The sequence below is a fragment of the Lissotriton helveticus genome, chromosome 6 (assembly GCF_964261635.1).
Source record: "Lissotriton helveticus chromosome 6, aLisHel1.1, whole genome shotgun sequence".
NCBI classification, from domain to species: Eukaryota; Metazoa; Chordata; class Amphibia; order Caudata; family Salamandridae; genus Lissotriton; species Lissotriton helveticus.
Genome location: NC_136067.1, coordinates 364425266 through 364497354, shown reverse-complemented (window position 1 = coordinate 364497354; position 72089 = coordinate 364425266). Strand labels below are relative to the sequence as shown.

Sequence of the window (72089 nt, the reverse complement as noted above, 5' to 3'; positions counted from 1 at the left end):
TGGCCATCACGGACACACGCACTGCTCTTCAGCAGGACATTGCATAAGTTGCGACTGGATTAGGCCTACTGCGTGCAGACCATTCAAGAATTGCAGACTCACTAAAACAGTTGGAAGCTACACTTCAGGAGGTTGGCACAGCGCAGACGGCACCATCTGCATCAATGGAAGGGCTCTTGGACCGTCTCTCAGTAGTGGAGCGGCGAGCTGAGGACGCAGAAGGCTGAAACATGCGCAAATAAATCCGCATGCTGGGCCTGCCTGATTAAATTGAGGGCCCGGACATAGAGGTGTATATTGAGACTTGGCTCTGGTCTGTTGTGGCCCCTGAGGGACTTTCAATTTTTACACTCTGGAACGGGCGCATCATGTCCCGGCCAGACCGCCGGCACAGGGCCCTGCTCCAAGACCGTAGGTGTCGCGGTTGCAGCACTTTCAAGATCGCAACCTGCTTCTCCGGAAAGGCCGCTGCCATGGCCCCTTCCAAGTGGACAACAGCAACGTCACTCTCTCTCCAGACTACTCGTTTGCCACGCAGCGGCATCGTATGTCCTCCCAAGCTGGGAAGAAAGAACAGCATGCGGAAGGGATTCAATATTCTCAATTTTTGCTAGCCAATTAACACATAGTGTTGGACGGTAAAACCCACTTTCATGATACACCCGAGGAGGCCTGGGAATGGTTGGAGTCCCATTAAGCAGGGAAGGATGGTCAGGAGGGGGAGGCGCATGAGCTGGTCTGCGACTCGCAGCCTTGCGGATCGCAACGACTACATTGAGGCAGGTGCGACCTGTGGAAACCATTGGCTTCGCACACTGCCATGGAACGCAAGGCAGCCCTGGCTGCGGTGGTGGCGATCTCTGAGAAATAGCAAAACACTGTGTCAGCAGAGTTTTGGCATGGGAGTGGAAAGGAACACTTGGAGGGTAGGTCCTCTGTATCGGACAACCAGGCACTGCCATTGTTCACCCCTGGGAAGGCTGACGGATTGTTGGATAAGTAGCTATTGGAGGGTATGTGGAGATGGCATTTTGGTTTTGAGTAATAATGTTGATGTGTTGGTATTAGTGGTTTGAAGATGGCAGAGATGAATCACATCGGGGGTGGTGAGTGCCTGTTTTGCAAGCAAATGGGGGTGTAGTGCAGGCGTGGAACGGTGATGGGCTCAGGGAGGTCCTGGGAGGCAGGATGATTCGGGGAAATGGGGGGGGGCAGCATTGGATGTTGTGTTTATTTGATTAGTAGCAGATTGTGACCTAGGCCCTATCCAACCTCCATTGGATAGTAATGGCAGGTTTGCCTTGATTTAGAATGAGGAGTGCATTTGTGCCAGTTTGGATGGAATTCACAGTGTTGGTGCCTGTTCTTGTGGGGCTGGGAGGGTCAGTGGGGGTGTGGGTTGTTTTGGGTTTGTGATTTGTTTGGTTGGGGGACATTGCCTGCTGGTGCGCCTATTGGTCAAATTGGCATTATTATGTATTGTGGTTTTTTTTTTATTTTTTTATTAAAAGAAGAAAAAACAACGTACAAGGCAAAAAAGGAAACAGTGTACATGGACATATGTTCACATAGGAGGACACCTAGGCACAATATTATACAATAGATCAATAGTACATATTGTGGGGAGGGGGCCAGCGGGGAAACAAGTTTAAGGATAACAAAGAGCACACAATACATGGAATGCCAGATCAGGGGGACAGAGGGACTTCGGGGTCGTCCACGAACGGAGGCGCACATAGATTTCCACGGTATGCGTTCCATTGGCTCCAGATACTATTCCATTTTCTAGGTTTGCCCCGCGCCACATACACAGTCTTCTCTCTGAACATACACCAGTCCATATTCTCCTTCCACACCAATACCGTGGTCGGGCACTGGGAACCCCACAACTGCGCTACATCTCTTTTGGCTATCATATTCCCAAGGGTCGCCCACTGCGTCTGGGCCACACTATAATCATTCGGCTCCCACACATTGAACAGGCAGCGCCTGGCCTCGGGCTGCAGCACCACCCCCGTGACTCTACCCATCACTGCATGCACATTATTCCAGAACTGCACCACCTCCGGACACTCCCAAAGTATATGGAGGAAAGTTCCAAGCATCCCACAACCACGCTTACATAGCCCATCCGAGGAATAACCTATGCGAATCAAGTGCGGACCAGTGATATATACACAATGTAAGATTTTGAGCTGAACGAAACGGAGACGGGCAGTAATCGCGACTTCTTTAGGCGAGGATAATGCAGCTTGCCAATCCTCATCGTCCAGCTCCAAACCATCGCCGGTCCAGACCTCCCTAAGACGCACTAACAGATCCACTCGGTTGTTAATCAACTTCTTATGTATCGGGAAATGGTACCGTCGGGGACGTGGCCGTCAAGGATCCTATCTTCAAGGGGGGAGGACTCGGGGACGACAGTACCCGCAGTGAGAACCGAACTCAAGGCATGGTGAATCTGTGTGTATCGGAAGAATTCCCTGTCACTCAATTCATATTCTGTCTTTAGTGCCGCAAAGGTCTTGATTTTGCCTTTGACCCAAAGATCGCCCACGCAGCTAATACCAATCATATCCCATTTTTCAAACCCTTTCGTTTTACAGAGACATCCCAACCTTTCAGAAGCATACAAGGGGGTCGCACGAGTCAATCGATCTTCCCATCCCACAGACGCATTCGCAGCATGCCACACGCGTACAGCAATCTTGGTAGGTCCAGATAAATCCTTGCCCGCCGCCTTGGAGTAGAGCGCCCTCCTGTAGTCCCCGCCCGGTAGCAAATACTTATCCATCTCGAATGCCGGGTTAGGAGCAGGTGCATATGTCGCATGGTTGATCGCACTCAGTTGTGAGGCCCAATAGTAACGCCTAATATCCGGCAACGCTATACCCCCATCATACCAGGGAAGAATGAGTTTAGCGAGGGAAATACGCGAACGTCCATCCCAGATTAACCGTCTCTGCAGGCACTCAACCTCTCTAAAGTAGCTCGCCGGAATAATATTGAACGTATTCTGAAGCGCATACAAAAACCTCGCAGGGCCATCATTTTAAAAAGGGCTGCGCACCCGAGCGGCGATAGCGGCAACCCGCGCCAGCGCACAACGTCAAGTCTCAATCTTTGAAGGGGGGGAGCAGATTATGTTCGTAGCGAGCCGCAGGCTCTAAAGATATAAAAATCCCCAGGTACCCCAGCCAGTCGGAGAGACCGGAATGGGGCATCTGCGAGGCAAGGGAGGGGGACCGCCCGAGAGCACGTATACACAGGATTTAGCCCAGTTGATAACGAGGCCCGAATGTTTCCCAAACGAAGTGAGCACATCGAACAAAACATTCAGAGATTTTCGAGGGGACGTAAGGTACAATAAAATATCATCCGCGTAAAGAGAGACGCGATCCTCAAAGTCCGGGGACAACTGGATCCCCTTAAGCGAGGGCTCCCAGCGGCTCAAGGGCGAGCGCGAAAAGCAGTGGTGACAATGGGCAGCCCTGTCGCGTGCCCCTCCCGAGAACAAAAGACGCTGAGACCCGACCATTCACAACTACCTGCGCCAGTGGCTCCGCATACAAAAGTTTCACCCAGCCGATGAACCCGGGGCCGAATCCGAATTTCACAAGAGCGGCCCAGAGATAAGGCCACTCAAGAGTATCGAAGGCCATCGTAGCGTCCAATGAAGCCAAGATGGCCGGTTCACGAAGAGACGCCGCCCTCGGGAGAACACCGTGCAAGCGCCGCAGGTTAAGCGCCGTGTTACGGTGCGGGATAAAACCGGACAGATCCAGATGGACCAGGTCGCTGATAACGTTCGTCAGGCGGTTAGCTAATAACATAGCCAGAATTTTCGGTTCAGCGTTTAGAAGCGAGATCGGTCTATAAGATGAACAGCGATCCCGTGGCTTCCCTTCCTTGTGAATCACTACGATAGTAGCAAGACGCTGGTCAGGTGGGAGGGAGCCAGAGTCGCTGGACTCTAGAAACATATCACGAAGATATGGAGCCAGTTTGTCTGGGCACAATTTATACAGTTCAATGGGCAGACCATTCGGACCCATGGCCTTGCCAGAGCGGATTGAACGAATGGCGGTAGCCACCTCATCAGCCGACAACACCGCGTCCATCAGGTCTCTGTCAGCCGCAGACAGGCAGGGCAAAGTAATATCTCGAAGCAACAAATGAGAGTCAACCTCCGGTCTGTCAGAGACTGGAGCATATACAGTTCGGAAGTGTTCCGCAAAGCATTGAACAATCGCAGACGGGTCAGTCACGCACACTCCGTCCAGGTTCTCAATCACAGGAACTGCACGACTCGCCCTTTCTTTCTTGTCCAGCCACGCAATCAATTTACCCGCCTTATCCCCATCATCATACAATCTGCCCTGCTGTTCCCTGCTCATGACCTTCGCAGCATCAGTAACCAGGGCCTTATAATCTAATTGTTTGAGGCTGAGGGAATGAAGCTTGGCACGGGACACTCCGCGCTCCAAGTCACTCTCTAGTGCGGTTATCTCTGCCTCCAGACGGACCACCTCTTCATGCTTACTTTTCTTGGCGGTGGCGATCAAAGATAAAGCCTGCCCACGTATCACAGTCTCAAACGCCTCTCACAACGATACCGCAGATGACACAGACCCCACGTTTTCTACAAAATAATGATCAAGGGATTTCACCAATTCGGTACGGGTCTTGGGATTGCGAAGAAACCAGCGGTTAATAGGGGCGACCCGTCCCTCATTACTCATAGTAGTATCCATGCTAAGCCATACTGGGGAGTGGTCGAATATGCCCCGGGCGAGGTGCCTCACCTCCCCAACGGAGGAGGATAGCGCCGCCGGCAGCAGAATATAGTCGAGTCTGGACAGACTGCCATGGGCTCCAGAGTGAAAGGTGTATTGCGCCTGATCCGGGTGCAGCAACCTCCAACAGTCCACCAGACCAAGTGTCTCCAGGAACCCACTCAACCATGATTGCGACTTGGGGAGATCCCTGGGGGGGTAGCGATCCATGTCACCGGAGACAACCGAATTGAAGTCTCCGCATATCACCAAAATGCCCTCAGGGAGCCCCAGTACTACACGCCCAAGATCAGCAAAATTCGAGGTCTGTAGACCCGGCGGGACATAGACAGTGACAAATTAGACCGTCCTCCCCTCCCATCTACCAGTGAGAGCGGCATAGCGCCCCCTATCGTCGAGAAGCACATCATCAATTGCCAAGGGGAGGGAGGACCTAACGAGGATACCCACACCCCTAGAACCAGAGGTGAAGCCGGAGTGTGCCACCAGACGATACCCTCGCCGATTCATGGCATGGCACGTGTTCCCAACCAGATGCGTTTCCTGCAACAACACAATATCGGGGGAGAGGCGCCGCAGTAGCTGCAACACCACACCCCATTTTATCCTGTCCCCCAGCCCATTGACATTCCAACACATTAGTTTCAACCCACTAACCCCCATCCCAGAAAGATGTGCAGAGTCCACCCCACAGAGAACACAATGACCTAATCAAGAAGAAATACGATACGTTGCCTTGAAAGAAACCCACAAACACCCAAGAACCCCCCACCCCCCAATAAGAACTCGTTACAACACCCCCACCCTGCACCCCTGCGTTAGACTCAAAAGCCACCCCAACTTGCAGTGTGCCTGTCGCCCCATCATTAAACTAGTCTATGAAAAGAAACCCCTGAGGAGGAAAGAGTCCCACTCCCCCCGCCACCCTTGGGTACATAGCAATAAGACACAGTAATAGAAGAAATATCGAACCCAGACAAATAATACGTGAATGTTTAGAAATCAGGAAACATAATGTCACTCTTGTTCCGATACGCCGCCCTCGGCTCCACCCGGATGCCCGGTTGAGTCAGTCTGTTTGGGGAGGGTATCCAGCCAGTCACTAACTCCGTCAGGACGATCAAAGAAGAAAGTCCGGTCTTCATATTCGACACGCAGCCTGGTTGGAAAGAGCATTGCATATTTCAGGCCCAAGTCTCTCAGCCTTCTTTTCACTCCCTGAAACCCCATTCTTTGTCTCTGAACAAGCTGCGTGAAGTCCGGGTAGGAACTCACCGTCGTGTTCTCGAATTTTACGGGGTCACTTACTCTCGAGGCCTGTAGGATGGTGTCTCTGTCCCTAAAATTGAAGATCCTGGCGATGATAGGTCTCGGCGTGGCGCCCGACTTCGGCTTTCCGCCCGGCACTCGATGGGCACGCTCCACAGCAAAGAATTTGCTCAGGCCTGTGGGGGCCAGGTGATTCAAGACGATGTCCTCAACGAGAAGATCAGTTGCTGAGGCTCCAGAGGTTTCAGGGACTCCAATAAGGCGTATGTTGTTGCGCCGGGCCCTATTTTCAAAATCCTCCAGGCGATGGACCATGAGATCGTTGGAGGAGCGCAAGCGTCCAACTTCCGTCTGCAGATCAGAGACATCGGTCGTGAGGCTAGAAGTCTTCAGGTCCAGAGACTTGACCCTTTCATTGGTCTTCGACAAGTCAGCTCTGATCAAAGTAACATCAACTGCTACAGTGTCTATTTTGAGAGTGAGAGCCTCGTATTGCTGACCAATGGAAGTCTGCATATTGGCAATGGCGCCCATGACGTCCTGCAAAGTTAATTCGGTCAACGCAGTCGGATCGTCAGTGGGGCCCTCAAAAGCTCGACTGGCACCACCGGGGGACCCCTTGGGTTGGGTATAGCGATCCATGACGTTGGTTTGAATCGGTCCCCCGCGTAGAGGCGTTTTAGTCTTCCGCTTCTCGTTGTCAGGCCTGGTGGTCATGTTGAATGGTGAGCCCCGAGGGGGCCCTCGAGACCTGGTGAAAATGGCCGCTCACCCCCAGACCACTGCAAATAACGAAGGTGGGCTGAAAGGGCAGGAGCAGCAGCTCAGCCCAACACCCAAACCCTCAGGACAGTTGGCGTATAGTCAGGCAGCAGAGTTAGGCTGGACCTCGCTATCAGAGAAGGCAGCGGCCCAAAAACGAAACCGAAAGTCGACTCAGGGCAACAGGGGAAACCCCTCAGGCCGCTGTTGTTCAATTACTCCCCGGCGTCTTGGTGTGCCAGCTCCCGGTGTCGCCGTGGGGCGGGCCTCCAAAACTCCAATCGGCGTATCTGCGGTTCCCGAAGTCCAAATGAAATTTTGAAAACAGCCAAGGTGTCAGCTGAGGTTCATCTGCAAGAACCCGTGGTCAAAGTCAGGATATCTTTCAGGATATATGCGGAGGGCAGCGAGGGACTCGGGAGCCCTGTGCTCACGCGGCCATCGTGGATGCACGCGTAGCTCATCCCCGTGTTTTGTTTTATTGATGACAATGCTTGCCAGCGGGGGGAGGCATTATTTGTGGTGCGGGTGGGCGTCGAGTAGCATTGGAGACGCAGATGAGGCTGCTGGCGGAGGGAGGCCTGGCTACTCCAGACTTCAAGTTATACTATCTAGCTGCGCAGTACCAGACCCTCACTCCAGCGATAGCGCTGGAGGTCAGAGGGCCGGAGAGGGAGACAGTGCCTAATGTACTGCGACATGTGTTGTCATTTGTGATACTGCTGCAGAGACTCAGGATCGCTGATTTATCCATGGCGGATAATTGCCTTCGCTACTATTGGGAACAATTCCATTAGCAGGATTGGAGTGCTGAGGCCTCATGCACCCAAGATACCACTGGGCATGTGCACAGCACTGCAACATGGGTGTGATTGGTCGGAGTCTGGCGGAGTGAGAGGAACTGTGCCTGCAGATGGTGGGTAACTTGCACGCAGACGGAGCACTGCTTCCCTACAGTGTGCAGCAAGAAGCCTTTGGCCCCCCGCAAGGCCACTTTCTGATGCACGCAGCCTTGAGTGCCGCTCATAAAATACATTTGGGTGCTGGTCTTTAGGAACTCCCGCTGAGCAGAGTATGTCAAAAATGTGGTGATGGCAGCAGGCATATACACGGCAATTACCAGCCTCTCTAAACGGACGTCAGGGGATGGGCTTACCCCGCAACAAAGATTGAGGGAGCGATGGGCGGAGGACCTTGGGAGGGACATCCCGTAGACGGCCTGCTCACCGATCGTTTGAAGGGTGTGGAAGGGTACTAGGAATGCTAGCTTCCAGATGATCGATTTCTCTGTGTCACATAGGGCATACCTCACACCAGCTAAAAATCATCAATCTTTCCAATCCTAAACGGCGATATGGCCCCGATGGCGAGCTGAGGGAGCTGACCTCAACCACAGGCTCTGGGATTGCCCATGGCTGGGCACGTACTGGGAGGAGGTGACCGGGGTGCTCTGCGAGGTGACTGGACGGAAGATTGATACGGACAACGGGACGTGCCTGCTGCACTGCTTCCCACAAACTATAAACAAATGACATGACTAGTAAGTTGGTGGATTTAGGCATCATTCCCGCCAAGAGGGAAATACGTCACATTGGAAGGCAGCGGCTGGCCCCAACTTTGTTAGGTGGAAGGCAGCAATACTCAAATGGCCGGGGAGTGAGAGCTCCATCAGAATGCAGCTGGCGCATAGGTCCCATCATGAAAAAGTGCTTGAAGCTTCACGTGCATGGGAGGCCCTGGTGGCGCGACTCTGGATAATAGGTGGGACATGCATGAGTAGCTCCATTCGGATAGAGAGGGACTAGCACAGTGAGAGGCACCCGCAACATAGGAGGTTATAGAGAACAAGACTATAGAGCGTACGATGACTCATTGGTACATGACTCACATCAGTTGTGATTTTGCAACACATAGATTGTACACTACTGCACCATCGGCCGGGGTGGGGGGATGGGAGTTGATGGTCAATGTGCATGCCCAACGATGGGGCGTTGTATAATAATCATGAACCAGTATTCATGCACAATTGTGGTTCATTGATGGGCTGGGCATGATGGCATCAAAACAGAGGGGGGTTAATATGCTTTATTACTTATTGCATACTTGTCCAGTCTTAACTTGGAAAGCTGATGGCCTTAATTCATAAAGGCCCTTAGTTTTCTTTAGTATGTATTTAAGAATAATAAAAAGTCTTATTACAAAAAGATCTGAAACATAAGAGATGTGATATAGCAACATTAATTATGTCTGCTGAGCACTCATGTCATTTGGTTTTGAGTCCAGGACAGGAAGGAGCACACAGTACAGTTAGTGGATGGTGTTGCACATGCTGGAGTTGATGTCGTTGTTCAACCTAACAAGGCCCCAATGGTCCATGCATGTAACGGGTAGCTGACTGGTGATTTGTTTCAGACCATGACCGTGAGAATCATGCGTTGTGTTCTGCAGCAGGATTGCTGAATGCTGGCGCACAGTAGGTCAAGTGTGTGTTGTGTGTAATCATGCCACCTATATAGCTAAGGTAAATTACAGTGCAGTAGGTGGATCACTGTCTGTTGCAGATGGGAAAAGAGCCACACATGCAACGCATCTGCACACTAAAATGATGTTGGATGGAGTCACAGCAGTGAGCCCCAATCACATGCTAACATGCACTACAACATTCAGCTTAAACACATATGCAACTTGATATACAACTTGACATCCATCCCAACACACAAATCCATGCTCATCAACAACACATCCAGCACAACCAATGACTAATTCCGCTTTCCCTTGTATGTCACAGGGGACCAAGGATATGCACTGGGAGCATGGATGATGACACCAGTACGTAACCCCACCACCCCTGGCCAGAGGCAGTACAATGCGGCACAGATACGCACAAGGTCCATTGTAGAGCGGACATTTGGTGTCTTGAAGTCCAGGTTCCGGTGCTTGGATATCTCAGGTGGCAGCCTGCTGTACAGTCCCGAAATGGTGAACAAAATTATCCTGGCATGTTGTGTGTTGCACAACATATGTGTCCGTACCAAAGCCCCATGGATCCAAGTGCCAGAACCACCTGATGAAGATGAGGAAGAAGAAGAGGCTGGTGCTGTTCACCCCACACCAAATGCTGCTGGACTTGCACGGAGGAACCGCATCATCAACAATTTTTTTGCCTGAGTCAGTCACGTGGTGTCTGTCAAATAAAATTGTCAAATAAATAACATGTTTATGTGTTACTGTCTGGCATGGGCACTGTACCCATTAAACAGTTACGTGTCCCAATGAGTGGTCAGATGAGACAATTCTCAATGGAGGTTGGGAATGTGTACGCAGTACAGTTATGCCCTGCACTGTGTCAAATGTATGACACTCTACTTGTCAAGGTACTATGTAGGCTACACTATGTCAAATGGTTGTGTCACATTCTTCAAATACTAGCAAACTAGGGTGCTGTTTGTGATGAGGATGACATTCCTATTCTGAGTCCATTTCCCCAATCCATGTATAATGGATTGGGTATGATGTGTGAATCACACAAATTTGGAATGTGTGAAATGGTGTACATGATGCCAATAGTCATTGCAATATCCCAATACACAATGGTGCCAATCATCAAGACACTTGTCCAAACCATGTCCGTCATAGCAGCGGTAAACTGACCCTTAAGATGTGAACAATGTTCCGGATTACCAGCCAATTTCTTTTCCCATGGAAGCACGCACAAGATGTGCCGTATAAATTACCAGGCCCGTATAAGTTACATATCCTGAATATTACCAAGCTCATTGTTGATGTATAATGTCAAGTACATATCTGCACAGATGACCATACTGTCAATATGGTTCCTGAACATATGCCTCAAAGATGCATGTGTGGAATGTGATAAGAGCTGCAAATAGGTCATGTAATGGCCAGAAATATTGCTATGGCCGGTGAAAAGTGGCGCCATATGAACAGGGAAAAGGGCCTATAAATTAGACCACTTTAAAAGTCATGGGACGAATTTGAGTAACAAGTTGATGTTGCGTCTAATGTGGGTACAACATTAGTTTGACTGTCACAAGACCTCAGCCCGGAAACAACTACCAGCTACAGATCCACAAGGCCAAACATCACTATGCTGACCAGATACTTTGCAGAATCAATGGACCATAACCATCACCATGACATGCATAACTGCAACATCCAAAATATTTTACATGGCTGGGTGAAGACACCTCCTACAGCCGGACATGTATATGTGGATACACACTGACCCCTGGGTCATTCATAGATACCAGTTTGACACTTCTGTCATTGCATTTCTACCACTACGTGACATCGTAACATCAACATCTGACATTACACATGCAGGTGCACACACCGCGAAGTTTACTGGAAGTGATGGCCCTATGTCACGTGTCCACCATGGGGGAGTAGCACATGTAAGACGAGGCTATCATCACTCATGGACCACTTGTGAGCAATGGCAACATGACGTGGCATGTGTGGTGGCTAAGTGTACAAATAGTACAGACGTGCTTGGGGCTGCCTGGAGCTACCTTCCTACTTGTACCTACACATGTAGGATGCAGAGCTGCTGCCCATGTTGGTAAGTTGTGGCCCAACTACACACCTGCTGCAGCCCTTCCACAAATTTGATGTTGATGAAAGGCATGCTCATTGCACCTCAGGGCCACAGACTCATGAATCACAGACTACACACATAACAGTGTGACGGCAGGCAATACTCGGTGTATGCAGGAGTGGAACTAATATTCATTCAGACAGTGTGTACCCTTTCTAATGTATGATGCCAATATGGAGGTCAACCAGTGGTATGTAGCAGTGCATGGCATACTAGACGTGAGGACATTAGTACTAGCCTTGCTGCATCCAAACATGGGCCAGGGGGCGTTCTCCTATCACATTTAGCAAATTAATGCTCACTGGCATGTCTCAATAGATGACCTTACCTGATGGCCCATTTACATTGTGACAATGTCATGGCATAGCATTGGTGCAATGGTGGCTCCACATGTTTACACATCTCTACATTAGTTTCCACCATCTCAGGATCTGTATCAACATGTACACTGCTCGTATTGACATCGTTGTACATTCCTAAGGTATCAGTCTCCGGACCCTAAAAAGCAAGTTAGTACCTTAGCAACATATGACCAAAACACATATTAAACTGAAAAGAATAATTTATTTACAGTATATACACGTGGTGAGCATATAGGGCTAGTGCAGAGGGTGCCCGTTGGATGGCCAGACAGGGACTATTGATGTTATCAGGTCCAAGGGAAGAGGCATAGTTCACTCCACAGGCTGGCTGAAGTGGCAAGGAATGGGTTCATATGGCAGTCCATGGGGGTGTCCAAGGATGTTCCGGGGGACCGTGAAGTGAGTGCAAGAAGTTCATGGGTGGCACGATTCAGAGTGCTGCAAAACCAAATAAACTGGGGCTTTGGCACAGAGGGATAATACCGCTTCCTCCTCAGCAGATTTTCGCTGTCATCCTCATCTCCATCATCATCGGTGTCATGTGCCTCACAGGTGTCAGTGGGTGTTGTGGCAGCAGCCATGTGAGGCACTGACACACCTGGTGTTGGAGCTGAGGATGTGGAGGCTGCAGCAGCATCCATCTGCGCCAAACCCTGTGGCAGTAAGGAGGCAACAAGAAGGTGCAGGGCAGTGTAAATCCCAGTAACCTGGCACATGTGTTCAGCCCTGGCAGCCAGATGTTGGGCCTGCATCCGCTCCATGCTCTCCAGGATCTTCCTGATGTTGTCAAGATCCTTGCTGACATTGCTGGAACCACCCTGAGCAGACAAAGCATGTTGCCTCTGGATCATGACTCCAGCAATGTCAGCCATGGACTGCTGGAGACCATGGAAGGGGCTGTGGGTGTCAGTAAGACACCCACGTAGGCCTGCAATTTCGGATGCCATTAGCTCGACCCTATCCACCAACCGTTCCTGGAGCTCTATGATCCGCTGTTGGAATGCACGTGTCGTTGGATCTGGCCCCAGGGAAGTGGCTGGGGTGGTGGATGCCTGCTGCTCGTTGGTGTGAGCAGGGTGTGGGCTCTGCCGAGGGCTACTGGGTTGCCCTGCACCGGAGGCTGGGGAGGCAATCTCATTGAGCAGGAGTTGCAGGTCGTCGATGTCGATGGTAGCATAGACGTCCGTGTCATCAGTGGGTGCCAGGCCAGGTTGCTCTTCAGGAGGTGCTGTCTCGCCCTCTGCAATGTGACATGGGAGATGAATTGTATCACTGTTTGTCACAAACAATCATGCATTTGTTCATTACACCTTGATACAGCATGACATTGTCTGATCATACTTGTTTAGAGGAAAGGATTTGTGTTTGACAAATGGCGAATGATCTGAGGAGATTTCACATGAGAAGTAGTAGTGGTACATGGTGGTCTCACAGTGCCCTATTTTCAATGGGACATACCAAAATGGCTCTGCCTTAGCACTAGGAAATAGCCTATTGAGTGTGGAGTGTATGTTAACACAATGCTTGATTATTTGGACTGTGATGCATATTTACACTGGCTATCTAGCAGCCCTTGTGGGACTTCATCTCATATGCTCATCATTCCACACAATACTGTCACTGACATCACCTCCCCCTGAGTGGGTGGCTCATCTTAGTTCTGCTTTTGGTTCGTGCTCTATGGCATTTGGATAAAAGATACCTATCTCGACGCACCAGCCACATCCTTAGTGTGGACTGAGTAATGGAAGGCTGATACATGTCCTGGTGTAATAATGACTTACTGCAAACCTACCACCAATTCTAAAATCTGTATTCCTATAGGGGAGTTGCTATGTGTCCAGCTAGCCACAATGGCCATGCCATGGTTGCCTGCATTACGTTATGGCGTACTACATGTCTCCTATGGCCCACAGTGTCCGACAATAAGGTGCAGAATTCCAATACCTGTTGGCTCCCTGCATCTCTGCAGGATGCCACAGTAATTGTGCAGAACGCCACAGCCAGCATGGATGTGATGCGTATTAAATGTTGTGCAGCCTGGTCCGTAAAATAACAGTATGTGTGAGCCATCTATGCCGTAAATGTGTGGCATTGCTGGAGTGTGTTTGCAAGTGCAAGTCAGCCAGGTGCAGGTGCAAGTGGTAGTTCGTGCAGGGTGTTGACATATGCAGTTTGGGTAGTAGTATTGTCGGGTGACTCTATGCAAATGAACATCACTCGGAGTCATAGCCCTCCACGTACCAGTCCTTACAATTGTGCAGATAGCTAAACAAGATTTAGATTCACACAGTAGCAAAACAGACTGAAGCAGCACAAGCAGCAAGTTACCCAAGCATTAAACAACACTGCGTACCCAAAGCCAGGAAACACAGTCCCACACATCACCCTATGTCCACATGACATTAGAGTGTGCTGAGAACACCCAACGGCATCCATGCACAACATGGCCAGGGATTTCCTCCAGAAGCAAGCACAATGATCTGCCACACCCAACTCAAGCAACCTCCAAACGGCCGATGTGCCAACACACCACAAGCCCAAACACAGGCCCCACAGCCAACACAGCCACTGATGGAGAGTAGTCACAGAAGACCACAGATAATGACCATCCAGGCCAAAGGAAACCAAAAGGGATAACCACCCTACAACAAAGACACAGCATGAAGGAGGCACACTTCCAGAGGGTGCACAAACGCCAAACTGAGCACCTGCACATATACATCAGTAAGAGGTACACGACAGACCAATATTAGAACCATATACTCTGACAATGTGCAAAGGAAGAAAAACCTGCCCCAGGAGGATTTAACTCAAGGTCCATCTGGACAACAAGGGGCTCACATGCTCAACCCACAAACCGCCAAAGGGCCATCCGGCCACACACAGAGCTTGCAGGGAAGACAGAGCCCGACCCTAGTGAAGCCAAACACCACGTAATCCTAAACACACCCCGGATTCAAATGCGGACAAACCCCGTGTCGGACAGCACTCCAGGTAAAATGACCACATGACTGGCATGGGACCCGAGGGGCTAAGGGCTACCAAACCCAGGTCCAAACTCACCCAGAGTAGGAGGACAGGCCAACGCAAGGAGGTCCAGACACACCACAAGCAGAGCAAACACCCCGAGACAGATGTGAAACAACAAGAGACCTCCGGCAAGCCGCAGCAAGCAGGGCCGGACTGGGAACCAAAACTGGCCCCGGCAAAGTGCTCGGCTGCCCCCCCTGGGGAGGTTGGGGGTGCGACAGAGCTCCTTGCCGGGGCCGCTTTTCGTCCGATTTCGTTACAGGGACGAGTTTGCAGCTATGCTGCATAAACGGCCCTGTAGCTAAAACGGACCCCAGGGTCCCAAAACCGGCCCCTACCCTTGCGGCGCACCGGGGGATTGCCCGGTGCCCGCAACGGTCAGTCCGGGCCTGGCAGCAAGGCCCCACTGCCAAACACAATGTAGGGAGTCAGACCCACCCCGAACAAACTCGATGCCTCCCCACATAGGAGGCTCGAGCCAGTCCAACCTGCAGCAGGATCCACAAATCCTGTGCAATTGGTGGGAAAGCACACATATGGCATTACACACCACCATCACACAGTGTGACCGGAACATCAACATCCTCAGGAGGTACAAAGGCAGTAAGAGCCCAGAGCAAACAAAGCAAACATGGGATATACATAAGGCATAGGCTGCAATCACACACTAGACCAGTGCGAGCCTGCGCCACCAGAGGCCCAAGACATGTACATAAGCACACGGCTATCAATGAAAGCACAATGTGACCCCACAACCGCCCTGCATGAAGCATCACGTATGCTGAAAGCAAGTGCAGGGATAGGACGCAGCATTGGTCTAAGAGTGAGTGGCTGGTATCATTCTAAATTACATCAGCCAATGGAATGACGCATAGCAACGCCGGTACACTACCTCCTGTGCATTTGTGCCACCCCCGGTGGCAGCCCTTAGTGACGGTACATCTCTTTATGAGGCAAGACCTTGAGGATATGCCACAGCATTGGGCATCCTTTGCACCACATATGCTGCACATGGTTTGCGCCACAGCAGCCGCACAAAATGTAACGCTGATGCTGACTTTCAGGGGTGCCATAAACTTGTAAATCTGCACCATGATGTATGGTTTGTGGTGTTCTGATCTCCCCTATTGTGTGTTGCCTTTCTACGTCAGCATGATGGTATTTCACTTATCACGCAATGCATGACATGTAGAGGCAAAACAAAGATTTTGATCAGTAACGTCTATTTAAATGCATTTGGAAGTGAATCATTGAACGTCCTGCCATACTTTTCAACAGAACCATGATGAAACAGCATTGTAGCATTAATTGTTAATATTTTTCCTGTAGGAAATCTGTGCATGATCACGTTCCCTGACCCCTATCTCTTGTGCAGTTTTTTTTCTAATAAAATTATTATTGTCATTTGTGGTTACACCTATTAATCATATTTTTTTTTTTGGTGGGATTAAAAATATTGTCAATATTTTTCCTATGTTTTCTGTTTTTTTTTCTAATTTTAGCTGGAAATCCATGATTTTATGCATTTACAAATCCGATTTAATTATTTTGTCGCTTAGCGACGTTTAGCGAGTATTTTTTCGTCGCTAATCAAAAAACCGGGTCGCATTTCGATCGATTTTGTATATAACTACCATAGCGACGTTTTATGTCACGATTTTCGTCGCTAACGCTAATAATATTGTCGCTAAGTTGGAATTTTTTCCAGCAAACACAGGAAGTGGTGTATTACTGCTTCCTGTCACATGGGTGTGGTTTTTACTTTCACTTTCTCTTTTCAGCACATTGCTGGTGCATGTGCTGAGTGGAGGAGGTGTATGGTGGTTCCTGTGTTGGAAGTTGGTTTTGGAGAGTGGTGCTGCATGCTGTGTCCTGTCTGAAGTGTCTGTTAGTTGTATTTGTTGTATTTTACACAGTTTGTGTGTCTAGTGTCCTCTGTTTTGTAGAGTTTATTTAGGGGTTAGTTTGTATTTTTATATAGATAGTTAGTTAAGTGGGTTATTATCTATTAGTTTTAAGTGGGTTACGGGGGTAAGGGAGATGCCTGCTGTTGGGAGGTCAGGGAGGATGAGTGAGGAGGCATTGGGGGGGGGGGTTTATGGCTGATTAAAGTTTATCTGCCAAATATGTTGGAGGCGGGGGTGCGGATCCTGCAGGCGTATGCTGTGGGGGCACGGAATGTGCGCTGGGAGCGTGTGAGACTCCAAATGGAGCACTACTTTAAGATTGCACGCTCCGTGCACCAGTGAAAGCACCGCTGGCAGGACATGACTGCGCGGGAGGCCGACCTCCTGAATTACACCGGAGTGATGCCAGGCATACAGGGTGGTAAGTCAAAAAGCCATTATTTCACTTAAATGTTCAAATGTTATGTAAGTGAGTTACGTGTGTGACATGTGTGTATGGCATGTACATGCTGACTCGTTACTGTGATACTGTGACAAAGTGTTGATGACAATGTCATTTCCCTATGGGCCATATGTATCAGGGTAAAAATAGTTTGCTAACGCAGACATTCGCTGATTTCCGGCGTCAGCGAACCCATATTCGCTAAATGGTATTTATGAGACATTTTTTGAGCAAAGTAAGGAATCGCTAAATTTGCCATTCCTTATTTAGCGATTGCATTTGAGGAATAGCTACTTTAGCAATTCCTTAAATGCAATGTATCAAGGCAAATAACATTCCAAAATGCCATTAAGGATTCACAAATTACCACCTACTTCTAGTTGGTGGTAAGTAGCGAAATATTTTAAATCAGCTTTTTTTTAAGCATCAAAAGGTGCCATGTGACGCTCATACATGCCCTGTGCGCCATATGCGCACACATGTCATTTTCACGGGTGCAGCAGGGTGTTCTTGTGACACCCCTGCACCCTAGAAAATATTCTCAATTTGCGATTAGCAAATTGCTAATCGCAAATTTCCCATTAATTCCGATGGGCTTCCTGGCACATAGAAATGAATGGGAAGTTTGAGATTAGCAATTTGCTAATCGCAATTTAGGAATGTTAATGGATCACTAACAATAAGCGATTTCCTACATACTTACCATTTTGCGATTTCAAAATAGCGAATCCATCAAAATCGCTATTTAGTAATCGCTAAAACGGAATGTTGATACATATGTCCCTATGTGATTTGCACATGATTCGCATCAGTTAAGATTACTTAGGACTCCCACTTCCAGGCACATTTTAGCAGATTTACAAGCCACTTGGGGTTCTTTAGCGGCGCAGTTGCATTACTTATGTGACAAAGCGGTAGCGCGAAAGTAGCGCCATGGTGCAGGGTATGTACAATATCACAATTCTGGGTGAATCGTCACATTCTAAAGCTATGCACCTTTAGGGTGTGTTCTGGCGCAGGGGAGGGCATTCATACACAGGAACACCTCTGTAAAGTGACAGAGTGAAATCTATCAAGTTTCAGTCATTCACTTTCATGGCAATGCTGCGTCTTAACTCTGGGCCTGCCTGAAGCAGGCATGAGGATTGACGCAGCATTGACAAGATAGGGTCAACAAGAGCATTGCTAGAGCTGCGCCGCACATGCTTCACAACTCCTGCAATGCACTGCATTTACAGCACAGATGCCTGATGCATATGTGCCATTTTAGCAGCATGGTGCGCAGCATGGGAAATGCAGCTCACCATGTGAGTTGGGTCATGGTGCACATTTACTCTTGCCTCCATGCTGATTTGGTGGGATGCACCATTACCTGTAATACTGTCCCTTGGTGTGCTACAGTAGAGTAGGTGTGTGAGTAGTCAATGCTAATGTCCCTATTTGTATAGCTCCATGATTTGACAGTTGGAGTGAGTAGTCAGGTTATCATTGAGGTGTGAACACATATTTGCAGTGTGCAGACCAGATGTGGGACTGAGGTTTTATGTGTGTCACTTGCATTGACATTACTATGTGATGGTGAATGGCCACATGCCAGTAAGGGTGGCAAGGCACAGAGGATGTTAGCATTTATGAGCCCATCACGGCTGTAGTCAGTCAAAGAGATGTGAGCAGCGACTGTGTGCAGGATGATGTGTGTGTGTCCAGTATGTGTAACTGTACATATCTGAGCAGTGCCAGTGTGTGCGTGACCTATGTGCAGGACAGTACACAGCATGACAGATGCTCAAATCCATGAGCAGCAGGACTGTATCTACACGGCCCCTGTACATGGGTCATGTGTAGATATATCCTTGCCAGGTGATTATGCAATGTGTGAGTTTGACAGCTCCAGAGTGTTTTACATCCCAAAGGACTGTGTATCAGCCTCTTACTAAATGCATAGTTACCATCATACGCAGTACAACTTACACATGATGCCTGTGTGGACATGGTGCTTAGAAATGGCATAACCCAACTGTTATGTGCATGTATGACTGTGGTAATGTTATATTTGGCCACCACTGCATTAGCAAGCCCATGTGTGCATGCCAATCAAAGTGCACAGAGTCATTAGTACAATGTGTGAATCCCCTACAAAGTGATGTAGCATTTCTTGTGACTGAAAAATTGTTCCTCATGTTTATGTAACGTTTCTGGATGCCATGCAATGACACATATTTTATTTGGTTCACTCACAGATGGTCGGCGACCCATCACACAGGGTGACGTGGATCGTTTCTGGTACCCAAAAGTCACTGGTGAATAATTGTAATGTAAATTGCCATGTGTGATGTAATGGATGTCATTAACTAATGCAACACACAGTAGTTTTGCAATGCTGGTGTGTTCCGCATGTCACTCGGCCACAAGGTGCAGAGTATTTTTATGTTATTATTCAGACAATATGTATAAGAGTGTGGTTAGACGCATATCTATCTAAGTTGTGACTTTGTCCATGAAGGGACAATGCAACAGCTCTGATTTCCTGTTCATGACATCCAGCACATATTATAGCTAAATAGTCAATGATCCAGGGATCATGCAGGCATTACACTACAGGATTTTCACATATGGCTACATATTATCAAGACCAGCCAGAAGATGTATCCATGCTTCATCTGCAGTACACTGCCACTGAAGCGGACATTGAGGTTTAGCTAATATGCCCTGGGACATTCCCATATCATGCCAGGTTAAGGTCATGTCATGTCTAAAGTATGAATAGATTACATATCATCCACACAAGGTTTCAAGGTCCTTTTGCAGTGTAAACCAGACGAAACTGTGCCATAGAGGTTCCAGGCAATGTTGCACCACACATTGGGAACAGGCAAGTTTACCAACTTTCACAGGAGAGTTTGTGTTGATAGATGGATAATGGGTGAGGGGGCAGTTCCTTACACCGCCAAGGGGCAAGAGAAGTTACCTAGCATAGCCATGTTGAGAGGGACTAACACAAGACTGGGTCATGAATGTTTTATACCAGGATCTAAGTGGTCTATTTTGCCCATCCCAGTTCTTCTCCTTTATGAGGTCTTTAGGTCCAGGGTTAGACAGGATGTCATGCATGCAACTCTGATTGTTAAACTGCTTTTTCTGCCGCATGATGAGCCTGTGGTGTATTTTCTATGTAGGTGTGGAAGGGGTTATAGGCGACAGGTCGTGAGTCAGTGTGGCTGCCAGATTCTGCAGGGTCTGCTGTTTGACAAAAAATTTTCAATGTAGTAATTAAATGTGAGGATTGCTGTACTCGGCGTGGCTGATGGGCAGGCCCTGCAGCAAAGGGTTCCTTGCTTCAATAGGCTGGCATTTGAAGTTATTCCATATTTTACACATGAACCCATAGCAGGTGACAATTACCTGGCTGACGAGCTTTGTCCAGGACAGGGCATGTTGTTTTGTTAGTCGTATGTCTAAGATCACATGTTTGCAAGGGGGACAGGAGCACAGTTCCAGCTGCCACCTTTCATGTGACCAAGATACCTCAGGGCTGCCAAACTGAATGATGTCTGTTTTACTGCTGTTTAGTTTGAGTTTGTTGATGCTCTTCTAGTTACTCATGTAAAACATGCTGTTTGTACAACAGAGACGTGTGTCAGAGTACTCTGTCCCACACGTACTCAGTTACTGGTTATTGTCAGCATACAATACGCTTAGATGAGCCGTACAATTTCCAGCCGTTGCCCAGCAGGCTCAAGTATAGATTGAACAGCATTGGACTTAGGATAGATCCTTAACCCCATGACCAGGACAGCTATGTGATTTCTCAGGTGCATATTGTCAAGGCCTTTATAGCGGGTTTTGCAGCTGTTTCCTGCCGATGTACGCAGCAATATTGTGGAGAACTTTCTTGATATTCTTGACACCTGTTGTTGGTAGGGGTGTCCCGGTCTTCTTCCCATGCATGTAGGCAGAGCTTACATTGAGTTTCCATTGACATATACATACAGCCACACTGGCAACCATGTAAAAGAGTGCCTGTCTTGTCAGTGACTACATGATCTGTACACATTTCCAGATAGACACACATGTCTGCACATGTGCATCGTACAGCAGTAGCAGCAGTGTGTCACAGGGTCAGATGAGGGTGGTGCTGCACATGGAGGGGTAGTGCCACACTACTAATGTTAATTGGACTACTTGCACACTCTCAGGATGCACAATGGTGACATGTTATCACTGTCTCATTTGGCGTCTAATTTGTCAGTACATCACACCTGCCATGTACTGTCATGTCACGTTCCAGGGCCTATATTGTGGAAAGTAGGGCTTGTCAATTATGTGGTCAGGTCACTTTGAGACGTTACAGGATGTCACATGTGTGTTGCCTCCCATGTGGTATGTGATTTGTGCCAACTAATATGATGATAGGCAAATTACCCAGTGTCCTTGTTTTGGGATTGACATTCTCATTTTTTTTCAGACAACATGAATGCAGAGGAGACACATGCATTCAATGTGGCTAAGGAACGGTGGGTTCACATCCACAGGGTTAAGAAGGGGTACAGGAACATGGAAAGAAAATACGCGGCTGCTCGGAAGGATGGGACCTGGCACTCGATGCGAGAGGCTGTTGGACACACAGACAAAGCTAAGGGCACCAGGGCTGCTGGCAAGGCTGGCCGAGTCAAGAAATCAAAGACACTGGTCTCACCTGTTGTTCCCATCCCAACCACTGCAGCCGTTCCAAGTACCAGCAGCCAGGGGCCGGCTCCAGCTGCACCCAGCCAGGGAGCAGCCCAGACCACAACACCCCAGGATCTGGGGGCACCCACCACAACGCCGCCATTAGCTGAGACCCAAAACAAGATACTAATTGAGCTGGCCAGGAACAATAACTTGCTCCTCGATGTAAAAAAGAATAAATCACCCTGAACCGGCGGGTGAATGACATTGCTGTGAAACTTGGTATTCCCTAAACCTGGACTTCTTCTGCCCCACACCCCTCTTCTGCCTTCCCTCCTTGTTATTAGTTATTTTGTTGTAGATAGTTGTATTATAGGATTTAGATGTAGATTAGTTTTAGATTAGGTATAGTTAGTTTAGTGTAGTGAGATATTGTTAGGTTAAGATAGTGTTGGGCCTAAGTTTCTTTTCTCTTTGGGTGGGGGGTTGATGTCCTTTTTTAGTTTGTGTAGTAGTGTTTAGTTAGTATTACATGTGTAGTTTAGTTTAATATGTGTGTAGGGACTTTAGATATAGTGTTAATTTTAGTGTTTAGTGTAGTTTTAGATAGGTTATATTTCATACAATAAATAGTTTTGAATTTGTTACTACTTGCATTGGTGTCAGGTAGGTTGCAGAGTGTGGGTCTTGACACATTGTATGCTTCTCAGGTCATCAGTGGAGTGATCCCTGTATGTGTGACTTTGGATGCAACCTGTTACTGGGATGCATGGATAGTGTTAAGTAAACCTTAGCTGTGGTATCTGTTGACTTGCATGGTTGACATATTACATTGGATTTATTGTGTATGGGCAAAATCTGCAACTTTGCGTTCTGCTATTTTGCACTAAATGGCAAGACAGTCCACAAGTTAGCAAATTTGCTGGCGTACTTGTGGATTTTGTAGCAATTTGAACAAATATGTGCCCACATGTGCCTGTCACTTTGCCAGCACACCATAAAGCAACGAGGTCCCTTGAGTGAACTGGCCATTATAGTGGGGACGGGCAAGAAGATGTTTCATACTGCTAGTGTGTGGTGGAGGTTGCCAAACAGGGAGAGCTTCTATGGGAGTTCACATGCATCTTGTTTAGAAGGGGTCAGAGACCAAGCAGAGCAGCAGGTGAGGAGAATGCAGGCACCTTGTCACAGGAGCTTCACAGGGATGGCGCTTGGGAAAGTAATGGATGCTAATATACGTTTGGCTCTGGACCCCAGAATCCTTCAGATGTCCAAGATTGCTCTGCTGCGCGTGTTGGTACATAGCCATTCAGATCCTGCTCAGTGTGTTCATGCGCATGCAGCTGCTGCTGATGGACAATGTCCCATCTCATACTTAAATGCCCCCTACAGGACTATGCTGGCGCTGGGCAGTAGGGTGCAGTGGCATACATGTGCTGCACGCATGGTACATGCACATACCTGTGCCAAGGGGGACAGATGTTTATTGGTGCTGTGTAGATAGTTATGACTTTACATTTTGACTGCACTGACGGTGGTACCACCTACACAGATATGGAGCATCCAGGCACAAGACTTCATGGTGCAAGAGCATGATCGTGCTGTGCGTTACAGGTATATATGTACTGGGGGCAGGGGGTAACTTGGCACAATATGTGCTCACACCCTGAGGGCTCACAGGCAATTGTGCTAAATAATATATTCACACTGGGAGGGCTCAGGGGCAGTTCTGCAGCATGGGGCTCAGACACACAGGTCTCCCAGGCAGTTTAGCTGCGCCACCCTCTGGTTCCTCACAGCACCCTCTGGTTCACACCTGCCACCATTTTGTTCTTCACACCACCCTCTGGTTCACCAGTGCCACACTCTGGTTCACCACTGCCACCCTCTGGTTCACCACTGCCACCCTCAAGCTCACCACCCACGCAGATTAATTCCTCAACACTGCCAGACACCTCCACTTCCAGATCCACACCGACCCCAACACCACCCTCAGAGGTACACTCATCTCCAGCCCCCCCAAGACCACATTGTCAATTCAGCAAATCCCTCGCCTACCTCGCCTGCAACCATGCACTCACCTCCACAGACTACATCCTCCTCGTGGAGCTGACATTCCAGCTCAGGAACAAGAACAACACAAACTCCAGAACCCTGTCGGCCACATTAGCCAAGCTCAGCCTCAGCCAACTCGTCACCCAACCCACCCACCCACCCTTCCACCCACGCCGCTGGTCACACGTTGCATACCACCTTCTACACAGGCACCCACGTTACTTTAGTACACAGCACCTGTTGCCACAGGACTGTACCGTGCTGCATCCATTCCCCCTTCAATGTACAGTACACAGACCTCCGCACACAACGGGTAACTCATCACTGCTGGAGGAGAGTGACTGTAGACCAGCTAATCACCACCCTTACCCACAGGCCACACAACAACTCCACCAACTCCAACGCTGCAGGCCGCCACCTCAGGCAGTGTATGTACAACTGTGACAACACACTTGTGCCACTCAAGGAACCCTGTAAAACCCACACCAGCAGGCCAGCCGCCACGTTCACCAATGTGCTGGTGTGTATCCTGAGTTGGATGCCGGAAACAGGAGTGGATATTGGTCACCATATGCACTCCAGACAACCACGCAGACCACAAGGATGCCATACACATACATCTCCAACTCTTGTGATTGGCCAAGGGTTGCTCCTTCAAAGCCTAACTGGATGACAACACACACGGGAGCAAGGGGCTCTTCTGCATCGTAAGGGAACTCTCGAACTCCAGCGCCAACACCAACAACATGACTCCCTGAGTAGGACTGTGCAACTCACTAGCCATCTTCTTCCACTGCTAGCTCGCTGATATCCATGACAGCTTCAACACGACACAACCCCAAACTATGCCAGGGCCCACCTCCCCTGTGTACACCAGCAGCGCATGCCACCTAACCTCCTGGTCCAATGTCAACAGCAACAAGATACACAAGGTTATGTACTCCATCCACTCACGCTCCCTGTCACACTCTGGTTCACCACTGCCACCCACACCACGTATATAACATGGCAGATGCTGCTATCTGAGCTGACTACAGTACAGCAACATTTCCATGGAGCTTGGAACACAACTAAATCTACACCCTCCTCAACTAGCCGAAGCCAGGCCACAAGGACCTCAAGTGCTTCCAGCATATCTCCCTGCTCCTGTTTCTAGGGCGGATCACTGGGAATTGCTCAACATGCAACTGGCCCACCACCTGATAGACAACAACATCCTGTACCCATCCCAGGCCAGAATCATACAAGTCCACAGCACCCTGCCAGAACTAATGTCCGCCACTGACGACATCATGAGCCAACTGTGCAGCAGCAAAACTTCTGCCCTCATCCTTCTGGTTATGTGTCCCTATGCCAGCATGCCCAGGGCTCTCCAGGACTTGTTGTACAGTACATGAGGTTATGCAATGTAATGATTTGCATGGTACATGAGTGCCACTGTGCCCATCCACCCACTTCCACCTGTTCCTGTTTGACACTCACCCTGGTGTTGTTGTGTGACTTCGAGTACAGCAGTATCCTGGCCTGTGACTCCTACAACAGTCTCCTCACTGATGACGTTCGCCACCTGCTCCTCCAGCTCATCCAGCTCCTCCTGTGGAGCTGGTCCACCGCCTCCCGTCGCACTTGCTGCCCTTAGGTTCGCTCCCAGTTTCTTTTTAGTTTTGCTCTTCGTATGGTGCCACCGCTTCTTACACTCATCCACTGTCCTCTTGCGCTCCCCCACGGCATTGACCTTGGTCATGATGTCCTGTCATATATCCCTTTTCCTTGCCATGGTGACGTTGGAACTCACAAAGAGTTCCTGCTGGTGTCGCGTCACCTCTTCAACCAGTACCTGGTTCTCATCATGTGGAGGAGTGTGGCTCAATGGTTAGAGCGGCAGACCCTGATGCAGAGTTCTGGACAGGGACCAGGGTTCGATTCCCACCTCGGCGGGGTCTCGGGCTCAATTTCCTCGGACCTGTTAATTCTCGCCTCGGTGCCTATTCTAATCACGGGCCCCACGCTGCAAATCTGGGCAATAGCTTGCTTAGCCTCCACACCGGCCCCAACAGCACTAAGGATGCCTGGCTTCACCCTGGGGGTGCCCAGGAGTGGACACTTCACAGGGAAAGCCAGGAGGGGTTCCACAGCGGTATGAGTATCAGCGCCAGGAAACCGCATAGGCGACACCGCAAGGTGACCGTCTGGTGACAGTGCGCTCAATAAGTACCATGACATTTACATTTACATTTCATCCGGAGTGAACTTTGGGTTCCTCTTCCTCTTGGCCTTTCCCTGGGTCTCAGCCTGGCCTTCCTGGGTGCTGTTTCTGCCCTCTGCACTTTTCCCTGGCTGCTCACCATAATTTTCAGTATTTTCCATAGTTAGCAACGATTTTCGGTTTAGCGAGCATTTTTTCGTCCCGCTAACGCGTTATATGGTAGCCTTGGGCCTATTGGTTTAGCGATAATCATCGCTGATAGGCCCAACGTGCTTTTTTTCACGTTAGCGTGCGACGGGTTAGCGTCGTCACGCTACTTCTATCGCATGCTTTTATCGCATTTCCGGGAAATTATCGCCGCCGAGCGGAGTATTGGTAATACCTCGCTGCGGCTGCGATATTCCCATGCGATGTTAGGCGATAACATTTTTCCCGCTAAATATCGATTGCGATATTTTTCGCATGTCATTGGTAATATGCCCCAGAGTCCTTTTCCTTCTCTGCCCGCCCCGCCCGTCCCTGAACGGCCACGAACGGCCAAGCCTTATCTATAGGCCTTAGGCTGCAGGGCAACAGTGTCCCCGACAAGCGAGGGCGAGGGGCCGGCCATTTCCGGTCAGGGAGCTGTCCAAGGCATCCTGGGCTGATTCTCAGCATCCCCTGGCTGCCAGGCTTTCTGGCCAGCCGGCTGGAAGCAGTGCGCAGGAAGGGGCGGGGCATACAAATACTAGAAAGAGGACATAATGGGTATGCTAAGTGACGCCTAATGAGGCGACAGCCGAGGAGGACTCTGGGAGCCGGGAGAAGGCCTGAGGCCGGGGCCTCCTTTCCACCAACACATGCCTTACTTGTTATTGAGTGTTCTTATTCTGTTAAGCTATGTGTATCATTCAAGAAGTAGACTTCATCAAGGTTGTACTGCTCGTGGGTCCTAACAAGAATAAATCTTGAATTCAACTTGGATGTCTCATATTTGGATTTCTTGGTATAACCTGCATACTACATATTTTGGCGATGGGATTATTGGACTTGGACCCACGGACAATTTAAAAGAAAACGTGAGTCATTGGTTTTCATTATATTTGGAGGCAAAACGAACGGGATTTCAACAATTGGATCGCATTTTGTATCAGCATTAAGTAATTGACTTGCACATCTTGTGGTATTCGCCTAGCTCATTTTTGAGTGACGGTGATCTATCGTCTTTGCATTTTGTGCTTAGAGATGTCCGTTATGCTGTTTGCCTTCAATTAACGACTTTACACTTTGTGTGCTGTGGCGTGTTTGTTCGACTGTCGGCATCGGGCAGTAAGTGATTTTATAGGTTGTCATTGTCGGGCAGTACTGGGGATCTCAGACTGTTAAATCAACATGGAGCTACACCTGCATCTTTCAAAGGTTAAAGTTGCACTTACTGGTTGTCTCGCGTGCACCGGATTAACAAAGAACTTTCACATCGAGCATAGCTGGCTGTCTCAGTCGCGCATCTGTAATTACGCACATTGAAGATTCTGACTTGTGACATCATCGCGTGTTCCGTTGCAGGATGCACGTTTACGGCCGGCCATTTTAACTTGTTATTGTGGTTGCTTGGCAACAAGAACAAACGGAGGAAATCAGAGACATTACTGCATGAGCTGTTTCTTCACGAAGGAAATACGAATTAAAGCGCTAGCAATTTAATAGAATAAATATTGTGAATGTGTTAACATCGTTATAACAAGGAAGTTTAGGATTATCCAACTGGATATATTTCTATAAGGGATTTAAGTATTTCTTTATTTCTAAAAAGTTGCTCATTACTTTACTTGTTTTTTAACCAAAATACTTAAACAATTTAGCTTTGTGACACATGTTAATCAACAGTTTTACTAAGATTTTAATAATTTGGTATTAATCTTTATTCATTATTGTTCAAACTTTATTGCAAAATGTCTACCAGTAGTAGCAATAATGTAATGCAGCCTCCTCCATTCCTCGAGTTGCCAGGAAAGCCTATTAAACCTTGGCACAAATGGTTTAGGGTATTTGAAAATTATCTAGAGGCTATTGATGCCGGCAAATACTCAGCTGCTAGGAAAAAGGCTTTAATATTTAATCATCTTGGTAATGCAGGGCAAGATGTTTTTGATAATCTTCCTATTGTTCCAGCTCCCAGGGGAGATCAAACATGGGATGTTTTTAAAGAGGCTATTACACGTATAAGTAGACAATATGTTGATGAGCCTTCGGTGATGGTTGAACGGCATGAATTTTTCAAAAGGAAGCAGTCATCTGATGAATCCATTGAGGATTATTTAGCTAGTCTACATGTTTTAGCGCCTAAATGTGTTTTTGCAGATTATCTGGATACAGCTTTAAGGGATCAATTAGTTTTTAATTGTTTTAATAAAAAAATACAAGAAAGAATTGTTACTTTTAAAAATCCCTCTCTCGAAGAGGTTATGGAAATTGCTAGAAGTATAGAACATTCAGTAGTTTCTTCTAAGATTTTAGCTGGTAATACTAACAATACTTCTTCAGATATATCTAGAGTTGCCACAGTTAATGTTGATTCACTTAACAATGAAACCAGTGTATGTATGGTTTCTCATAAAAATGTGTATAAAAAGAACACAGAACGAAAAGGTAGTGGGAGTTGCTACAGATGTGGCTCAAAATTTCATATGGGTAACAACCCTAATTGTCCTGCGCAGGGAAAACGATGTAACAATTGCAAAAAGGTTGGACATTTTTTCAATGTTTGCCATGCACCGAAGTCTGAAGTTAGGGTCAGTCAATTAGATGTGGAGAATGATATTTTATCTGAAGCTATCAACAATATTTCTATTTCCGTTGTAGAAATTAATGCAGTTGGGGATGGTGTGAAACGTTGTAAAGGTCCTATTTGTGAGACGAAAATTGGTAATATAGATATGAATGTTACTGCAGACTCTGGGTCACCAATCACGATTTTGGCTGAAAAAACTGTTAATACATCTTGGTCCCAGAAGCTATTGAAACCTACCACTATCAACCCTAAAGCTTTTGGGGAATTTGATATTATCATGAAAGGGTACTTTGATGATAGTATTTTATTCAAAGGTAGGAATATTTACACCAAGATTTATGTTGCTGTCAATGGAAGAGACATATTAGATTGGCAGGACCAAGCTAAATTGGGGATTATTTGAAGACCTGGGCATGATGAACCTGTAATCCTAGGTGACATGCCAGTTTTATCTATTCAAGAGACTCCCGAGTTGGATGAATTTTCTAAGAAATTGCATGATACATTTCCCACTGTCTTTTCTAATAAGATTGGTATGATTAAGGATTTTGAGCACACCATCAAACTTGAGAGTAATGCCATCCCTATTAAACAAAAAGTAAGACCTGTATCCTTGTCTGCACAGGAAGATCTAAAAAAATTACTCAAGAATATGTGTGCACAAGGTATTATTGAACAGGTGGAATCCTCTGAGTGGGTTTCTGCGGCTGTCGTCGCACGGAATAGTTCAGGCGATATACGCTTATGTGCTGATTTGAGGGTCCTGAATAGTAATATCCTTGTTGATTACCATCCTCTTCCTAGGATATATGAAATGTTAGCTAGAGTGGGGGGTAGTAAATATATTTCAACAATTGATTTACGTTCTGCGTATCATCAGATACCTCTTCATAGAGACTCTCAACACTTAACCACGTTTGTCACACCGTTTGGTGTGTACAAGTATAAGCGCATGCCATTTGGTCTGGCGTTAGCCGCAAGCGTTTTTCAACGTATTATGGACAAAGTCTTTGGTGATCGTGTTGGAATACAAGCATTTCAGGACGATATCTTGATCCATACTGTAAAATTGGATCAACATATTGCTTTGTTGGATGAAGTGTTGGAAAAGCTTGGATCTAATGGCATGAATGTTAATATTGGTAAATGTAAATTTTTAACGCAGGAGGCTAACTATTTAGGGCACAACATTTCTTCAGAGGGTATAAAACCTAAGGTTTCATTACTTAAAGGGATTAATGATGCTAGTGTTCCCACCGATAAAGACTCTCTGCGCGCCTTTTTTGGTTTAAGCAAATCTTATGCTCGCTTTGTTCAAGGCTATGCAGTTATTGTGCAACCGTTGAGGAATCTTCTAAAAAAAAAAAGTGAAATACATCTGGACAGAAAAGTGTCAAAAAGTGTTTGAATCTGTAAAAAAGACGTATTGTGACGGCTCCAGCAATTAAGCCATTTACACACGGTGTAAATTGTATTATTACAGTCGATGCCAGTGCTAGAGGGTTAGGAGCTGTTCTTAGTCAGTTTGTTAATGGCAAGGAATGTACTATTGCATTTGCCTCTCGCACGTTGAATTCTAGTGAGAAGAACTATAGCACAATAGAACGAGAAGCGTTGGCATGTGCTTGGCTTCTGAGAAATTCAGAATGTATATATGGGGGACTAGGTATGAATTACATACAGATCATAAACCTTTAATATTCATGTTAGGGGACTCAGATTGATTCGTATTTTGTCAAAATTACAGGAATTTAATTTTGAAATTAAGTATATTCCTGGAGGGAGGAACGTAAGAGGGGATTGTCTGTCCAGGTTGCCATCTGATTCTGATGATTTGAGTGAGTGCTCTGGTAAAATTTTTAATGATGTGGAGTATGTTTTTACTGTTAATGACATTAATGAACAGTTCAAGATTTCTGAGTCCGAATGGTTGAATAGTTCCATAAAAGATGATTGTTTAACTCAGGTGAAGACATTTCTGGTTAAGGGTTGGCCACAAGATAGAAATATGTCCATGGAATTGAGAAATGTTGCTCAAGTTGCATCTGAATTATCAGTAGTGAAGATATTGTAATGAGACAGGATTTATTTGTTTCTCCTGTGAGTTTAAGATCTAATATTGTTGCCTTAGCCCATGAGGGCCCTTTAGGGATTTATGCCACTGTTAAGAAGATAAGACAGATGTACTGGTGGCCAGGTATTGATGGTCAGGTAAAGAGACATGTGGACACTTGTTCAGGGTGTTTATGCTCAGACAAGCATTGGAAAACTTCGAATAGTCCACTAATACCAGTCAATTGGCCTGGTAATGCTTGGGAAAAGATTGGGTTCGATTTCACTGGTCCCTTAAATATATTTGGGAGTGATAAGAGATTTTTGATTGTAGCCATAGATTACTATTCGAAATGGCTTTACTTTTCATTTGTTAGTAATGCTGATTCAGCTTCAGCTGTCGCTTTCTTAAAGTTTTTGTTTCTAATGGAAGGCAGGGTCAAAGAAGTGGTCACGGATAACAGATCTCATTTTGTTTCTGAAATGTTTGAGGATTTTCTTATTAAACAAGATGTTAAACATATAAGAGTACCTTTGTATAGTCCAGCCTCCAATGGTTTAGTGGAGAGAGCGAATAGTTTGATAAAAGAGGGAATTCAGACGGCAGTGGCAAATAATTTGAATGTATTTGAATTTTTGCAATTCAAGATCTGGTATTACAATATAACGCCCTAGAGTACTACTGATGTTGCTCCTTTTATTCTTTTAAGGGGTAGGAAACCTATTTCATCTATCACTCCATCTTGGTTGTTGGGAAAAGTTGGACAATGTCATAATATTGATTTGAGGAAGGTTAGGGAACATGTTGAGGAAAAACAAAACAGTTATAAGACAAAATATGACAAGAAAATGCATGTTAAAGAGGGTGTTCTCAAGGTTGGGGATTGGGTGTTGGTTAAAAAACCCAATAAAGTGAGTAAAGGACAGTCTAAATTTTCTGAACCAGTAAAGGTTTTGAAGATTAACAAAACTGCTGTTTTGTTACAAAATACAGGGTGGTGGAACAGTAATGCATTAGTCAAGGTTTCTTCTGAACAAGCTAATATTATTTTAGAGAAAGTTAACTCAGCTACACCTTGTCATAGACAGGATTGGTTTGATCTTGATAAATTGACTGAATCAAATCAAACTGGGCATCTGGAAAGTCCGTCTTTGAGAGATGTTGGACGTGTTTTTGATAGAGGGGATTCACATTCTAGGAGTGGGTCAGTAGGTTCCGAATTTTTACCTGCTCGCTCCAGTGATATTGCTGGTGAAAGTGTTACAAGATGTAGTATACGTTTAAGATCTGCTCCTATTTATTCCAGAGAGTATGTGTATTATTAATTTTTGTTTTATTTTAGTTTTTATTTATTCATTTTTGTTTATATATATTTTTTTGTTGTTTTCTCTCTCTTTGTGAATCAATCTAAAAAAAGAAAAAAAACAGAGGGAGGTGTGTAATATGTAGGTAAGATGTTCTTCTGCTTTAAGGAATGTTATGAATGTAGAATTCCTTACATGTTATTGAGTGTTCTTATTCTGTTAAGCTATGTGTATCATTCAAGAAGTAGACTTAATCAAGGTTGTACTGGTCGTGGGTCCTAACAAAAATAAATCTTGAATTCAACTTGGATGTCTCATATTTGGATTTCTTTGGTATAACCTGCATACTACACACTCGTGATATTTTAACCCCTTAGGAACTTTCTGCTTTTTCAGTGACTTTGGTGATACATTGCATTGCGAGCAGTGGCAGCTGCCAGCTCGTCTATAAGTTTCTTTGTGGTTGCATTTGTTTTTTTTTGCTTGCCATTAAGTTTCTACACTTGCTCCTTTCCCTCAACACGGAGCTTGGCACTTTTTTTTTTTCTCCTTGTTGGGGGCTCCTCCCCCGGGCTGTGCAGGCATCAGCATGGCTTATTCCCGCATGGGTAATGCACGGGGTTTTGGTTTCATATCTAACACTGTACGTGTAGAGGTTAGTGAGGCTTACAAAAAGGAAAAAAAAATGCTTTTTTTGGTTGACGCTATTTTCAAGAAAGAATGTAAAGTTGTTTAACGTGATACAGAATGTATACAGGATTTCTCAAACTGGGGCATTTTTGATGTGACCTTTTCAAGTGAAACTATCTGTAAAGATTTTTTGCAATGTGTGGCGCATCGTCAGGAAACCAAAGCCCTTTCGGGGTCTCACTGTCACCTCTATGTCTGCCCCTAAGGAGGTGACCCTGGTGGTACATATGTACAATCCTTATGCAGACCACCGGGTCATTGAGGTGTATTCAAATCGTTACTGTGATACTATTAGGGGTGGCCAAAAAGTTCACAATATTTGTGGGATATGGAATGGGAAACGTAAATATGTTGTCACCTTCAAAGAGGATCCTGCGGGTATTGGGGGTCTGGCGCATCCGCCGCAGACCTTCACATTAGGGGCAAATAAGGGGTTTCTGGTCTATTCCGGACAGCCCCAGTTATGCAGGCTCTGTCAGCAATTTGGCCACGCAAAAGAGCAATGTTCTGGTATGGCGTGTAGGAATTGTGGAGGCTTTGATCACAGGGCCCAGAACTGTGTGGTACCCAAAAAATGTAACCTCTGTGGTGGTGTAGATCATTTGTTCAAAACCTGTCCTAAAAGTAAATTTTCTTATGCTTCTGCTGCTAGCGCGCAGGGTCCTCCACCTTCTGCCCCAGCCCCGCCTGATGCAGCGTCCGTTTCTGTTCCAGTTCCAGAGATTACTGACTCCGCCATCTTAGGGGTAATAGATGGTATAGAAATTAAGAGATGTGGTTCCCATCAGGAGGTTGAGGAGGAGGAGGAGACTGATGCCGCCTATGGTATTGATCCTTCCGCAACAGACCTGGACATCCAGTCTCTGCAGGACGAGGATGCGGAGAAAGAACGTGCTGAAACCTTGTGCCTTAAGCAAAAAGCCTTGGATAGGAAGGCACTGCGTGCAGGTTTGTCCCAGTCAGAGCATGTGGTGGTTGTTGTTCAAAGTGATGTTGCTCAGGCGCCTTCCACGTCTACAGCTTCACTTACGGAGGTGCCTGAAACTATTCCTTCTCTTGTTCCTCCCACAGTACCCCCGCCTCCTAAACCGCAGCGTATGGTGAAATTGGTGAAAAAGACCGTTGCATCCCTTGGGTTGAATGTGACCCCACCGGTTGTGGCCAAGGAACAGACGTCACCCATGAAACATAGTTGATGGAGGACAAATAGGCGGAAATCCCGTGCTTCACAGCAAGTGAAAGACTCCATTCCTTCCACACGCTCCAAGCAAAAGCGTGTTTCCTCTCTGGATCATTTTTCAGAGGGGGGGGCGGTATGACCACTTACTTTGCCTCTCTGACTCAGAGGAGGCTTTTCAGGAGGTTGCCCAGGTGCTGGACATCACTGATAGTCCGGCACTGGACCTAGAAGGTACACCAGATTTGGAGGCTTTGTTCTCGGCATCCACTCTCCAGGGTACTGAGGACCAGCCTTTGTGTGAAGGGGATGTTTCAGGGGTCTCCTCTTGAACTGTATGTCATTATGGCACTTGTATTACTTTTATGTATCATGGCTCTTTCCCTTGCCTCCTGCAATGTGCGGGGTATGGGGACCGACTTAAGTAGACTTATGGTTTTGGATTATTTTGGTCAAACCACTTATGATGTCATTTATTTGCAAGAATGTTATATCCCTCATCAGCTAAAATATTTTTCTTTTCAGCGCTACTGGCCTTACGGACCCTCGGCTTGGTCCGGAGGGCAAACAAAAACAATGGCATTGTAGTCCTTTTTAGGAATAAGCATTGGCAAATCACGGAGGAAAAGGCCCTCTGGCCTGGGCGTGCTATGCTGTTATCAGTTCTAATGGATGGCCTTCCTTTCAGGTTATGTGTTGTTTACGCTCCAGCTACTAAGCCTGAGAGGGAGCAATTGTTCCATGTGTTAAAACCCTTTCTTGCAGGTGCTACACAGACGCTCCTTGTGGGCGATTTCAACTGCATTTTACATATGAAGTGTAGGCAGGGTGCACAGGTCGCCTATACTTTAGATGTCACCTCAAAACTTTTGTTGTCCCTTCTTCATGATTTAGATTTTTATGACACCTACCGGAAGTATCATCCGCCCGGAGTAGATTTCACTTGGGAGGCGGCTTTTGGGAACGCCTGCTCCCGCCTGGATTTTGTGTTTGCCACCAAGTCCTTGCACGCAACTAGCTGTGGTCTTACTGGGGTGCCTTTCTCAGATCATAAAGTGTTGGCTATAGGTATCACCATTCCGGGTACACCTCAACGAGGTTCTGGTTGTTGGAAACTGAACAATGACCTCTTATTGGATGATAAAATTTGTAAATCATATGCTCAATGTTACGGTGCATGGGCCGTTCAAAAAAATAGGTTTCCAGATATTTACAAATGGTGGTGTTGGGTTAAACATAAAAGTAGGCTTTTCTTTCAGGAACAAGGATGGCTCAAGCGTAGGGCTGCCTGGGCTGCTTTCCAAAAATTTCATCGCCGCCTTATTCTTCTACATCAGTTGGGGGAAGCAGGCAAGGATGTCAAAAATGAGGTCCGGTTGCTCACACTTGCGATGAATAATTGGTTGATACGTAGAAACAGAGACACGATCTTTCATTCTCGGGTCAAATATTACCAAGAAAATGAGAAATGTACATCTTTTTTCTTTAAAAAGGCTAAATCTGCTCAAAAACTCTTGACGCATTTGCGTGAGGAAAATGGGACTGTTGTACAAGGTGTACACCGATGCCAGCGAATCGCATTTGATTTTTATTCCAATTTGTATGCTTTGCCACAACACTTGTCTACCGATGCAGACCTTGAAGAATATTGTTCAGGCCTGGAGGGTGGTCTCGATGAGGCCCAAGTTGCTCACTTGGACCAACCATTTGATGGTGAGGATTTTCTAGTTGCACTTCAGTCCGCCCCTAGGAGGTCTGGCCCAGGGCTCGATGGGCTCACTTGGGAGTTCTATAGAAAGTTTTGGGCTCTGATATGTATTGATTATATGGCTATGATAAATGCTGGGTTTGCCAATTACCTTTTTTCCACAGATTTCTCTGTTGGGGTTATTTCTCTGATATTCAAGAAAGGGGATGAAACATCGCTGGGCAATTGGAGACCCATTACCCTCCTAAATGTAGATGATAAATTGATGGCAAAAGGGTTGGCACGTCGCTTGCGAACTGTCATGCATACATGTATACGCCCGGATCAAGCTTGTGCTATTCGCGGGCGTACAATTGTGGATAGTCTAGTTACCTTGCGGGATATCCTCTGGTATCATCAAGAACGCACTCTCCCTTTGGGTGTTCTCAGCCTCGATTTCCACAAGGCCTTTGATAGTGCCCCATGATTTTCTTTTTTTAGTTTTGAAACGCATGAAAGTTCCACCTGCGTTTCTTCAAAAGATACAGCCTCTTTACAATGGTGCTTCCAGCAAAGTTAATATTAACGGGTTTTTTTCTGCTCCTTTTCCTATTCTTTCCGGGGTCCGTCAGGGGTGTCCTATGTCACCCATCTTTTTCGTTTGTGCATTAGAGCCTTTTCTGTGTAAACTGCGGCAAGACAAAGTCATTAAAGGGGTTTTTGTTCCTGGGGGTTCGGGGATTCAGCACAAAATTGTGGCATACATGGATGACGTCACGGTGTTGTGTACCAATGCTGCCTCTGTCCGTAGGACACTGTTACAGGCCTCTCTTTTTCAGTCACATTCTGGTTTGAGTCTTAACATGGGTAAAAGTGTTTGTTTTACTACAGGGCCCTGGGATCGACTGGCGAATTTACCAGTCCTCGTTACTTCGGAACTTGTTAAAATCCTGGGAGTCTACTTTGGGGTTGGCGGGTTTGAGGAGAGAAATTGGGCTGAACTTCAGGCGAAAATATTAAAAAAGCTTTCCCTATGGTCCTTACGCAAGCTGACGCTTGAAGGCAAAGTTTTAGTTATTAAAGCTGTTTTATTTCCGTTATTGTTGTACCTTGCTATGGTTTTTCCTCCCAAATACCGCACTTTCCAGAAAATTCTGAAAATGTTTTTTTTACCTTTTTATGGAACTCTTGCATGGAGAAACTTAGCAGAGATAAAGTTTGTCGACAGTGGAGTAATGGGGGTAAAAGTTTACCTGACCTTATGTTATGTTGTATCACGCACGCTGATGATCTGAAATCTGTTCCTGCCTTATTTACCAAGTATTTTCTAGGAGCACGGCTACGGCGTTTTGGACTTTCTTCCCCTTCCAATTGTTTTCCCTTGGCCCACGATGCACCACTATTTTATAAAGACCTTTGTTCCTTTTTGCAGACCTTGGACACAGAAACTTTTGATAGGGACAACTGTATTCACCCCACCAGGCTAAAGAACGAACTTCGGAAAACTGAGCAACCGATCCTGTTGGGTGTTCTAACTGAGGCTCAGTCGGTGCGAGTCTGGAAAATGGTGGGTCACAGGGACATTACCCACAGTCAGCGTGACCTGGCTTGGATGGCCGAACATGGATGCCTTCCTGTAAAAGTTTTTGAACATCGGAGAGGTTTGGCCCCCACAGCATGTTGTCAGCGCCCCAGATGCGGCCACGACGAAACCATTTTCCATCTCCTGTGGGGTTGTCTTTATGCGAAGAAATTTTGGGTTTTGATGCGGCCTTTTCTTTCAAACATTGCCGGCATTGCTGCCTTGATTTTCAACGCCCTTTTGTATGGACAGGACATTTCTGCACGGCGCCCTCCCACTGCCTGGAGACTGTTGAACTGTGCCAAAGAGGCTTTATGGGATGCCAGGAACCTGTTTCTTTTTCTCCATAAGGACATGGACTCCAAAATATGAGGAAATCTTTTTTTGGATAAAGTTATGACCTATGTTTCTGTTGATCGTGCCACCTTAGGGATTGACGACGCCAACACCTAGTGGCAAATTAAGAACTGGGAGGGTTGGGTCACCTAGAAAACTGGACAGTTATGATTAAATAACTTGTTTATACGATTGTTTTTGTTTGTCTGCTTTGCCACCGGGCTGTAACAGGATTGGCATTTATAAACGCACCAAATGTATCTGCCTGTAGTGTACAAAGTTTTCATCATCATATCTGTATGTATTTCCTATAGACCACTTAATGTAACCTTGGTCTTTTAAAAGTTATATATTTCTGTATCTGTGCCTTCATCCAGATTTACTCATCATATCTGTATATATCTCCTATGGACCACTTGATGTAACTTTGGTCTTTTAAATTGTATATTTCTGTATCTGTGCCTTTATTTATTCAATAAAGGTTTTTGAAACAAAAATAAACTGTTCTTATCAGTTTAATATCTGATACGTCCTCTATCTGGGGACCATATATTAAATTGATTTATGGAACAGGGAGATGGAATAGGAGCTTGCTCTGTCCACTCCACGCATCAACCTAGTATTGCAGTACCTCCGGGGCGTGTGTTATTTATTTATTTTTTCGCGTTTAAAAAATAAATAAAAATTCTTTCTTTTTTCTCCTCTTCTCCATCCAGACGCTGCACTTTGAAAAGAGACAAACGTCGGAAAAATACTGTTTTTCCATTAGCAGAGTTTCATTGATTTTGGATCCATTTCACTGGGGAACGAATGGAAGAAGGTTCCCAGCAAGTCAGTGGGATGGAGGGATGGAGGGAGGGAGGGAGGGAGGGAGAGAAGTGGACACTGCCCTTGGCTTCTCTGAGCAAGAAGACAAATACAGAGTCCTTTTCCTTCTCTGCCCGCCCCGCCCGTCCCTGAACGGCCACGAACGGCCAAGCCTTATCTATAGGCCTTAGGCTGCAGGGGAGCAGTGTCCCCGGCAAGCGAGGGCGAAGGGCCGGCCATTTCCAGTCAGGGAGCTGTCCAGGGCATCCTGGGCTGATTCCCAGCATCCCCTGGCTGCCAGGCTTTCCGGCCAGCCGGCTGGAAGCAGTGCGCAGGAAGGGGCGGGGCATGCAAATACTAGAAAGAGGACAACGTGGGTATGCTAAGTGACGCCTGATGAGGCGACAGCCGAGGAGGACTCTGGGAGCCGGGAGAAGGCCTGAGGCCGGGGCCTCCTTTCCACCCAGACATACTGATCCCTTGCTGGGAGTCGGAAAAAGAGGCGAAAGGGCGTCCAGCGACGGTGCAAGGGAAGACCCCGGTCCGGGTCAGCCAGGTGGATTTCTTCGGGAGGCGTTCATTCTGGTTATCGCTTCTCGGCCTTTTGGCTAAGATCAAGTGTAGTATCTGTTCTTATCAGTTTATCCTTATGTGTGATTGGTCAGGCCTAAACCTGTTACTGATTGGCCAACGGTTTTTTGAAAAAAAATTTGAATGGCTTTTATGGTTACCACCTGCTTTGAGTTGTCCTTAATTTGCGCCGCGCAAACTGCGATTTTTGGGTTTTTCGCTATTTGCGGTATTTCATGAATACCGATTGCGAATGTATAGCGGAACCGCAATTTATTTCGCTGGATCCGTGGATTGTCGCATTTTCCGATTCGCTAATGCTCTCCTACCCGGATTAGGCGAATATTATTGCAAATTCGCTATTATGTGTTTGCGATTTCATGTTGAATGCCAATTACGGACATTGCGCCCGCAATTGCATTTTCGCAGCGATTGCGGGCGCAATTTTGCTTCATGAATCAGGCTGTATATCTCCTAACGGCATGGCGCATCCTGAACTGTGGCAAAGAGACACTGTGGGAGGCCCGCAATGCACTACTTTTCCATCATAAAGTGCTCCATCCAGCGGCCTGCAGGAATATCTGCCTGGACAAAATGCACACTTATGTCCACATTGATGATGCTCGCTTTGGGGTTCCCCAGGCTAGAGCTCTGTGGCGCTTCTCGGACTAGAAAGGATGGGTCACTTGAGAGACTTACTACACTACCCTGCCACCGGGTATACAATAGGATTGGATTGGGATGTCTTCATTGAACTTCGTGGGTCAATGATATTCCCAGCACGGTGACACGAGATGACGGAATCGGAACGGAATGTGACGGTACCGGAACGAAATATGACAGAAATGTCATAACGCATATGACAGTGATGTCATAACGTTTTTAGTAGCCTGGTATGCTGGACTGTTGGGCAGGCACCCCGAAGGGGGCTGACTGGCAGGCCGGCTGAATGGCGATTTTTTCATAGGTCAGCAGGCAGGACTGGGCTGCTGTGCTGACCGGCTTGGGCTGATGACCTTGGATGGAACGACAGGGCCGAACGGCATGGCTGGAAGGCTAAGTCGCCCCCCTGTCCAGGCGAACCCTCCTAGGTCCGACCGGCACAAGGCCAACCAGCTAATGGCTGTCTGCGGATTGGTTCCCCGCTTTCAGCTGGGCTGGTTGGCTGCTGGATGGAGGTAGTAGCAGGACAGACCGGGGTTGGCTGAAAAGATAAGCCATGCCTAGTACCCCCTGGGCTAGTAGGCCAGGCGAGACGGCTGGGTTGAATGGCGAGGCCGGCAGGTGTGGCAGACCAGCCCGACCGGCTGACTGAGGGTGTGACGGGTAGGAACAAAAAAAAGAAATCTGTTCTTATCGGATTCACAGCGCGGTTTCTGCGCAGTTGAAATTTGATTTTGGACTGTACTACGACTTTGACTTTTGGAGGCGAATACATTTGCTTTATGCAAATTTTCGAGACGGCCCGACGCGCTTTTAATTAAGGCGGAGGAGGGACACCAGCGTGCTGGTACCTGTTTGTTCACTAGGAACTCAAAGTAGAACCCCCAAGGGCCTGCGGCCAGCTCCAAGTTGCGCACGTTTGGGTGGACTAATGCTGGAGGCTTAAAACACCTCCTAACATCCTTCACAGGCCTGAACAGCACCCAGATGTCTGGTAAGGGGATTTATGCTTAGGTGGACACACCTATAACCCTGCCTTAGTTCTAGGGAGTGACTGGTCAGAGTTTCTTGCACTGCAGACCTCTAAGGTTTGCTGGAAGACACCCCAGGCACCCAGGCGGACGGTCCAAAGGTGAACCAGGTAATTCGGCGGTAACCCATAATTTACCAAGTGATCCCCCCAACCAACCAAATGGAAGACATGGACACTGAACCCTCAGTGGCCACCACAGAAGGCATCCCCCAGCTGGACGCCCAGAAACCAAACCCCCTACCCCCTGGGGACAGCGGCAAGGAGGCACCCGTTGAAGTGGGCACAAGCGCAGGGAAGGCTGGCCCCCCCAAGCCCCCGGCACCCCAGGCCTCAGGGCCAAAGGCACCAGGAGGGCAGACAGGTGTCCCTGGAAACCCCAAGGCAGCCAAACCAGGGAGTGGAGGGAAGGGTGAGGCAGGGACCAGGCAGGGGACAGCCCCCGAACCCTTCAATGGGTACAGCATCACCCACCGGCACACCCAGCTCATGCGGTGGGAGGTAAAGGACAAAACTGGACCCCGAATGGAGCGAGCCTCATTTGTGAACAAAATCCTCAAACCAGCAGGGGTCCAAGGGGACGAGGTACTGAGTTGCCAGGCATCCGCATCGGGCATGATCTTCCTACTCAGCTTTTTTACTCAAGCATTCTTTAAGAAGTACTGGGACTTCTTTCAGGGGAAGAAGGAGGAGACACCCTACAGCAACTTCAGCGTAACGGCAGGAATGGAGCCAGCAACCACGGAGAAGAGGATAACGGTTGAGATGACCAACCCCCACATCCCAGACAAGGACATCGCGTCGCCCCTCCAAAGGTACGGCACCATCCGGACAGGACCCACCAAGGTCAGGGACTCCAACGGAATTTGGAACACGACCTGGCAGGCACAGATTGACCTCCACAAGGACCCATCAGGGAGAGATGGCATGAAACACCCACCGGCCAGCTTCTACCTAGGATCAGACATGGGGAGGATCAAGTACCCAGGACAACCCTTCATCTGCAGGAAGTGCGAAGGCACGGGCCACACCGGCAAGGATTGCCCTGTGAAATTCTGCTGGATCTGCAAGCAGTCCGGACACGATGCAAGCTCATGCAAAGGGACCAGGAAGTGCAACCTCTGTGGAGAGGTGGGCCACACGTACTACCGATGCCCTAAGTCAGACTTGCCGAAGACATACGCAGCGGCCGCTGCAGCGAGCCCAGCCTGGAGCCAACCATGGAGACAGACCAGGCCGAAGCTCTCAGCGACAGCCAACGCCAGCCTGAACACCCTCCTGAAAGACGCCAGAGACCAATCGGGAAAAACAACAGCGACAGCCGGGAAGGTAGACCAGAAGGGCCAGGATCCAAAAACAGCAACCCCCACGGGACCAGGCCAGAGCAACAAAGAGGGCCCCAAAGCAGGACCGGACACAGGACCACCACCACCTAATGTGACGGCACCAGCCAAGGAACCCCAGACCCCCAAAGGAAACCCTGAGGACGGAGTATCAGTGAAGGCCCCGCCAAAGGAAACCCCGAGGGAATCCACACCGGCTGAGGAAACACCAGCCAAGGAACAACCGGAACCCCCCAATGACGGAGCACCGCAAGGAACAGCACCGACAAAGGAGGCCACCGGAGAGTAGGCACCAATGCCAGGCACAGAGACCAAGGAGGCGGAGAAGGAGAAAAAGGACTCTGCCAAGGCAAAGGTTGCCAAGAAAACAGATAAAAAGGGAAAAAAGAAAGGAGGAAGGACGGATGACGACAGCGAGGAGGAGTGGGTGCCCATTCAAGAATCATGGGGGCAAGTCCAATCGCTGCGCCAGAAAGCAGTAAAACTCACGGAAGCCAAACGCTCCAGCGCAAGGATCCAGATGGCAACATCACAAAAACCACCGCCAACGGAACCCAAGCCGGAAACACTGGAGGACGGGGAGACGACAGACGGAAACCCCCTACGGACAGGCCCCCAGAAAAGGAAGCTACAAGGGAAGGAGGACTTCCTGAAGAGCAAGAAGGTGAGCAACACGGGCACCGATGAAGAAACAGGGAACGGAACCCCCATCCTCATCGAGAGCGAAGAGGAGGATGAGATGGAGGAAGAAGGGGGAGACAAGCAGGAAAGGGAGGAATCAACCCTCCAGGACCTCCACCGCCAACTCAACAGCTTGGGGAACATACACGTACCAGAGCATTGGACCTGGTAGTAGAAAATTAGGAGCTCATCGAACACACAGGGGACGCCTCAGTAGAGTGGGGGCCACCGGAAGAGCAGGATAACCTACAAGCACAGTAGGGACACCCAGGGCCTTCAACCCCAGTAGGTACCGAAACCAGACACTGACCGATAGCACAGAGACATTGGCTATATCATTGCTCACTCTAAACGTCAGACGCATGAAGGATCAGGTCAGGCGGGTCGGCACGTTGCGCTTCCTGGCCACCCAGAACCGAGATATCTGCTTTCTGCAGGAATGCGGAATTCCGTACACCCAGTCGTACAGCCAGCTTGAACGGCAGTGGACGCACGGGCCATCCTTTTGGTTTGGAGGGAACGATTGCAAATCATCTGGAGTGGCCATTCTGATCAGGGGAAGGCATTTCACCGTGGACAAAGTCACCGAGCAGGTCAACGGCAGAGTGCTGGTCGTGGACTGCTCGTGGGCCGGTGAGCCGGTTCGGCTCATCAACGTCTGTGCCCCCCCCGGAGAAGAATGAGCGACTCGTTCAGGGTGCTCAGAATGCAACTCGTGACCTCCAGAACCATTCTGATGGGTGGTGATTTCAACTGCATAGTAGAGTTGGATGGACGCAGTGGGCCAGGCTCTGCAGGAATGGATGTGACATCCAGGCTGTTGGTGGAGATGATAAAGGAGGCGTCCCTCCAGGATGTCATCGGGAGCATGGGGCCGAACACCAGGAATTATTCCTGGAGCAAGCCGGACGGATCCGTGCGTTCACGGATCGACCTCCTACTCACCTCCCCAACAGTAAAGCCTGGGCGAAGCTCCATGGTCGCCGTCCACTTCTCTGACCACAGAGCAGCCAGTTTCGAGGGGGAACTTACAGGGAAGTTCCCCGCTGGCCCAGGTTCGTGGAAGCTGAACTGCTCTTTGCTGGAAAACGAGGAGTTAGTGGCGAACCTCAGAGACGCGTACATAGAGTGGAAGGACATGAAGGGCCTCTTTCAATCCGCCAGCGAGTGGTGGGAATCGGTGAAAGCCAGGTTCCGGAGCTTCTTCCAGGATGCAAGCAGAGCTGCTGCACGGGAAAAGAAGAGGACGTTCAAGAGGCTGCAGAGCAAACTGCAGCAACTGTACGAACTCGAGCTCAGGGGATGGGACGTGGATGACGACCTGGAGGACACCTGAAAAGGGCTCGCAGAGCACTTTAGGGAGGAATCCGAGAAAATCATCTTCAGGACCAGAACCGAGAACCTAGAGAAAGGCGAGAAATGCAACTCGTTCTTCTTTAAGAAAATTCACTCAGCCCACACACCGCTGGTGAAACTTCGGGACTCGGAGGGCAACCTCCAAAGTGAGAAAGAGGACGTCATGAGAGTCGTCACGGACTTTTACGGCGAACTCTACTCACCGAAGGCGTCGGAGAGAGCCCAGGCGGACAGTTTCCTGGAGGGCATCTCAAAGACACTGGGTCCGGAAGAGAGAGAAGGCCTAGACGCGCCTTTCACCCTGGAAGAACTGCACTTGGCCGCCACAACCTCCAAGAGAGGCAAGACACCCGGGAATGACGGTCTCCCAGTGGAACTATATGTCGAACTGTGGGACCTGATCGGGCCGGACTTGCTGACCCTCTACGAGGAAATGGTGGGCAAGGGCAGTATGCCGCAATCCCTGCGAGAGGGCATGATAACACTCTTGTACAAGCAGAAGGGAGAGAAAGAAGACCTCAAGAACTGGAGGCCCATCTCTCTCCTCAATGTGGACTACAAGATTCTCGCGAAGGTAATGGCCAAGCGCCTAAAGAAAGTGGTTGCAAAGATAGTCCACCCAGACCAGTCCTGCGGTATACCGGGACGGCAAATCGCGGACAGCCTGGCCCTGGTCCGGGACACGATCGAGTACGTCAAGGGTCGCAAGATCCCGACGGCCTTGGTCAGCCTGGACCAGGAGAAGGCGTCCGACCGCGTTTCCCATGAGTTCATGGACCGGGCACTCAGAGCACTGGGCCTGGGGGACTTCTTCTGCGACGTGGTGAAAACAATGTATAGAGACATCTCCAGCACGGCAACAGTGAATGGCTGGAGTACCGACCCTTTCCCGATCCTGTCAGGGGTGAGGCAGGGATGCCCCCTCTCCCCCCTCCTGTTGATCTGAGTAATAGAAATCCTCGCGGAACGCATCCGGCAGAACAGTAACATCAGAGGAGTAAAGGCACCGGGAAGCGGAGGAAAAGGAGAAGTGAAGTGCTCTCTGTACATGGACGACGTCTCAGTATTCTGCGCAGACGGACCGTCCATAAGAGAACTGGAAAGGACTTGTATCGAGTTTGGGAAGGCATCAGGAGCGAAGATCAACAGTGCCAAGTCAGAAACCCTGCTCTTCGGAAACTGGACCTCCCCCCCCCGAGACCCACTACCATTCCCCATCAAGAGGGACTTCCTGAAGATCCTGGGAGTCTGGTTCGGCGGAGAAGGTGCAGCAGAGAAGACCTGGGAGGAAAGGCTGGCGAAGACGAGGCAGAAGCTGGGACTCTGGAGCCTCCGGAAGCTGACGATCGAAGGGAAGTCTTTGGTCCTACGGAACGAGACCCTGCCAGTACTCCAGTACGTCGCTCAAGTATGGCCAGTGCAGACCACAACGGCCAAGGCCATCACGAGAATGATCTTCTACTTCATCTGGAGCTCGAAGATGGACAGAGTGAAGAGGACGGTGATGTTCAAGACCCACGACAAGGGAGGCAAAGGAGTGCCAGACATCGCCAGCATCCTGAGAGGGATCTTCGTGTGCCACTGCGTGAGGAACACCCTGAGGACCGAAGATGAGAGCCACGTCGGCTTTCTGGTGGCACGCTTCTTCCTGCTGCCAACGTGGAGGCGCCTCGGATGGGCAGAGTGGGTGAGCGCCGTCCCATACAACTGGGAGACCCCGTGGTTCTACAAAGAAGTGGAGAAGTTTGTGAAGGAATTTGGCCTGGAGGCAGCTAGCCTCGCCACATGGACCTCCAAGCGTGTCCAGCGACAGATACGTGCAAGGGACGTCAGCGAGCCAATCGGCGCCCTCCTCTCAGCCACAGCAGACCACGTGTGGGGAAACGTCGCATCCAAGCACCTGACGAACCAGCACAAAGACACCGCCTGGATGGCCATCCAAGGAGGACTTCCCGTGAGAGCCTTCATGCACGCAAGAGGACTCAACCGATACAAGTCCTGCCCAAGAGGATGCACCGTGGACGAGACAACACACCCTCTCTTCTGGGAGTGCACGTACGCACAGGACCTGCTGAAGGCCCTGGGCACGGAGCTTAGGGTCTGGATCCCTACGACCTGCATCACTGCTGACTCTGTGATGTATGGACTTTTCCCAGGGACACACGCACTAGGTGACCTCCAGGGCTGCTGGAGGCTCCTGTGCTGTTTCAAAGATGTTCTTCTGTTCTCCAGCAACCGCCTGGTAGTAGGGAAAAAGGAGACATCAACCCTGGGATGCCGTAAGATGATCCACAGCCTCCTGCGCGACTACGCAGCACTGGACGGATCAGATGGAGATAGCGAAGACGAAACCTGAGGACCCAAGGGGTAGCCTGTCATGCAGGGGCCCCAGAAAGACTCAGGGAACAAAAGCAACCCAACGGAGGCCTCCTTGTCACTCAAGGGGCCCCCAGAGGGACCACTAACCTGTGTTTTCCTATTTTTCCCTTCAATCCAGGAACCAGTTTGCCGACCGGAGAGAGGAGAGAACGGATGAAGACAGGTGGAGTAAATGTAAATAATTTACTGTATGTATTTTATTTAACGTGACCTTTTCCCTTCACAGGCAAAAGGTCAATGGGATAGCTTGCGCACTTGTTGCCAAGTTTGTTACCAACGACTTACGAATAAATAGGGTGTTGTGGAAGGTGACAATTGATGTATCTGAACCAGAAACGATGCCCTGACACGTAGGAAAATAAAAAAAAAAATAAAAAAATCTGTTCTTATCAGTTCTTACTTGGTTTGCTGCTAAGGGTTGAGGAGGGACACCCGGCCCCTGAAGGGCTGGGCCTGCGACCTCTGGCTTGTCCGGAGCCAGGCTGCGCAACGAAGGGTGAAGGGTTCCTACGGCGAGCTGGACATTGCTTGCGGTGTCTGCTTTAAGGGGCTGGGCCTTCGCTCCCTGGCTTGACCAGGGCAAGGCTGCGTCTCTGAGGCGGTCACTCACGGCAGGAAGATCGACATCGACGCTCGGGGCTGATACCAGGCACCCCTGAAGTGGACGGGCTGGGCCTGCGGCACCTGGCTTGACCGGGACCAGGCTGATTCCCAGGACACCGAAAGACACCTGCTGCACCCCCCCCCGTGGATGGAGACCTACGACCGATGCTGGTGACCACCAAGGACGGCGGACGCCTTCTGGATCGGGATCCCTGCCCAGCACTGGTAGTGTCTTGCTGACACCCCCCGGGGGATACACCGACTGCCCCCTCCGGACGTCGTGGGATTTGGACCGGCACCTGGGCTGCCCCCGCGCACTCAGCGCGACCCCCCGCTCCGTGTTTTGAGGGGCCGGGAGGGTGACGGCCCCGGCCTTTCTCATCTGGCTGCACTGCCCGAGTCCCAGAACACCGTTACGACCCCCCCCGAACAATTGGTGAGCCCCGCACACGGAGGTAAGACTGCACGAGCTCTCGGGCTAAGAACACTCCTTGCATCCCGTCTACAGGTGTGGGGTAACGGGGGGTGTGAGAGGCCGGGCCCCTTTTCCTGTGCTCGGCCTCCGCCGTGAAGCACTGTTGGATTGCCTCATTTACATATTCCGCGGACGGAGAGGCGGGACAGCCGCAGCTGCAGACTCTCTGCCCTTGTGGGCGGCGCGCAGGAAGCGCCCACCGGTTTTCAGTTTCTGGGCTTCAATTTGCCCGCGTGGTGACACTTGGAGGGTCCATCACCCATACCCCCCCTCCCCCCTTCCCCTCCTCCCTCATGGCGGCATACTCCACAGCCACAGGGTCTACCAGAATGTGTGATCATATACCCAACTCGATCCGAGTGGAAGTGTGGGGAGAGGTTAGAAAAGAGAAAAATGTATTGTATTTAGTTGAAGATGTTCTCAAAAAGGAATGTGGCATGACTGAGCGTGCAATTGAATGTGTGCAAGATTTCTCGACTAGAGGCTTATATGATGTAACCTTTGCCAGTGATTCCATCTGCCAGGAAGTGTTACGCATTGTGAAAGAGCACCGAGACCAGCCTGTTCTCAGAGGTCTCCGCTTCACCCCCTTGTTTGCACCGAGGGAAGTGGTACTCATTGTCCATATGTAAAACCCGTACAATGACCCGCGCTTCATTGAGATTTTTCTTTCTAGGTACTGTGATACATTTCGAGGGGGGCAAAAGATTAAAAATATGTGTGGTATTTGGAATCGAAAGCGAAAATACCTGGTCACTTTTAAGGAAGACCCGAGCGGAGTCCAGGGCTTTGCCCACCCCCCCAGTCCTTCAACCTGGGGGCAAACATAGGTTTCCTGCTCTATTCGGGTTAACCCCCTTTTTGTAGAATGTGTCAGCAGTTCGGACACGTTAAAGAGCAATGCTCTGGACAAGCGTGCCGTAACTGCGGTATCCTAGACCATAAAACGCTAGAGTGTAAGGTACCCAAGAAGTGCAACCTTTGCGGTAGTGAACACCTTCTTCTCAGAACGTGCCCAAAGAAGACATTTTCCTATGCCTCTGCAGCCGGTGGGGCCGGGCACCCCCCCCCCCCCTCTCTGTGGTTCAAGCTCCAGGGTCAAGAGGCACAGTAAAGTAAAGTAAAGTCCACATTTGTAAAGCGCACAATCACCCGTAAGAGTCTCTAGGCGCTGGGGGGCCGTCGGGAAGATTAAGCGAGCTATTGCCCAGAGTCACATGGTGCTGGGCTAACCTGCCGCCGGAGCCGGGGATCGAACCGTGGTCCCCAGATTCCAGCGTCAGTCGCCCTGGCCGCGGCGCCACACCTCTTCCACACCACAGTAGAGGTCTCGGACACGTCTCAGCCCGGTACGGACCCCCCCGACCCTGAAGTGCTGGGAATCATAGATGGTATTGAAATACGGCGCTGCGGGGGACAGGCAGACCCGGGGGAGTAGGGGACACAGACCGCAGACGACCCCCTCCCGCCCCAACCTCGAAGTAGACATGGGAGAGGAGGAGGTACAACTCCCCAGTGCGGAGGAACTAGCAGAACAGGCAGAAGCGGTGCGCCTTAGACAGAGCATAATAGAGCGTAGGGCTGCACGCGCAGGAAAGACACAATCCCCACCCCCCAGTACGGAACCCGCATCTGTGGCGAAAGATTTACCCCCCTACCCTGGTCGGTTCACTGTCCCTGCCCTGAATGTAGAAACATCGAGTGTGGTGGCCGAAAGTGTGCCGGAGAGTGTGGCCAGCTGTGTGAGCCAGGTGGTGGGTGACCTCCGACGAGCAGCGTCAAGCACGTCCGTAGCTGCTCCTCGTTTGGTCCCGAATGTAGAGGGTACTAGCATGGATCACAGTGGGTGGAAAACGCACAGCACCAACAAGCACAAAAGTAGAGAGGCGAAAACCACCGGGGACCAGCCCTCTTTCATCAAGCTGCGCAAGCGTGTGTCCTCCCTAGACAGGGGCCCCAGGGGGAACAGATATGCGCTTCTCACCTCCCTCTCGGACTCCGAGGAGGGTTTTTCAGATCGGCCACTAGACACTGGGTTCACAGGTAGCCAGACCACGGATCTGGAAAACACGCCAGACCTAGAGGCATTATTGATGCACACCATGCACCCATCTTCAGATGATGATTTGGTGATACAGGATAGTGGTTCGGATGAACAGGTTGTGCTACACCCACGAAAATGAATATGGCTAATGTATTATTTTACATCACACTGATGGCGGTCACCGTTGCATCTTGCAATGTGAGGGGTATGAACTCCCCCCTCACACGAACAATGGTACTGGATTACTGCAGAAATGTATGTGCTGATGTTATTTGTTTACAGGAGTGCCATTTACCCTTCCGACCCCGCTATGCATCTCTGCAGGCCCTCTGGCCGGACGGCCCATCAGTCTGGTCCGGTGGCCCGGGGAAAAATGACGGCCTAGCAGGACTTTTCCAGCGAAGGCATTGGCAACTCACCGAGGAGCGAGTACTGGACCCTGGCCGGGCGGTCCTCCTTTCACTCCTAATGGATGGTATTCCAATTAAAGTGTGTAATGTGTACGCTTCCCCCCATAAGCAGGACCGGGCGGAGCTACTCGCCCTTATCAAACCCTTTCTTACTGGTGCAACGCCGTTATTCTTAGTAGGGGATTTTAACTGCATACTGCATGTAAAGGACCGCCAGGGGCTAGCGCCTGGCTACTCACTTGATGCCACCTCTCATTCTCTCACTAGAATGTTAACTGATTTAGGCATGTATGACACTTATAGGCACCACTCACCACCAGGTACTGGCTTCACCTGGGAGGCAGAGCACGGACAAGTTAGCTCACGAATAGGCTATATCTTTGGCATCCAAAGCTTTCACGTCCACATCCTGTACTTTGGAACCAGTGCCCTTCTCTGATCACCAACTGCTGTGTGCCTCTTTCACCATCCCGCAGCGCCCGCAGAGGGGCCCGGGGTCCTGGAAGCTCAGTGGTCACCTGCTACGTGATCCTGCTATCACACCTAAATACCGCAAACAATACGCTAAGTGGGCCGCTATTAAAACGAAGTTCCCCTCCCAGTACTTATGGTGGAAATGGGTAAAAACAAAAACTCGCTCCTTTTTTCAGGTACAAGGAAAGCTGATCCGGCAAGCGGAATGGAAGGATTTCCGCGCCTTACAAAATCACCTAGTGTTGGTAAAACAATTGGGGGCAGCAGGGAAACCTGTTCTAGAAGATGTACGTGCCATAAAGAAAGACATGACAGAATGGTTAGCAAAGAGGAACAAGGCCATTATGTTTCAATCCCGTGTCAAACAGTTTACTGAAGATGAAAAATATACCTCCTTCTTTTTTAAAAAGGCTCAGGGTTCTCACACACTGCTTACCACTCTGAAGGATGCCAATGGTGTATGTAAACAAGGGGTTACTGAGTGCCAAGCTATTGCCCATGACTTTTATCGTGACTTGTATGCTGCTCCTACTAACCCCCCTTTGGTTGCAGAGCTCGACTCATACTGCGAGGCGGCAGATGTGGGCTTGAACAGGGAGCAGCAGACATTCCTTGCAGGCCCCTTTACCGGGGAGGAGTTCCTTGCGGCACTGGGCACGGCCCCCCCAGGCTCTAGCCGGGCCCTGATGGGCTGCCCTGGGAGTTCTACAAAACCTTCTGGGAGCTTATTTGTCAAGACTTCATGGACATGGTGAGGACGTCCTTTCAACATAATGCCTTCACTAACGATTTTTTCACAGGTATCATCATCCTGCTTTACAAAAAAAGGGGAGGTGACCTCTCTGCAAAACTGGAGGCCCATCTCATTGCTTAACACAGACTACAAATTGGTTTCTAAAGTGTTGGCGCGTAGGTTTCGCGCTGTTTTAGGTGATGTGCTCAACCAAGACCAAACTTGCGCTGTAAAAGGGAGGTCTATTGTGGATAGCCTGACCACACTCAGGGATGTAATTCACTATCATGCTGACAGGCGCACATCCTTGGGTGTCCTGAGCCTAGACTTCCAGAAAGCTTTCGATAGAGTGTCGCATGCTTTTCTCTTCACAGCGCTGCAACGCCTGGGAATTCCGAATACTGTGGTGAGCATGCTGAGGACTCTATATGCTAATGCCAACAGTGTGGTAAGCATCAATGGTTATCATACAAAGCCATTCCCCATCCTGTCCGGGGTGCGTCAAGGTTGCCCACTGTCTCCTGCTCTCTTTGTGTGTGCGCTAGAGCCCTTCTTATGCTATCTACGAAGAGATAAAATTATACGTGGGGTATTTGTACCAGGGGGCAAGGGCACACAGGCTAAACTAGTGGCCTACATGGATGACGTCACGATATTATGCACGGATGCCCAGTCTGTCCGCAGAACACTCACACAAGCATCTATTTTTCAAGAGGTGTCTGGCTTACGGCTCAATGTTGATAAGTGTATATGTTTGAAGATGGGCCCATGGGACATGTTGACCGCCCTACAAGTACCGGTGACCACAACGCCCATAAAGCTCCTGGGGGTACTCTTCGCAGAACAGACACCGATAGCACAAAACTGGGACGAGGTGTATGGTAAACTGACAAAGAAAATCTCACTGTGGTCCACACGCACTCTGACTCTGGAGGGTAAAGTACTAATTGTCAAAGCTGTGCTTATGCCCTTGATGCTATACCTAGCCATGATATTCCCTCCGCCCCCACCCATTTTGGCAAAATGTACTAAGTTGTTGTTCACTTTCCTCTGGGGCTCCAGGATGGAAAAATTAAGTCGCTCGAAAGTCTGTAAACATTGGCGGAAGGGGGGTAAGGGGATGCCTCATGTGTCCACTTTTTTGATGTCAAAGGTTTTTTGCCACACAGTTGCCCGGCTTGAATCTGTCATACCCTCACACGCAGCTTCATATGTTAAGTATTATATGGGGGCAACTTTCAGGCAGCGGGGCCTTTTCAGTCCCTCTAATCTTGCGCCTTTGGCCCAGACTGTACCTGAGTACCATACTGCTTTGGTTAAATTTATGGGCACTCTGGACATTGTGGCCATACCCCCCGCAGCCCGCCGCCAAGCCAAACAGCTCAAGAACCATTTGAACTCATTGGAACAACCAACACTGCTTGGCCCATTTTCAGAAGGACAATCCTCATCTGTTTGGGAACTGATAGGCCACCGTGGCATGTCACACAGCCAAAGGGACCTCGCCTGGCTCAGCGCCCACGCCTTTCTGCCAGTGAAGGCTTTCCAACATCGGCGGGGGCTGGCACCCGTGGACCGGTGCCCCAGAGACTCCTGCCTGCATGCAGAGACTGTGTACCACTTGTTCTGGACCTGCGCCCATGCCCAAGCCTTCTGGGCCCTGCTGCGACCCTTTCTCCAGAACATTGCCCACATTCGGACATTGACTTTCGAAATGGTATTGTATGGTTGGTCCCTGCCAGATCTATCAGCCTGATTCATCAACGGGACGTTTTGCGTGGCCCTAATAGCGATTAATAGCGACTCGCTATCAAGGTCACGCAAACCGGTATTCATGATTAATTTAGAGAAAGTAAAGCGAATCGCACGCGGCCGCTAATACCGGTTGCGATTTTCGAAAATCGCATAAAATACGCTATTACCGGCTACATCCGTGTCGGAATTGCGAATTCTCTAATAGCGAGTTCGTCAATAGCGGGACAGCAAATATCGCGAGATCGGGAAAACGGGAAGTCGCATGTCGAGCACAGCGATGACATCACAACCAGGAAGCAGCCAGGGCCCACCCCCATTCACCACAGTGAGGCAGACCTCGAGTCAGCAACTGGGAGAGCTCCTGCAATTCAGTTTGGATACAACTCAGAAAGTACAGTGCAGCAATGTCTGAGGATGCAGTTCCTGGGCCCAGCAACACCACAGGGCGGAAGAGAAAGTTAAAATTCTCCGAGCAGGAGCTGGAGCATTTAATAGAAGGGGTGGTGGCCAACCACTCAAAACTGTTTGGGAAGGACTCTAGGAGGGTGGCGGAACAGGAAAAACGCAGGATCTGGCAGGGTATAGCGTCCACGGGGAACTCCGTGGGTGTGGCTGATAGGTCACTGGACGAACTCAAAAAACGCTGGTACGACCTCCGAGGTCGTGCCAAAGAGAGGGTGGCTGAGCGCCTTGGATAGTCATCGGGCACTGGAGGGGGAGTACCTACAGTCCCTCCAAACACCCCCATGGAGGACCAAGTACAGAACACCCTGGAGACAGAGGCGGTCATCGGAGTGACTCATATGGACTCATCCTGCCCCACCCAAGACAACCAAGGTAAGTGGCATGCGACTGCGACCCTGTCCCCTATGAATATCCATGACCAATTAGCCTCCCATATTGTTCCATAGTCATGCCATCGTTCCACATCAGGTAATGCCCTGAAGCATTGTGGGACATGTAGTGCGGCCACAATGTAGATGTACCATAATGCAGCCAGACAGGTTCCAAAGTACGCAAAGCCATAGCCAGTCAGGGAATGTCACCCAGCATGCATGTAACACCGGCACGTGTGACAGATACATGCAACTAATGAACGTCCACTTCCCCTCACAGGTGGTGCAGACAGCAGCGACAGCGAGAGGCTGCAAATAGATGAGGAGGCACAGGATGAGGAGGAGGTGCCGCCACATACACAGCCACCAGCCCCTGCCCCAGCAACTACTCCCGCAGCCAGGTCCACCACCAGTGTGCCTCCTGCGTCTGGCGCTGCAACTACTCCCGCAGCCAGGTCCACCACCAGGGTGCCTCCTGCGTCTGGCCCAGCAACTACTCCCGCAGCCAGGTCCACCACCAGTGTGCCTCCTGCGTCTGGCGCAGCAACTACTCCCGCAGCCAGGTCCACCACCAGGGTGCCTCCTGCGTCTGGCGCAGCAAGTACTCCCGCAGCCAGGTCCACTACCAGGGTGCCTCCAGCCCCTGCCGCACCAACAACGCCGGCGGTGACACCACCAGCAGCTGGTGCTTCAACATCAGGGCCTGCGACAGCGGCAACACAGCGGCCACCCACTGTGTCAGGCCAGCAGAGCAGGCGTGGCACGCCTCGTCTGCAGACCAATGCACCTATCAGCAGGAGGGGGAATGGACAGGAGCTGGTGAGAGTGAGCGTGGAAAGACGCATGCTCCGTATACATCAGCTGCAAGCACGCCAGCAAGGTGCCATATAGCTACAGCTGTACAACATCGGGCGCAATGTTGCCGGAGTGGGGGACCGGATGGACCGCATGACGGCAGCCATGGAAGGTGTGGGGGAGGGAATGGCCAGCATGACTGCAGCCATGGCAGGTGTGGGGGAGGGTATGGCCCGCATGACTGCAGCCATGGAGGCCAGCACTGCTGCAAATACATCGCAGCGCAACGCAGCACGCCGCCGCCACCGGCAGCTATTGACCCGGCTGACCGCCTACACCAGGTCCAATTATATCATAAGCAATGCCACATCACAGTTGTCGCGGCGGTCCCTTGCGCAGCAGCAGCAGCTCATCCAGTGCTGCGAGGATGTGGCCAGGGTCCTTGAGCACCTGACCAGTGCCGTGACAGCACTACACCGTCCTGCTCTACCTGCCACTGTTGGGGGTGATGATGCCAGTGAGGGGACATCGAGTTTGGGCAGCCACTCTGCCTCACACGTAGGGGCACTCAGGCGCAGCACCAGGCCCACAGCAGCTGCACGTGCCTTGGATGAGGATGAGCCACAGAGGCGCTTGGGTGGTACGCGCAGGAGGCGCACATGACTTCATATGACTCTTACAGGCACAGGCTGAGTATAAGCCTGCCCTGTCCTTTCACACAGCAGTATGCTGAAATACTGTTAGCAATGACAACATTTAAAGTGGTACCATTATTGTGAATGAAACAATTATATTTATTTTAGCAGCACACATTGGCGTAGTGTCATTATTACTTTTTGCATGCATTTGTGATTTGTGGGGTGAGGGAAGAGGGTGCATTAGAAACTGTTCAGTGTGATGTGGTTGCGACGTCTGTGGCCTTCAGCTGGATTCTCCCTGCGTGCATGGCGCGCATGTGCAGGTGGCCGGTCGTCCCCTTCAGATTCACTGCCAGAGATGTCGACAGGTATCCGGCGCTTGGTTGCAATGTTATGTAGTATTGCGCAGACAGCCACAATGCGGCAGCACACTGCAGGACTGTAATACATGGCCCCACCTGTCTTGTGCAGTATGCAGAACCTGCTCTTGAGCAGCCCAAATGTCCTTTCTATGCAATTCCTTGTCCGAATGTGTGCAACATTGTAGCGCCGTTGCTGGGGTGTAGCAGGGTTGAGGTATGGGGTGAGGAGGTAATCACGGAGGGCGTAGCCACTGTCACCTGAATGAGAGGAGCAGAGGGTGAGTGCCTGTGCTGCGCTGCTACTTCATAGCAATGTGACATTGTCGACAAAGTGTACTTACCAAGTAGGTGTCCTTCCCCAAAGTCTCCCCTGGCCAGTCGTGTGTGGAGGCCGCTGTGCCGGAATATATAGGAGTCATGGGTACTCCCTGGGTACTGGGCCACAATGTCAGTGATGTATGTCTTGGCATTGCAGACCATCTGTATGTTGAGGGAGTGGTAGGACTTGCGATTGCGGAACATATACTCCGTGGCAGCTGGTGGGCAGATGGCGATGTGGGTACAGTCTATGCATCCGAGTACATGTGGAAAATGGGCTACATTGTAGAATTGTAGCTTGGTCAAGTCCAATTCCTGTTGGCTGGTGGGAAATTTGATGTGTCGGTGTAGCTGGGTAAGCATAGCGTCAACAAAAGTCTTGAGGCAGCGTGACATGGTGGGCTGGGATATCCCCCCAGCAGCCGCTACTATCCCCTGGAGGCTCCCAGAGGCCAGGAGGTGCAGGCTACACAATACCTGCACATGTGTAGGCACCGCATTGGTACGCCTTGTTGGGTGCTGCATCAGGGGGTCAAGGTCGTGTATTAGCTGGATTATCATTTCCCCATTCAGCCTGTATTTTGCATATATCTGCTCTCTGGTTTGGCCCAGCAAGGTGACCCGCTGGCTGAATATCCTCTCCTGGATCTGGCCTCTCCTCCGTGCTGCTGGCATTGTGGAACTCCTAATGCTGCTGCTGATTGTCCTTATGTGTGATTGGTCAGGCCTGAACCTGTTACTGATTGGCCAACGGTTTTTTGAAAACATTTTTGAATGGCTTTTATGGTTACCACCTGCTTTGAGAGGTCCTTAATTTGCGCCGTGCAAACTGTGATTTTTGGGTTTTTCGCTATTTGCGGTATTTCATGAATACCGATTGCGAATGTATAGCGGAACCGCAATTTATTTCGCTGGATCCGTGGATTGTCGCATTTTCCGATTCGCTAATGCTCTCCTACCCGGATTATGCGAATATTATTGCGAATTCGCTATTATGTGTTTGCGATTTCATGTTGAATGCCGATTACGGACATTGCGCCCGCAATTGCATTTTCGCAGCGATTGCGGGCGCAATTTTGCTTCATGAATCAGGCTGTATATCTCCTAACGGCATGGCGCATCCTGAACTGTGGCAAAGAGACACTGTGGGAGGCCCGCAATGCACTACTTTTCCATCATAAAGTGCTCCATCCAGCGGCCTGCAGGAATATCTGCCTGGACAAAATGCACACTTATGTCCACATTGATGATGCTCGCTTTGGGGTTCCCCAGGCTAGAGCTCTGTGGAGCTTCTCGGACTAGAAAGGATGGGTCACTTGCGAGACTTACTACACTACCCTGCCACCGGGTATACAATAGGATTGGATTGGGATGTCTTCATTGAACTTCGTGGGTCAATGATATTCCCAGCACTGTGAAACGAGATGACGGAATCAGAACGGAATGTGACGGTACCGGAACGAAATATGACAGAAATGTCATAACGCATATGACAGTGATGTCATAACGTTTTTAGTAGCCTGGTATGCTGGACTGTTGGGCAGGCACCCCGAAGGGGGCTGACTGGCAGGCCGGCTGAATGGCGATTTTTTTCATAGGTCAGCAGGCAGGACTGGGCTGCTGTGCTGACCGGCTTGGGCTGATGACCTTGGATGGAACGACAGGGCCGAACGGCATGGCTGGAAGGCTAAGTCGCCCCCCTGTCCAGGCGAACCCTCCTAGGTCCGACCAGCACAAGGCCAACCAGCTAATGGCTGTCTGCGGATTGGTTCCCCGCTTTCAGCTGGGCTGGTTGGCTGCTGGATGGAGGTAGTAGCAGGACAGACCGGGGTTGGCTGAAAAGATAAGCCATGCCTAGTACCCCCTGGGCTAGTAGGCCAGGCGAGACGGCTGGGTTGAATGGCGAGGCCGGCAGGTGTGGCAGACCAGCCCGACCGGCTGACTGAGGGTGTGACGGGTAGGAACAAAAAAAAGAAATCTGTTCTTATCGGATTCACAGCGCGGTTTCTGCGCAGTTGAAATTTGATTTTGGACTGTACTACGACTTTGACTTTTGGAGGCGAATAAACTTGCTTTATGCAAATTTTCGAGACGGCCCGACGCGCTTTTAATTAAGGCGGAGGAGGGACACCAGCGTGCTGGTACCTGTTTGTTCACTAGGAACTCAAAGTAGAACCCCCAAGGGCCTGCGGCCAGCTCCAAGTTGCGCGCGTTTGGGTGGACTAATGCTGGAGGCTTAAAACACCTCCTAACATCCTTCACAGGCCTGAACAGCACCCAGATCTCTGGTAAGGGGATTTATGCTTAGGTGGACACACCTATAACCCTGCCTTAGTTCTAGGGAGTGACTGGTCAGAGTTTCTTGCACTGCAGACCTCTAAGGTTTGCTGGGAGACACCCCAGGCACCCAGGCGGACGGTCCAAAGGTGAACCAGGTAATACGGCGGTAACCCATAATTTACCAAGTGATCCCCCCAACCAAGCAAATGGAAGACATGGACACTGAACCCTCAGTGGCCACCACAGAAGGCATCCCCCAGCTGGACACCCAGAAACCAAACCCCCTACCCCCTGGGGACAGCGGCAAGGAGGCACCCGTTGAAGTGGGCACAAGCGCAGGGAAGGCTGGCCCCCCCAAGCCCCCGGCACCCCAGGCCTCAGGGCCAAAGGCACCAGGAGGGCAGACAGGTGTCCCTGGAAACCCCAAGGCAGCCAAACCAGGGAGTGGAGGGAAGGGTGAGGCAGGGACCAGGCAGGGGACAGCCCCCGAACCCTTCAATGGGTACAGCATCACCCACCGGCACACCCAGCTCATGCGGTGGGAGGTAAAGGACAAAACTGGACCCCGAATGGAGCGAGCCTCATTTGTGAACAAAATCCTCAAACCAGCAGGGGTCCAAGGGGACGAGGTACTGAGTTGCCAGGCATCCGCATCGGGCATGATCTTCCTACTCAGCTTTTTTACTCAAGCATTCTTTAAGAAGTACTGGGACTTCTTTCAGGGGAAGAAGGAGGAGACACCCTACAGCAACTTCAGCGTAACGGCAGGAATGGAGCCAGCAACCACGGAGAAGAGGATAACGGTTGAGATGACCAACTCCCACATCCCAGACAAGGACATCGCGTCACCCCTCCAAAGGTACGGCACCATCCGGACAGGACCCACCAAGGTCAGGGACTCCAACGGAATTTGGAACACGACCTGGCAGGCACAGATTGACCTCCACAAGGACCCATCAGGGAGAGATGGCATGAAACACCCACCGGCCAGCTTCTACCTAGGATCAGACACGGGGAGGATCAAGTACCCAGGACAACCCTTCATCTGCAGGAAGTGCGAAGGCACGGGCCACACCGGCAAGGATTGCCCTGTGAAATTCTGCTGGATCTGCAAGCAGTCCGGACACGACGCAAGCTCATGCAAAGGGACCAGGAAGTGCAACCTCTGTGGAGAGGTGGGCCACACGTACTACCGATGCCCCAAGTCAGACTTGCCGAAGACATACGCAGCGGCCGCTGCAGCGAGCCCAGCCTGGAGCCAACCATGAAGACAGACCAGGCCGAAGCTCTCAGCGACAGCCAACGCCAGCCTGAACACCCTCCTGAAAGACGCCAGAGACCAATCGGGAAAAACAACAGCGACACCCGGGAAGGTAGACCAGAAGGGCCAGGATCCAAAAACAGCAACCCCCACGGGACCAGGCCAGAGCAACAAAGAGGGCCCCAAAGCAGGACCGGACACAGGACCACCACCACCTAATGTGACGGCACCAGCCAAGGAACCCCAGACCCCCAAAGGAAACCCTGAGGACGGAGTATCAGTGAAGGCCCCGCCAAAGGAAACCCCGAGGGAATCCACACCGGCTGAGGAAACACCAGCCAAGGAACAACCGGAACCCCCCAATGACGGAGCACCGCAAGGAACAGCACCGACAAAGGAGGCCACCGGAGAGAAGGCACCAATGCCAGACACAGAGACCAAGGAGGCGGAGAAGGAGAAAAAGGTCTCTGCCAAGGCAAAGGTTGCCAAGAAAACAGATAAAAAGGGAAAAAAGAAAGGAGGAAGGACGGATGACGACAGCGAGGAGGAGTGGGTGCCCATTCAAGAATCATGGGGGCAAGTCCAATCGCTGCGCCAGAAAGCATTAAAACTCACGGAAGCCAAACGCTCCAGCGCAAGGATCCAGATGGCAACATCACAAAAACCACCGCCAACGGAACCCAAGCCGGAAACACTGGAGGACGGGGAGACGACAGACGGAAACCCCCTACGGACAGGCCCCCAGAAAAGGAAGCTACAAGGGAAGGAGGACTTCCTGAAGAGCAAGAAGGTGAGCAACACGGGCACCGATGAAGAAACAGGGAACGGAACCCCCATCCTCATCGAGAGCGGAGAGGAGGATGAGATGGAGGAAGAAGGGGGAGACAAGCAGGAAAGGGAGGAATCAACCCTCCAGGACCTCCACCGCCAACTCAACAGCTTGGCGAACATACACGTACCAGAGCATTGGACCTGGTAGTAGAAAATTAGGAGCTCATCGAACACACAGGGGACGCCTCAGTAGAGTGGGGGCCACCGGAAGAGCAGGATAACCTACAAGCACAGTAGGGACACCCAGGGCCTTCAACCCCAGTAGGTACCGAAACCAGACACTGACCGATAGCACAGAGACATTGGCTATATCATTGCTCACTCTAAACGTCAGACGCATGAAGGATCAGGTCAGGCGGGTCGGCACGTTGCGCTTCCTGGCCACCCAGAACCGAGATATCTGCTTTCTGCAGGAATGCGGAATTCCGTACACCCAGTCGTACAGCCAGCTTGAACGGCAGTGGACGCATGGGCCATCCTTTTGGTCTGGAGGGAACGATTGCAAATCATCTGGAGTGGCCATTCTGATCAGGGGAAGGCATTTCACCGTGGACAAAGTCACCGAGCAGGTCAACGGCAGAGTGCTGGTCGTGGACGGCTCGTGGGCCGGTGAGCCGGTTCGGCTCATCAACGTCTATGCCCCCCCCCGGAGAAGAATGAGCGACTCGAGATGTTCAGGGTGCTCAGGATGCAACTCGTGACCTCCAGAACCATTCTGATGGGTGGTGATTTCAACTGCATAGTAGAGTTGGATGGACGCAGTGGGCCAGGCTCTGCAGGAATGGATGTGACATCCAGGCTGTTGGTGGAGATGATAAAGGAGGCGTCCCTCCAGGATGTCATCGGGAGCATGGGGCCGAACACCAGGAATTATTCCTGGAGCAAGCCGGACGGATCTGTGCGTTCACGGATCGACCTCCTACTCACCTCCCCAACAGTAAAGCCTGGGCGAAGCTCCATGGTCGCCGTCCACTTCTCTGACCACAGAGCAGCCAGTTTCGAGGGGGAACTTACAGGGAAGTTCCCCGCTGGCCCAGGTTCGTGGAAGCTGAACTGCTCTTTGCTGGAAAACGAGGAGTTAGTGGCGAACCTCAGAGACGCGTACATAGAGTGGAAGGACATGAAGGGCCTCTTTCAATCCGCCAGCGAGTGGTGGGAATCGGTGAAAGCCAGGTTCCGGAGCTTCTTCCAGGATGCAAGCAGAGCTGCTGCACGGGAAAAGAAGAGGACGTTCAAGAGGCTGCAGAGCAAACTGCAGCAACTGTACGAACTCGAGCTCAGGGGATGGGACGTGGATGAAGACCTGGAGGACACCCGAAAAGGGCTCGCAGAGCACTTTAGGGAGGAATCCGAGAAAATCATCTTCAGGACCAGAACCGAGAACCTAGAGAAAGGCGAGAAATGCAACTCGTTCTTCTTTAAGAAAATTCACTCAGCCCACACACCGCTGGTGAAACTTCGGGACTCGGAGGGCAACCTCCAAAGTGAGAAAGAGGACGTCATGAGAGTCGTCACGGACTTTTACGGCGAACTCTACTCACCGAAGGCGTCGGAGAGAGCCCAGGCGGACAGTTTCCTGGAGGGCATCTCAAAGACACTGGGTCCGGAAGAGAGAGAAGGCCTAGACGCGCCTTTCACCCTGGAAGAACTGCACTTGGCCGCCACAACCTCCAAGAGAGGCAAGACACCCGGGAATGACGGTCTCCCAGTGGAACTATATGTCGAACTGTGGGACCTGATCGGGCCGGACTTGCTGACCCTCTACGAGGAAATGGTGGGCAAGGGCAGTATGCCGCAATCCCTGCGAGAGGGCATGATTACACTCTTGTACAAGCAGAAGGGAGAGAAAGAAGACCTCAAGAACTGGAGGCCCATCTCTCTCCTCAATGTGGACTACAAGATTCTCGCGAAGGTAATGGCCAAGCGCCTAAAGAAAGTGGTAGCAAAGATAGTCCACCCAGACCAGTCCTGCGGTATACCGAGACGGCAAATCGCGGACAGCCTGGCCCTGGTCCGGGACACGATCGAGTACGTCAAGGGTCGCAAGATCCCGACGGCCTTGGTCAGCCTGGACCAGGAGAAGGCGTCCGACCGCGTTTCCCATGAGTTCATGGACCGGGCACTCAGAGCACTGGGCCTGGGGGACTTCTTCTGCGACGTGGTGAAAACAATGTATAGAGACATCTCCAGCACGGCAACAGTGAATGGCTGGAGTACCGACCCTTTCCCGGTCCTGTCAGGGGTGAGGCAGGGATGCCCCCTCTCCCCCTCCTGTTGATCTGAGTAATAGAACTCCTCGCGGAACGCATCCGGCAGAACAGTAACATCAGAGGAGTAAAGGCACCGGGAAGCGGAGGAAAAGGAGAAGTGAAGTGCTCTCTGTACATGGACGACGTCTCAGTATTCTGCGCAGACGGACCGTCCATAAGAGAACTGGAAAGGACTTGTATCGAGTTTGGGGAGGCATCAGGAGCGAAGATCAACAGCGCCAAGTCAGAAACCCTGCTCTTCGGAAACTGGACCTCCCCCCCCGAGACCCACTAGCATTCCCCATCAAGAGGGACTTCCTGAAGATCCTGGGAGTCTGGTTCGGCGGAGAAGGTGCAGCAGAGAAGACCTGGGAGGAAAGACTGGCGAAGACAAGGCAGAAGCTGGGACTCTGGAGCCTCCGGAAGCTGACGATCGAAGGGAAGTCTTTGGTCCTACGGAACAAGACCCTGCCAGTACTCCAGTACGTCGCTCAAGTATGGCCAGTGCAGACCACAACGGCCAAGGCCATTACGAGAATGATCTTCTACTTCATCTGGAGCTCGAAGATGGACAGAGTGAAGAGGACGGTGATGTTCAAGACCCACGACAAGGGAAGCAAAGGAGTGCCAGACATCGCCAGCATCCTGAGAGGGATCTTCGTGTGCCACTGCGTGAGGAACACCCTGAGGACCGAAGATGAGAGCCACGTCGGCTTTCTGGTGGCACGCTTCTTCATGCTGCCAACGTGGAGGCACCTCGGATGGGCAGAGTGGGTGAGCGCCGTCCCATACAACTGGGAGACCCCGTGGTTCTACAAAGAAGTGGAGAAGTTTGTGAAGGAATTTGGCCTGGAGGCAGCTAGCCCCGCCACATGGACCTCCAAGCGTGTCCAGCGACAGATACGTGCAAGGGACGTCAGCGAGCCAATCGGCGCCCTCCTCTCAGCCACAGCAGACCACGTGTGGGGAAACGTCGCATCCAAGCACCTGACAAACCAGCACAAAGACACCGCCTGGATGGCCATCCAATGAGGACTTCCTGTGAGAGCCTTCATGCACGCAAGAGGACTCAACCAATACAAGTCCTGCCCAAGAGGATGCACCGTGGACGAGACAACACACCATCTCTTCTGGGAGTGCACGTACGCACAGGAACTGCTGAAGGCCCTGGGCACGGAGCTTAGGGTTTGGATCCCTACGACCTGCATCACTGCTGACTCTGTGATGTATGGACTTTTCCCAGGGACACACGCACTAGGTGACCTCCAGGGCTGCTGGAGGCTCCTGTGCTGTTTCAAAGATGTTCTTCTGTTCTCCAGAAACCGCCTGGTAGTAGGGAAAAAGGAGACATCAACCCTGGGATGCCGTAAGATGATCCACAGCCTCCTGCGCGACTACGCAGCACTGGACAGATCAGATGGAGATAGCGAAGACGAAACCTGAGGACCCAAGGGGTAGCCTGTCACGCAGGGGCCCCAGAAAGACTCAGGGAACAAAAGCAACCCCAACGGAGGCCTCCTTGTCACTCAAGGGGCCCCCAGAGGGACCACTAACCTGTGTTTTCCTATTTTTCCCTTCAATCCAGGAACCAGTTTGGCGACCGGAGAGAGGAGAGAACGGATGAAGACAGGTGGAGTAAATGTAAATAATTTACTGAATGTATTTTATTTAACGTGACCTTTTCCCTTCACAGGCAAAAGGTCAACGGGATAGCTTGCGCACTTGTTGCCAAGTTTGTTACCAACGACTTACGAATAAATAGGGTGTTGTGGAAGGTGACGATTGATGTATCTGAACCAGAAACAATGCCCTGAAACGTAGGAAAATAAAAAAAATAAATAAAAAAAATCTGTTCTTATCAGTTCTTACTTGGTTTGCTGCTAAGGGTTGAGGAGGGACACCCGGCCCCTGAAGGGCTGGGCCTGCGACCTCTGGCTTGTCCGGAGCCAGGCTGCGCAACGAAGGGTGAAGGGTTCCTACGGCGAGCTGGACATTGCTTGCGGTGTCTGCTTTAAGGGGCTGGGCCTTCGCTCCCTGGCTTGACCAGGGCAAGGCTGCGTCTCTGAGGCGGTCACTCACGGCAGGAAGATCGACATCGACGCTCGGGGCTGATACCAGGCACCCCTGAAGCGGACGGGCTGGGCCTGCGGCACCTGGCTTGACCGGGACCAGACTGATTCCCAGGACACCGAAAGACACCTGCTGCAGCCCCCACCCCCCACCCCCCCCCCCGTGGATGGAGACCTACGACCGACGCTGGTGACCACCAAGGACGGCGGACGCCTTCTGGATCGGGATCCCTGCCCAGCACGGGTAGTGTCTTGCTGACACCCCCCGGGGGATACACCGACTGCCCCCTCCGGACGTCGTGGGATTTGGACCGGCACCTGGGCTGCCCCCGCGCACGCAGCGCGACCCCCCCGCTCCGTGTTTTGAGGGGCCGGGAGGGTGACGGCCCCGGCCTTTCTCATCTGGCTGCACTGCCCGAGTCCCAGAACACCGTTACGACCCCCCCGAACAATTGGTGAGCCCCGCACACGGAGGTAAGACTGCACGAGCTCTCGGGCTAAGAACACTCCTTGCATCCCGCCTACAGGTGTGGGGTAATGGGGGGTGTGAGAGGCCGGGCCCCTTTTCCTGTCCTCCGCCGTGAAGCACTGCTGGATTGCCTCATTTACATATTCCGCGGACGGAGAGGCGGGACAGCCGCAGCTGCAGACTCTCTGCCCTTGTGGGCGGCGCGCAGGAAGCGCCCACCGGTTTTCAGTTTCTGGGCTTCAATTTCCCCGCGTGGTGACACTTGGAGGGTCCATCACCCATACCCCCACCTCCCCCCTTCCCCTCCTCCCTCATGGCGGCATACTCCACAGCCACAGGGTCTACCAGAATGTGTGATCATATACCCAACTCAATCCGAGTGGAAGTGTGGGGAGAGGTTAGAAAAGAGAAAAATGTATTGTATTTAGTTGAAGATGTTCTCAAAAAGGAATGTGGCATGACTGAGCGTGCAATTGAATGTGTGCAAGATTTCTCGACTAGAGGCTTATATGATGTAACCTTTGCCAGTGATTCCATCTGCCAGGAAGTGTTACGCATTGTGACAGAGCACCGAGACCAGCCTGTTCTCAGAGGTCTCCGCTTCACCCCCTTGTTTGCACCGAGGGAAGTGGTACTCATTGTCCATATGTATAACCCGTACAATGACCCGCGCTTGATTGAGATTTTTCTTTCTAGGTACTGTGATACATTTCGAGGGGGGCAAAAGATTAAAAATATGTGTGGTATTTGGAATGGAAAGCGAAAATACCTGGTCACTTTTAAGGAAGACCCGAGCGGAGTCCGGGGCTTTGCCCACCCCCCCAGTCCTTCAACCTGGGGGCAAACAAGGGTTTCCTGCTCTATTCGGGTCAACCCCCTTTTTGTAGAATGTGTCAGCAGTTCGGACACGTTAAAGAGCAATGCTCTGGACAAGCGTGCCGTAACTGCGGTATCCTAGACAATAAAACGCCAGAATGTAAGGTACCCAAGAAGTGCAACCTTTGCGGTAGTGAACACCTTCTTCTCAGAACGTGCCCATAGAAGACATTTTCCTATGCCTCTGCAGCCGGTGGGGCCGGGCACCCCCCCCTCTCTGTGGTTCAAGCTCCAGGGTCAAGAGGCACAGTAGAGGTCTCGGACACGTCTCAGCCCGGTACGGACCCCCCGACCCTGAAGTGCTGGGAATCATAGATGGTATTGAAATACGGCGCTGCGGGGGACAGGCAGACCCGGGGGAGTAGGGGACACAGACCGCAGACGACCCCCCCCCGCCCGACCTCGAAGTAGACATGGGAGAGGAGGAGGTACAACTCCCCAGTGCGGAGGAACTAGCAGAACAGGCAGAAGCGGCGCGCCTTAGACAGAGCATAATAGAGCGTAGGGCTGCACGCGCAGGAAAGACACAATCCCCACCCCCCAGTATGGAACCCGCATCTGTGGCGAAAGATTTACCCCCCTACCCTGGTCGGTCCACTGTCCCTGCCCTGAATGTAGAAACACCGAGTGTGGTGGCCGAAAGTGTGCCGGAGAGTGTGGCCGGCTGTGTGAGCCAGGTGGTGGGTGACCTCCGACGAGCAGCGTCAAGCACGTCCGTAGCTGCTCCTCGTTTGGTCCCGAATGTAGAGGGTACTAGCATGGATCACAGTTGGTGGAAAACGCACAGCACCAACAAGCGCAAAAGTAGAGAGGCGAAAACCACTGGGGACCAGCCCTCTTTCATCAAGCTGCGCAAGCGTGTGTCCTCCCTAGACAGGGGCCCCAGGGGGAACAGATATGCGCTTCTCACCTCCCTCTCGGACTCCGAGGAGGGTTTTTCAGATCGGCCACTAGACACTGGGTTCACAGGTAGCCAGACCACGGATCTGGAAAACACGCCAGACCTAGAGGCATTATTGATGCACACCATGCACCCATCTTCAGATGATGATTTGGTGATACAGGATAGTGGTTCGGATGAACAGGTTGCGCTACACCCACGAAAATGAATATGGCTAATGTAATATTTTACATCACACTGATGGCGGTCACCGTTGCATCTTGCAATGTGAGGGGTATGAACTCCCCCCTCACACGAACAATGGTACTGGATTACTGCAGAAATGTATGTGCTGATGTTATTTGTTTACAAGAGTGCCATTTACCCTTCCGACCCCGCTATGCATCTCTGCAGGCCCTCTGGCCGGACGGCCCATTAGTCTGGTCCGGTGGCCCAGGGAAAAATGACGGCCTAGCAGTACTTTTCCAGCGAAGGCATTGGCAACTCACCGAGGAGCGAGTACTGGACCCTGGCCGGGCGGTCCTCCTTTCACTCCTAATGGATGGTATTCCAATTAAAGTGTGTAATGTGTACGCTTCCCCCCATAAGCAGGACCGGGCGGAGCTACTCGCCCTTATCAAACCCTTTCTTACTGGTGCAACGCCGTTATTCTTAGTAGGGGATTTTAACTGCATACTGCATGTAAAGGACCGCCAGGGGCTAGCGCCTGGCTACTCACTTGATGCCACCTCTCATTCTCTCACTAGAATGTTAACTGATTTAGGCATGTATGACACTTATAGGCACCACTCACCACCAGGTACTGGCTTCACCTGGGAGGCAGAGCACGGACAAGTTAGCTCACGAATAGACTATATCTTGGCATCCAAAGCTTTCACGTCCACATCCTGTACTTTGGAACCAGTGCCCTTCTCTGATCACCAACTGCTGTGTGCCTCTTTCACCATCCCGCAGCGCCCGCAGAGGGGCCCGGGGTCCTGGAAGCTCAGTGGTCACCTGCTACGTGACCCTGCTATCACACCTAAATACCGCAAACAATACGCTAAGTGGGCCGCTATTAAAACGAAGTTCCCCTCCCAGTACTTATGGTGGAAATGGGTAAAAACAAAAACTCGCTCCTTTTTTCAGGTACAAGGAAAGCTGATCCGGCAAGCGGAATGGAAGGATTTCCTCGCCTTACAAAATCACCTAGTGTTGGTAAAACAATTGGGGGCAGCAGGGAAACCTGTTCTAGAAGATGTACGTGCCATAAAGAAAGACATGACAGAATGGTTAGCAAAGAGGAACAAGGCCATTATGTTTCAATCCCGTGTCAAACAGTTTACTGAAGATGAAAAATATACCTCCTTCTTTTTTAAAAAGGCTCAGGGGTCTCACACATTGCTTACCACTCTGAAGGATGCCAATGGTGTATGTAAACAAGGGGTTACTGAGTGCCAAGCTATTGCCCATGACTTTTATCGTGACTTGTATGCTGCTCCTACTAACCCCCCTTTGGTTGCAGAGCTCGACTCATACTGCGAGGCGGCAGATGTGGGCTTGAACAGGGAGCAGCAGACATTCCTTGCAGGCCCCTTTACTGGGGAGGAGTTCCTTGCGGCACTGGGCACGGCCCCCCCAGGCTCTAGCCGGGCCCTGATGGGCTGCCCTGGGAGTTCTACAAAACCTTCTGGGAGCTTATTTGTCAAGACTTCATGGACATGGTGAGGACGTCCTTTCAACATAATGCCTTCACTAACGATTTTTTCACAGGTATCATCATCCTGCTTTACAAAAAAAGGGGAGGTGACCTCTCTGCAAAACTGGAGGCCCATCTCATTGCTTAACACAGACTACAAATTGGTTTCTAAAGTGTTGGCGCGTAGGTTTCGCGCTGTTTTAGGTGATGTGCTCAACCCAGACCAAACTTGCGCTGTAAAAGGGAGGTCTATTGTGGATAGCCTGACCACACTCAGGGATGTAAATCACTATCATGCTGACAGGCGCACATCCTTGGGTGTCCTGAGCCTAGACTTCCAGAAAGCTTTCGATAGAGTGTCGCATGCTTTTCTCTTCACAGCGCTGCAACGCCTGGGAATTCCGAATACTGTGGTGAGCATGCTGAGGACTCTATATGCAAATGCCAACAGTGTGGTAAGCATCAATGGTTATCATACAAAGCCATTCCCCATCCTGTCCGGGGTGCGTCAAGGTTGCCCACTGTCTCCTGCTCTCTTTGTGTGTGCGCTAGAGCCCTTCTTATGCTATCTACGAAGAGATAAAATTATACGTGGGGTATTTGTACCAGGGGGCAAGGGCACACAGGCTAAACTAGTGGCCTACATGGATGACGTCACGATATTATGCACGGATGCCCAGTCTGTCCGCAGAACACTCACACAAGCATCTATTTTTCAAGAGGTGTCTGGCTTACGGCTCAATGTTGATAAGTGTATATGTTTGAAGATGGGCCCATGGGACATGTTGACCGCCCTACAAGTACCGGTGACCACAACTACCATAAAGCTCCTGGGGGTACTCTTCGCAGAACAGACACCGATAGCACAAAACTGGGACGAGGTGTATGGTAAACTGACAAAGAAAATCTCACTGTGGTCCACACGCACTCTGACTCTGGAGGGTAAAGTACTAATTGTCAAAGCTGTGCTTATGCCCTTGATGCTATACCTAGCCATGATATTCCCTCCGACCCCACCCATTTTGGCAAAATGTACTAAGTTGTTGTTCACTTTCCTCTGGGGCTCCAGGATGGAAAAATTAAGTCGCTCGAAAGTCTGTAAACATTGGCGGAAGGGGGGTAAGGGGATGCCTCATGTGTCCACTTTTTTGATGTCAAAAGTTTTTTGCCACACAGTTGCCCGGCTTGAATCTGTCATACCCTCACACGCAGCTTCATATGTTAAGCATTATATGGGGGCAACTTTCAGGCAGCGGGGCCTTTTCAGTCCCTCTAATCTTGCGCCTTTGGCCCAGACTGTACCTGAGTACCATACTGCTTTGGTTAAATTTATGGACACTCTGGACATTGCGGCCATACCCCGAGCAGCCCGCCACCAAGCCAAACAACTCAAGAACCATTTGAACTCATTGGAACAACCAACACTGCTTGGCCCATTTTCAGAAGGACAATCCTCATCTGTTTGGGAACTGATAGGCCACCGTGGCATGTCACACAGCCAAAGGGACCTCGCCTGGCTCAGCGCCCACGCCTGTCTGCCAGTGAAGGCTTTCCAACATCGGCGGGGGCTGGCACCCGTGGACCGGTGCCCCAGAGACTCCTGCCTGCATGCAGAGACTGTGTACCACTTGTTCTGGACCTGCGCCCATGCCCAAGCCTTCTGGGCCCTGCTGCGACCCTTTCTCCAGAACATTGCCCACATTCGGACATTGACTTTCGAAATGGTATTGTATGGTTGGTCCCTGCCAGATCTATCAGCCTGATTCATCAACGGGACGTTTTGCGTGGCCCTAATAGCGATTAATAGTGACTCGCTATCAAGGTCACGCAAACCAGTATTCATGATTAATTTAGAGAAAGTAAAGCGAATCGCACGCGGCTGCTAATACCGGTTGCGATTTTCGAAAATCGCATAAAATACGCAATTACCGGCTACATCCGTGTCGGAATTGCGAATTCTCTAATAGCGAGTTCGTCAATAGCGGGACAGCAAATAGCGCGAGATCGGGAAAACGGGAAGTCGCATGTCGAGCACAGCGATGACATCACAACCAGGAAGCAGCCAGGGCCCACCCCCATTCACCACAGTGAGGCAGACCTCGAGTCAGCAACTGGGAGAGCTCCTGCAATTCAGTTTGGATACAACTCAGAAAGTACAGTGCAGCAATGTCTGAGGATGCAGTTCCTGGGCCCAGCAACACCACAGGGCGGAAGAGAAAGTTAAAATTCTCCGTGCAGGAGCTGGAGCATTTAATAGAAGGGGTGGTGGCCAACCACTCAAAACTGTTTGGGAAGGACTCTAGGAGGGTGGCGGAACAGGAAAAACGCAGGATCTGGCAGGGTATAGCGTCCACGGTGAACTCCGTGGGTGTGGCTGATAGGTCACTGGACGAACTCAAAAAACGCTGGTACGACCTCCGAGGTCGTGCCAAAGAGAGGGTGGCTGAGCGCCTTGGAGAGTCATCGGGCACTGGAGGGGGAGAACATACAGTCCCTCCAAACACCCCCATGGAGGACCAAGTAGAGAACACCCTGCAGACAGAGGCGGTCATCGGAGTGACTCATATGGACTCATCCCTTCCCACCCAAGACAACCAAGGTAAGTGGCATGCGACTGCGACCCTGTCCCCTATGAATGTCCATGACCAATTAGCCTCCCATATTGTTCCATAGTCATGCCATCGTTCCACACCTGAAGCATTGTGGGACATGTAGTGTGGCCACAATATAGATGTACCACAATGCAGCCAGACAGGTTCCAAAGTACGCAAAGCCATAGCCAGTCAGGGAATGTCACCCAGCATGCATGTAGCAACTGCATGTGTGACAGATACATGCAACTAATGAACGTCCACTTCCCCTCACAGGTGGGGCAGACAGCAGCGACAGCGAGAGGCTGCAAATAGATGAGGAGGCACAGGATGAGGAGGAGGTGCCGCCACATACACAGCCACCAGCCCCTGCCCCAGCAACTACTCCCGCAGCCAGGTCCACCACCAGTGTGCCTCCTGCGTCTGGCGCTGCAACTACTCCCGCAGCCAGGTCCACCACTAGGGTGCCTCCTGCGTCTGGCCCAGCAACTACTCCCGCAGCCAGGTCCACCACCAGTGTGCCTCCTGCGTCTGGTGCAGCAACTACTCCCGCAGTCAGGTCCACCACCAGGGTGCCTCCTGCGTCTGGCGCAGCAAGTACTCCCGCAGCCAGGTCCACTACCAGGGTGCCTCCAGCCCCTGCCGCACCAACAACGCCTGCCGTGACACCACCAGCAGCTGGTGCTTCAACATCAGGGCCTGCGACAGCGGCAACACAGCGGCCACCCACTGTGTCAGGCCAGCAGAGCAGGCATGGCACGCCTCGCCTGCAGACCAATGCACCTATCAGCAGGAGGGGGAATGGACAGGAGCTGGTGAGAGTGAGCGTGGAAAGACGCATGCTCCGTATACATCAGCTGCAAGCACGCCAGCAAGGTGCCATACAGCTACAGCT

The 72089-nt window shown here is 50.4% G+C and overlaps 1 non-coding gene and 1 pseudogene across 1 annotated transcript; both read left to right on the top strand.

Annotated features, from left to right (window-relative positions):
* Positions 1-38181: 38181 nt before the first annotated feature.
* On the top strand, positions 38182-38370 carry LOC144764452 (U2 spliceosomal RNA). The gene has a single exon (XR_013596553.1). It is a non-coding gene; the product is annotated as a U2 spliceosomal RNA (small nuclear RNA).
* A 742-nt stretch (positions 38371-39112) lies between these two features.
* Positions 39113-39323, top strand: LOC144764471 (U2 spliceosomal RNA; annotated as a pseudogene).
* Positions 39324-72089: the final 32766 nt, after the last annotated feature.